Source organism: Tasmannia lanceolata, unplaced genomic scaffold (assembly GCF_043159265.1).
Source record: "Tasmannia lanceolata isolate RefF3 unplaced genomic scaffold, GAP_Taslan_0.1 ptg000006l, whole genome shotgun sequence".
NCBI lineage: Eukaryota > Viridiplantae > Streptophyta > Magnoliopsida > Canellales > Winteraceae > Tasmannia > Tasmannia lanceolata.
In genome coordinates this window covers 22,843,470-22,907,500 of record NW_027518683.1, presented here as the reverse complement: position 1 = coordinate 22,907,500, position 64,031 = coordinate 22,843,470, and the positions used below count along the sequence as shown (strand labels likewise).

Here is a 64,031-nt window from a genome sequence, read left to right as displayed (position 1 = left end):
TGATAACATTCTCAAAAAAAATTAAAAAATACGGTAAAATTGCGGGTGCCCGCGGGTTGACCCGACTCGACCCGTGTTTTTGCGGGTTGGGTCACCCGCGGGTTAGTTTTGACGGGTCACTAAAACTTAGACCCGTGCCCGCAAATTTGAGCGTGGGTCGGGTCGACCCGCGGGCACGGGTCGCTTTTGCCAGGTCTAGTTGTGAGTGATCGATGAAGAGGAAGAGACTTGAGAGTAGGGGTGGACATGGTTCGGTTCGGTTCGGTTTTGGGCTAAACCCAGAACCGAACCATATATAATCGGTTCCCTGAAATTGGAACCAGAACCGAACCATATATGTATGGAACCGAACCGAACCGAACCAGAACCATATATAATCGGTTCGGCTCGGTTCGGTTCTGGGTTTACCCAACCTTCACCAATGGCCCTGTTTATTAGGCCATGTCCACCCCTAATTTCTAACAATTCATTCATACAACCTGATTGTGGATATTACTCTGTTTTTGCAGCTGTCTGTTTGTAGGCATTGATTGGATGTTTGGGATCATCCGGTGAGACTAACTTTCTGATCATGTCATGTTCACAACAGGGTCTACCAAATAAAGGGTTCAGATCACACTATCTGACATGGGTGGGCGCATATCAGGCCTCTCATGCACTTTTTTATTGTACCATTTTCCATTTTTCTGGCAGTCCATAGTGTTTATAACTTTATATAGATAGTGGGGTGATTTTATCAAATTGGCGGGGGGTGATTTTAAGAACTTAAGGTGATGGTCGGTTCTCGGTTCGATTTTCGGTTCCGGAATCCGAAACCCAGAACCGAACCGAATCTGCACCGGTTCCCGGATTTCGGAACCGGAACCGAACCATATACATATAGAACCGAACCGAACCATATGTGCCGGTTCGGTTCGGTTCCTCGGTTCGAACCGGAACCATGTCCACCCCTACTTGAGAGGGTGGAGGTGAGGGAGCATGAAAAGTCCCCTTAAAAACAGTGAAAATCCCAATTTGAAGTAGAGTTTTCTTTGTTTCATTTTTTTTGAGGATTTATCGTGATCTCACTACTCGTTGCCTTTTAAGTTTTTCCCTCTTTTACAATTGCACCCGCCAATATTTCATGAAATAAATTTCCTCCCCAAGTTATCCACCGCTTTTTAATAATGGACTCGCTTGTTTGTCTTTTGTTTTCATTGGGTTCCATCAACACAAGTGAAAAAAATATTACAATAGTTGAGCAGCTATGCAACTATTGCATGGATGAGACAGTCCTAATCTCTAATGAAGGAACTGGTTTTAAGCTAGCATTTGGATGTGCATGAAAGTGCTCCATGAAAATCTAATTCCGAGTGTAATACATTTTCATCAATTCATGACTCACAATAGTTGTCACCTCATCACCTCTTGTTTGAAAGACTGCAAGTTGAAATCCATTGGAATCGTTTGGTTGTTTGTAGCAGTGTTGTTGTTAGTGTCTTATTTTGTAGAGAATCGTTTGGTTGCTTGTAGTAGTGTTGTTGTTAGTATCTCATTTGTAGAGAAGCTGAGAAAGTTTTGAAGGAGTCTCTTTTTTGTTCGTTTTGGTGGTTGCAATGTTAAAAGGTATAAAACATGATCACATAGAATTCAAGATGGGGTTAAGAGCTTTGAATATGAATTAGCAATGAGGAGAACGGCTAGAAAAGAAGAAAAAAAAGAAATGGGTGGAGACAGAGATGGAAGAGAAAAGTGGAAAGAAGGAAGAAACCTGGTTGTATTCATCAATGGAGATGAATTCTGATTCTTGATTACGGAATGAGAACCAAGAGAATGTTGTTCAAGAAGCTAGATTTTTTGTAGTTAACTGACCCATTTCACTACAACGGATCTCTAGCAAGACAGCTGAGATCAAATCTCTTTCTAAAATGACCATGATAGCTCTCTCTCTCTCTTTGAGAATGGAGAGGAGAAAAAGGAAAAAAGAGAGCAACCAATAGAAGATATAAGAAGAGGAAGATAACTGATACAGGAACCTCTACTAACATGACAATATAATTTTAAACTTCAGCAATTTTTGAATATTTTTATGAAAATAGTGATTTTTTTATCTTATGTTTTTTTGCTGAAAATTATGAATAATTCATTGAATATATCACTTTTTGAACGAATCACAAAATTGCAAAATTAAACCCAAATTTTTGAAAAAATCAAGAAAAGTCGTGCTTAAAAAATCACTCTACATCAAAACTCAAAAACCTAGGCCATGTTTCCCTCCTCTTTCCCTTTCCCTTTTCCTTTCCCTTCTCCCTCCCTACTCAAAGTTGGACACCAGCTCATCATGGACACCAAGGAAAAACACACTTACACCCCCTCAACTTTCTGACACATTCAATGGTGACCTTATGGTTTCAAAGTCATCAACTACACCCCCGACTTTTCAATGTGCAAAAAGTAGACCCTCCGTTGACGGTCCATCACTTTAACCTGACAGAATGACTCAAATTAACCTGGGTTAATATTTTGAGGACATAAATACCCTCTTCACTTGTTTTAAGACATTTGCAGAGGGATTAGGGTTACACCATTTCCTTCTACCACTGGATCTGCCGTTGCAGCTGTCGCCGCCGTCATCTCCATCTTTGTTTTTGGCAAAGGGGTTTCTCACATTTTGGGAAGAAGAGGTCTGTTGGGGTTTTTGAGAGAGCTAGAAGAAGAAGGAGAAGAAGGAGGCTTGGCCGGTGCTGGCCACCACAACCACCATCTCCAAACCCACTGGTCCAACCTCCAAATCCAGCCTCCTTCTTCATTGCCACCCCCACGGCCAATTCCAAACTCAAGCCGCCACCATCTTCTCCCATTCCCACTGCTACCACGAAGTCCTCCACTGATTCCATCGCCATCTCCCTCCAATCCACCATTTCCCTTCATCTCTGATATACAATTGTAAAGAAGGAATTTTCTTATTTGAAGGTTGAAGCAAGAGTAAACACAAAGATATTAGGGTTTGGAGGAAAAAGGTTCAAGAGTTTTTAGAAGAGAAGAAGAAGATGGAGTTGATATGGGGACTTTCCAATCTAGGGTTTCTAGCACAAAATGGAGGGTTTCTGTGAAGAAGTTGAGTTAGGGTTTTGAAATTCTTGAAGAAAGGAGGAAGAAGAAAGGGCAGATGTGAGGATTTTGTTATTTGATCTAGGGTTTTGTTAATTTGGAGAAGAAGGGAGAGGGTTTCTAAAATCTTTAAGGAGAGAAGAAGGAAGAGGGTTTTGGAAGTTTAGAGAATACGAGTCGAAGAGTCGAGATGTCCGGAGGGAAAATGATTCCGGTGAGGTTTTCCTTCAGCAATAAAAGCCCTAATTTTTAAGTGAAGAATAAGACTTTTTCATCAAGATGGGTGGGCATTACAGACATTTCCTTGTTTCTGTCCACTTCGACACGTTAAGAACCCCATAGAAAAGTCAGGGGGTGTAGTTGATAAGTTGAGGGGGCGTAAGTGCATTTTTCCGATATATTGTGGTAATGCTCTAATGGAGTAGAATTTTAGTCTCAACTTAGAAGAGTTTATCTTAGTTCAACTCAAATTTGAATGATCAACGAAAAGTTTCTAAGATACCAATCTTTTTAGCAAATTATCCAAATTTATAAAAAAAAAATCAATTTTCAAATAAAGGCTGTTTAATTTGAGCCAGCCAATGTTATCAAGGGTAACAAGTTAGACGATGTATAGATTGAACTAGATACCCATATTTTAAAATCATTCATTTTCTACTTCAAATACACTAGCATTTGCGATCCTGACCCATTACGCTATTGGAAGATCCACACCATTTATTATCACAAATTACAGTAAAATAGTAAAATTTCAATAATCAGTTGGAATTGTGTCAAGGCTCTTCCAAATTGTATTATTTTTTGAAAATTAGGTATGTTGAGCTCTCAAAAGCGGGTTGAAATTTGGGAGAACAGCGCCTTGAAATCTTTAGTGGGCGTGCCAACACCCGGTAGCTTTGATGCTAGGTCAAATGCTTTGAACTTTACTTCCTCAAATTGCAATGCCTGCCAACACAGAAAAATAAATGCAGCTCTCACTAAAACAAATGAATGCCAAAAGAACACACATTCATGTAAAAAAAAATCTTTAAATTAACGCAAACCTCTACAAGTAAACACATGTGATACAATATAGAAAACTGACATGTTCCACATGCAGTCTTGTATACATTACCTGAACGCAAACCTCTGCAACATCGGCCCTGGGTATAGTTTTGGTTTCGGTATTGAGAAGCTCATCGTCCTTCCCAATGAGTAGCTCACGCAAACCCCCTTCTTCGTCTTTTAAACCTCCAGGCCTGAAAATAGTTCATTCCATTGATAATGAAGTCAATACTATGGAAGATCCATGCTTAATACTCCTTTATAATGCAATTTACGAATTTTGCACAGAATTATAAGGCAGAGGTAAAAAATCTGTGTGCTGAGAAGTAATCACGCGCATGTTTGTGTTAAGTCATTTGTTTTCTTCGGCATTCCCACCTTCATCGGAGAATTACTCATCTTGTATTCCCTTTCCCAATTAAATTTCTTTCTTTGCAAATATAATAATGACAGTTCAATGCAAATTGAAGAGCCACCCCACTTTTTGGTACTTGCCATCCAACTCTTTTATTTTCAAGTCTTTCATTGTTAAGTACAACTCATTGTCAGTTTATGAGGAAGAGACAAAAATAATTTAAAAAACAGAGATGGGTGTCAATACTCAATACTAGCTCCCAAGTTATATACCATATAATTATTATAAAAAGCACTAACAAGGCTATTGGATTTTAATAGTGACTCTTTAAGTTGATAACTATTTAAGGTAAGTAGAATGTAGGTAGAAAAAACAACTAGAAATTGAAATTGTAATAACATGAAGTTTAGTTTCTCCAGTTCATTTGTTAATGAATGTGATTAAGATAGATGTACCTTATGATTGTGTATGGTATGCCAGAGTCTGCTAAATATTGTTCAGCCTTCCGCTTCCAAATCTACAAACACAATATTTATCTATTACCATTTACATTTTCTACAGTAAAACATCCCCAAGACACCAGAAACAAATTGATCCTTATGTTAGCCATCATATCTCAAACTCGCAAGCATCATACAGAAATCATGTGCACAGCCAAAGAAATAAAGAAGTGCCAGTTAATGTGCACACTGAGAAACGAAGTGCGCATATTTTAAGATCCTGGAGTACATGCCCTATCCGGCTATCCATCAAGATCTGTGAGTTATCACGACGATGAGATTTAGCCTCCTAAGACAACCTTCCAATACTTCCTCTTTATCAGTTTAGTCTGTTTTAACAGTGGATGATCAGATTGAGATTTTTTTTTACCAGATTGAGATTTAAGAATGATAGAACAAATTTTGAAGGACTACTCTAAGGGGCTGTTTGGTGTTTAGGACAAAAAATTATGGAAACAAAATCCATGACAAAAAGAACTCCCTGGAAAGAAAGTTCCAAGGTCTAGTAGGGCCAAATTTTTCTTAGAAAACATGGAAAATCTTATTGTGGAAAATATGATCCATGGAAAATGAGTTAACCAAATGCTGGAAGACTCATTTTCCGGGAAGAGAACTCCCTGCACCCAAACAGCCCCCAATAGGTACGTGATGAGGCTGTAAAGATGTTGTATAAATTATGAAGAGGGCTTCTGCACTAGAAAAACTACGCCTTCAGACTGTCTTTCAAAGTGGCAGCCACAGAATCTGCCAAGCGGCCAAGGCACTCCACACTTGCCAAGTAATTTAATCACCATTAAACACTTCTTCAGTTGCCACAATTTTGTGGTCAATTTGTGTGTGTCTGGTTGGGTGGTCGTGGTGGGTGGGGGTGTGTTGGGGGGGCGGGGGGGGGGGGGGGGGGGGGGGGGGGGGGGGGGGGATGGGGGGATTCCAGTTACCTAGTATGACTTGTGAGATGGGATAAGCAAGACTTGCTAAGCTGTATTTAGTTAAGTACTTGCAAACTTAAGGGACTAAAACATTAATTGACTCCTTGAGAGTCTCAGACCCTTTTTCATGGCATTCGCTTATTATGAATCACGGATTATGATTCAAGCCTGTATCAAAATTTTAGATGTTTGAGGTTTTCACGTTCCTCTTAGTTGAACGATGATTTATGCTCGAAAAGTGGAGCTCGTTTTATTTCTAAAATTTATGCATATTTTTCTATTTTTGCTATACCCTACTTCTTACTAAAACCTATTCAAGTTACGCACGAGTGCATATGCTCAAGAAGTATTAAAGTGCTTGAGAAGTTTTAAGGAGTTTCTCAAGTTTGTGGACAAGATTATTGTAATATTGATGCATCAATCCATTATGCAGAGATAATATTTAAGAAGCTAAGGTGTATATGCCCAGTCAATAATATTTAAGAAGCTAAGGTGTATATGCCTAGTCAATAATATTTAAGAAGCTAACGTGTTTTGATAGTGTGTAAAAAAAGCTTCATTCCATGATGCAGCGATGAAGCCCGGCATACATCAAAGAAGTTTTAGTGCCTCACAAGGAGAAGCATAGTGGTGAAAGCAAAGTTCAGGAACAGTGCCCCAATTCAACAAAAAATGAGAGAGGAATGGGGTTCATCAAGACCAGAAAGTAGGCCCCAAGAAGAACAAAACGGCGTATACCAACATCAACATTAGCTTCAGAAGGTAACAAAATTCCAGGACTCAGTATGGAACATTCTTTGAATTCTTTTTTTTTGAAAATTAACAAATTCATTGATACTATGAAGATTACATTGGGGACCAGGGGTCCCTACTTGCATTACATAGAATCAATTAAGGGTGGCCAGGAGTATACTCCTAGGCCAGTAAAAAAACAAGAGAAGTGATCTTCTGGGTCAACCGCTACAGTGAGGTCTACACTTACATGCGCTGCCATCATGCCGAATAACTATTTCACTTCCCCTTCGAATTCTTCATCTAGTACCGCAGCCGAGAGTGCCTTCACCATTCCCCCTTCCTTTCCTTTTCATTGACTAATGGTCTCAATTGAATTGAATCCAACAAAAAGTGCCATATTTGTAGGCCCCATCAAGTCATAGTTATGACTTGCCACGTCACACAGACTTCTCCACCACTTTCTAGCTGGCGAATTCGATTTTCAAAAATCCTGCTCAAAGGCCTGAAGCTATTGTGCGCCCCTAACCGTGCACGATAGCCAACCTGTCGAATCCAATCTTCGGCGGCCTCCACATTACACCACCGCCCATCCCGGGAGATCCCCATTAAACCACCAAGCCAAAAACCCTCGTCTAACCCTAGAGACCACCATTGTTCACCCTAACTTCTTCCTTTTCACCTCCACAAGAACCTAAATCCCTAACCCTACCCTTCCTTCCACCACCTAACCCTAGAGACCACCATTGTTCAACCTAACATTCTTCTTCACTTCCACCAAACCCTAAAACCCTAACCCTCCCCTACCTTCCACCTAACCCTAGTCTTACCTCCTTCCTCAACCACTACCTCTCTAGCCACCGCCTTCTACCACTCCAGCTAACTACCTGCAACCCAAAACACCTATCCAAACCTAACACCTCGGCCCTTCTAGCCCTAACCTTGCACCTCGATTAAACCCATCTTTCCCCTCAATCTCCAGATGGCAACCCCAATGCTATCTCTGCCTACCCATTGCCTCTGCCACTCAACACGGCCCCCAAATCCGGCGACCCACAGCTTCCCAAAAGCCCTTTTGCCAGTCATCCGTCGCACCATATCTGACATCCCACATGCCTTCCTCATTTCACGAGGGAGAGGAGGGAGAGGAGGGATTGAAATAACCGGCCGTCTCAATACCGTCATCCGCATCCTCCATCATACTTTTTCTCCACCACTACCACCACCACCTCCACATCCAACCTCCTACTTTTTTCCCCCGAATCCAGCCACTCTTTTTCATACTCCTGCCAGTCCACCACTTTCGAGGACTCACCAGCTCACTTTCTCCATCCACCCTACCCAGTTCCGATCCTTTGCCCATTAAATCTGGCCCACTCGGACCCAGATCCGCCCATTCCGCACCTCCAACCATCATTGCTGCATCCCCTGCGAGATCTGCCCAACTCCAGACATCATCCGACCACCAACACCTCCCTTGCCCATCAAGGGAAAGATCAGAAAGTAGGAGAGATAGATCTAAGAGAAAAAGAGACCAGAGAAATTGAAAGAGGGAGGATCAGAAAAAAGCAGAAAGAGAGAGATCAGGGGGAGATCAGAAAAATGAAAGAAAAGGAGATGGGGGAGAGAGAGATCAGGAAATGAGAGAGGGGGAGAGAGAGAGAGACCAGCGAGAGAGGGGAGAAAAAACGCTAGAGAGAGAGAGAGAGAGAGAGAGACAGAGAGAGAGAGAGAGAGAGATGAAATCGCCTCCCTCCCTAGGGTTTCCATCGATCTAGGGAGGGAGCAACAGAATCGCCCAAAATCTCCTCTCTTTCCCCGGAGCGTTTTTCGTTTACCCATTCTTAGAATTCTTACCATATGATCATACTAAAAACAGTAGAATGGGCTAAAGAGGGAGAAGTTGGAAATCTCGCTGAGAATCTGATTGGAATAAATCCAATCAAATCAACTTCAGAGGTAAAATACGGGTTCACTAGGTAAAACCTTGCCTACGACATTTAAACAAAATATTGATGGAGCAGCAGAAGGAAATACAGGCAGCTCTAGAGGTGGAGTTCTCAGTGATGATAAAGCTAATACCATATTCGCCTTTTCTCGCTATTATGAGATAACACTAACATGCTAGATGATAGTAGAGCTCTCCTTGATGGGCTTGGATACTGCAAGGTGCTGAATTTGAACAAGGTGCACATTGAATCCAATAGTCAGGTCCTTGTCATATGTATATCGTGTGTCAACTGTAAGGCTGATGCACTAGCAAATGAATCTTGTCTCTATAGATCAAATAAGCGCAATTGGTAGTAGGAGGACCTTCAAAAAAACAGCCAGGGTGCGGCTTGTCACTCGTTGGGTTTTCCTAATATTCGTGTTGGTGTTGGGCATGGATGCTGAATTATTGTGTATTTCTTTTGCTGGTTTTGGGTGTTTTGTTGCTGTCAGTTTCCTTATTAGCTTCCTTTTTCCTCTTTAAATCTGCTTTGGGTGCGAGGCAAGGCGGGCTACATCCTACTCATGTATTTGTTTATCAGCTAATTCAACGACAAATCCATAGGTACGAGAGATTTGCTTTATTTCACACCAGAGGGATTGTATCCCATTATATGTGATGTGGCTTTAGACAATGCGAGCTGCTAGACATTAGTATCACCTTACATCTTTCTTTCATTTACATTCGCTCATGATGGCATATGTTATGTAGAATTGTAAACGTGATGGTGGTTATCTTTGTTTATTGTGATGGCGGTTATTTTTGTTATTGTGGTAGCCAACATTTATTATTATTATTATTATTATTATTATTAGTATTTGAGGAAGAGAAGCCTATATCGTCTTTGTAAATCTGACGATTATGACAGAACCCTAGTCACAAGGTGTGAAATATCATCACCGCTCACAGGAGTCACAGCCACACATTTAATTTTATATGCATGTTTAAGAACTAGAATAACACGTTGACATGCCAGAAAAGAATTATATGTGTGCACTCATTTGCCTTTTTGTACCATCATACCGCTAGGGCGGTAGTAGTTTCCCAACTGGTTGTTCTTTAATAAAAACTTAGAAAAAAAAAAAGGAAATAAAAAAGTAAGAAAGCAGTTGATTCTTCCTTTTTTCCATCTTGAAGCCCGTCGTTTCCCATAGCTTTTCATCCTTGTCAATTTTTTTTAATCAAGGACCATCTCAGCCCTTTAAATCCATCATGTTGACTTGCATTTTCCACACGAAACCTTTATTTCTTTTCTCAGACATCTCAAGATTCAAAGCCTTTTTTTAAAAAAATAAAAAAGCACAAAACAAAAGAAAAACCATAAGAGATAAAGTGAGAGGGAGAGGCAAACATATGAAATTTATTTTTACGAAACTACGATTTAAACTTGGATGGAACTTTTTCTTTTTTACAAAAGAGAGGAGGGGGGGGGGGGGGGGGGGGGGAGTCTTTTTCAGCTCCATTGTCGTTACTGATACGATCCTGGGAAGAAGAACACCATAAACGAGACAAAATCCCACTTCGAGGGGAAATCTCTGTCCATTAGCTTTCAGAAAAAATTACACATCATACAAAGAAACTCTCCCTCCTTGTATACTTTCCTCCCCTAATTGCATGTAGCAGACTCTACCAACTAACATAATCTTGCTGACTGTTCTACCAGAATTGTCAGCTACAGAATCATTTTTGTTACCCCTATGCACTAAAAAATTTGTGCTTCTTTCTTTAACTTCCATTTTTTGCTATATTTTATATAAAAAATTAACTTCCTTATTCCAACAAATCTTCCTTTTTTAATCCATGTTTGAGTCATAGTAAATTTGGTTATCAGGCTTTCATTTTCTAAGTTTCTACTTTTTTTATAAATAGGCCCTTGGCCCGGACATTTTTTATAAATAGGCTATAGGTCTGGACTTGAAATAGATTCATATGCATGGCTCCTCATCAAGCCAGATTTTTGTAATAAAAAAATAGCTACAACTTATCTACTAAAATAATGTTGCAATTGTGAGGCCCCCATAAAATACAACTTTATTACCAATACAGAGATAATCGCTGAAGGGTTCGACCTCTCATAGTTTTTTTATTCTATTTGATTTTTTCAGTTTTTTTCCTGGCATTAGGTATTTAAATGTTTCATCCAAAATGAGTTCTATGATGGCATTGATATAAAATAGTTTTTGTCCCATCAAAGCATTACCTAAACCGATTTTAAATCTTTGGTTTGCAGGGTCCATAGCTCCACAAAGCATGACAAGTAATGACCCTGCGAGGAGGAGAAGGAAGGGGCGGGGGAAGGGGGGGGGGGATATTTACCTTCATTGACTCTCAACCCAATAACTAGAAAAGTTGGTATTAGAAATGATGGGCTAAGATAATTTGTGTTTTCAAGGAAATTGCAGCTTTGTTTTATCTAGTTGGCATAAACAGTTTTAGGTGGGAAATTGGACAAGGTTTTACATAAAAAGCCGATCTGAGTAATTCTCAGTTTGGCTATTCTCTTATAAAATGTAAGAAAAGAATAAGATGTAGATCGAATAGTAGATAGAACATAGAGAGAGGAGATGATGAGAGAGTAATGGAGATGGTTTCTCTTATTTTGTCATTCACTTGGTTGTATTCTATTTTTTTAATCCTCTTGGCTGTTAGTGCAGGTATTTAGGGTTTCCCCAACAAATTGAATCAACTGAGTTCAGCAAGCCTATAATATGGCCAGTCAAGAAATGAAACACTAAAGAGACGATTAACAGAATAGCCAATATTAGTACATTGAATATAGAGAAGCCATAAGAACAAAAACTGAAGTGCATCATCGTTTTTCGAACTTTAAGAGCATGGATATTGGTTAATGATGAAAAGGATATGAAAGTGATATTTATCACGGTACATAATATAGAGCATAAAAAAAAAAGAAAGATCCATTATCAACCACAAGATCAAGAAGCAAGATAAAAAGTAATTTTTACAAGACAAGTACAAATTGAAACTTCTGGAAGAAAGAAAATAAATAGGCCACACTAATTACTCACCAATATGTTTCCATTCCCTAAGCTATTCAAGGGATGATTGAGATTTGTTCCACCCATAGACCCAACCAAAACAATCTGCTTGACCCCCACGGCTTTAGCTGTGTACATGGACAAATGATCCAACAAAAGAATATAGCAAAAGTAAAAAATAATACAAGCAAAAGAAACAAGGAACAAAACAAAACAAACTTACCAGCATCTATTTGATTCTTTTGGCCAATCCAATCAACCTATAACCAAACAAAAAAGAAACCAACAAAATCTAATAATTGCATCAACAATATACCAAAAGCTAAAATTACCTGTTCGGGATATGCTCCATCCTCAAAATAGAACTCAGGTCGCCCACCTTTGCTCGGATCAAAACCAGGTTTCATCTTCGGCACGGCACTAGTGAGAATTATGAGGGCATCAATACCCTGAATGGCCGGAACAATACTTTCAGCATCCCTTATATCACCAACAAAAACATCATCGACTCCTCCAAGTTTCTCCTTGCTTTCCTCTGTTCTAACCAGACCCCTCACAACAAACTGATCCACTCTCTCCTTCAATTTCTTATAAACAATTTGACCTGCAAAACCACCCATTAAAAACCATGTTGAAAAGAAAAACTGACAGCTCACAACTTCAAAAGTGAAAAAAAAAAAGAAAAAAAAGATTTCCACTTCTCTACTAAATTAAGATTGAGATTAAGAAACTTGGAAGCAATTTTACCATTATAAAGAAAATTTTCAAAATCAAAATGCATAATAATAGAAGACAGCTAGGAAATAAGAAATAATAGAAATCAAGCTGACCTACGGACCAATTTCAGCAGCGTCTTCCTTACAAGATTGGCACTTCAAGGAACAACCTCCTTTCAAGACAAGATATCTTCTTCGACATACAGCACTATAAGCACTAATAATGTTATAATAACATCCAACATAGAAAAGCTCAAACCAATTCGTCTACATTATAATCACCATTTCATCAAATCTCTAATATTTTTCTTGATTCGATTAACTAGTCTATCTAGCCATTTTTAAAGAGAATTGGATGGTACGCTCACATTGGAAGGCGACTACTCCAATGCAATTTTGCCAACTAGGGGAGATAGCATTGGTCCATGGAGGTTGGCGACATACAATCATACACTGACGAAATCTTAGATGAGGTAGTGATTTTCATCTCACCAAGTTACTAGGAACGAGTTGGTGGACAAATTAGTTACAATGGGTATTTGTAGGGATTTATTTGTATATAGAGCAGCCTCTGTCAACCGATGTAGATTTGTGATCTTTGTTTTTGTAGCATATTAGTTGCCCTTCTCAAAAAAAATATGAAGTGGTTCATAATAATCCAACCCTCTCAAGAAAATTGTGTACAAAATGTTATAGTTTGGGAACTTCTCTTCCATCTTGTGATTCAATTCCCATGTTACATCTTCAACCCACATGTTGTACAATTATACTAAAGACTTCATAACTGAACTTTCACATCTATCATTCAAATATAGCTTTCGTTTCTATGACCAAGATCCGTTTTTGGTGAATTAAGAAAGATTAGTTTGCATTATTACTTAGTAAGGAATTGCAGCTTGACCTCTCATCAATCAAGGCGTGCTTACTCTAGAGAACTATGCAGTGAGATCTTTGGATTTTCTTCATCAGAAAGTAGAGATTGAATATTCTCCATCTTTTAAAATTGACGGGGTGGGTGTCACAATCTAACATGCATACATTCTGAATCATGTACTGATGTTTGGAGTTTTACTTCTCAGAACAATTGTAGCGAAGGCCCTCATCTAGCCTTCCTGGGGAAATGATTGGGAGCGTAGAAGTATACAAATTTGGTGTTTCCTAAGACTAACCTACAACAATGGCATTTCCTAAGAGTTTAGGAACAAGCAGATCACTTGCACCAGCTTTTTTCTGAGTGATAGAAAATACAACACGAAAAAAGGGTTGTAGAAACAACTATCAAGCAAGAGAAAAATAGCATTGCACACACGCAAGTTTATAATAGTTTTTGAGTTACCGATGATAAGTCTAGTTCACTCCACCCCACTTTTTGCTAGATCATCTGCTACCTCATTAGTTGATTGTGGTGTACATTTGATTATTGGATCAATAAGCCTACACAAGTCAAACACCTTCCCTATACAAGTAGTTAATCTTCATGGCCCCATTGAAAACTTTGATGCCCATGAAATCATGTTACATAAATCCTCCTCAACAATAAGATGATTGAACAACTCCACCTATTTTTTTGAACGATAATAAATAATGAATAGAAGTAAGAGGAATATACAAGACGGACCAAGCCGTTCAGAGAAAGAAGAAAACAGAAAGAAAAGGAAGCTACAAGCAACAGCCTCAAGGAGGAAGAAAATAAAGAAGCTCTACCTCCATTCTTACAACTCCTGCCATAGACAATCTATTAGTCTCTGTATTTGCTGATCTCTTCACCTGTTAGAAAGATATTTTTGAACGCCGCTCCCGATCCATAATCTCATCGATCCAGTGGGAAAACCTCCATGGATGCAGTATATTACGGTTATTACCCTTAAACCATTTTATTACATTGAGGGAGTCCCACTCCACTATCACCTTATTCATGTGGGATGGCTCAATCAACCTTATGACTTGTAGTGCCACTCTAATCTCCACTTCATTTGAATCTGCAATCCCTAATGGACTTGAGAAGGCCCATTTCGTTTGACCGTTTCTCATCTCTTAGGAGGCCCCCAACACCTGCGGGGCGTTGGTTTCCAGGCTAGATCCATCAAAGTTTAGTTTCAAAAACCATGGGGCAAGGGGGCCACCATTGATCGGCTTGCTCTATTTGGTCTCCGCCTATGCATACCTCCCTCCATCCATACCAAAGGTCATAAGCCGAAACAAATCTGAAGCCGGGAAGTGCCCTAACCCAAGATATGGTCTATACAATGACCTTAATATAAATGAAATGAAGGATTTTGACCACACCTTTAAATACTCTTGCATTCCTCTCTTTCCACGACACCCAGATCGTAGCTAGCAATGTTACATTCCAAAGTAGTTTTCCTCTCTTCCTCCACGGTGCAAAGGACCAATTATCTAGGAGATTAGCCAATTGGGCTGCCAATACCCAAACCATGCCAAATCTTTGAAGGATTCGGCTCCACACAATTGAACCGTCCTGCAATGCAAAAACAGATGGTCCACCGATTCTCCCGACTCTATGCATAATGCGCAATGGTCCACAATCAACATTTGGCAATTTCGCAAGCGATTTACTTTCGGAATTTTGTCTAGAACTACATCGAACTGAATGTGCGAACCCTGGATGTTTCCAGGATGCTCCTGTAGAGATGTCGTGCAAGGTGTAAGTTGTTGATAGAATGATTTGATAGTGAAATCCCCAGGAGTGCACCAGATCCGAAGTCTCTTATCAGACCAGATCTTTTAATGTATTGTGCTTCCAAAATCTTCATTAGTTGTGCTATTCAGTCTAACTCGTCAAAAAAAATCCTATAAAGCCCAAATTCCAAGAGATGCCATTCTCCACTCGCACCAGGCACTCCTGAACCCATGCCTTCTTTGCGGTTACTGCAAAAAAATCGGGTAACCTTTCCTTACAATTCTGTTTGGTCGCACAAATGCTCGGCATACACTGTAATTTCAAATGCCAATGAATGCCGAAACCATGTTTGGTTGCCAATATTACATTGAAGTTCCATTTGACTCCCGACATGTTCTAGACATCATTATTGCCTTTTTGCACAATTGGCGCCCATGTGGCATTAATGTCCCCTCTCCTTATCTTCTAACTAAATTCTACCAAAAAGTTGAAGTTTTTGGCAGAAGAATGGTGGAAAAGGTTTGTCTTTTCTATCTTTCTCTCTCATCCCTATTTCTCTCCACTTTCTTTTTTTTGGTTATGATACCTGTACTTTTTCCACTACTCTTCAAGAGAACTGACGTGCAACCAAACACTACTTACCACAATTCCACCATTTTCCTAGACAAACCAAATGCTTGTCTTGATGCAGAAAGTGCGGCGTAGATCAAATCTTTTATTTTTTTATTTCTTATTTTCGTTATTTTATTTGAGGTATTTTTTTAGGACGTCAAATCTTGTTCTTTTAGCATGATTTTGGTGTTTTTAGAAAGGTTTTTCGATTACCAACCGATGCAGTCCCAAGCAACCAAACAGACCCTAAGGGAAACTTCCCCACACCACTTATCCATCCAGAATTTAATGCTATCCCCCCAATACACTTTGAACCTGATTCCATCATTGAATTAGAATCTTAGGTTTAGGATGTCTCTCCCATGGTTTTAAATTTCGGCCGAAATGTTTCGGTTTTGGCACAAACCGAAACGAAATTCACATGAAGTCGATTCTTTACAAGATTTCGCTGAAATTTCAACGAAATTCCAAGATTTCGACCAAATGTCGCCGAAATTTCATTTCTGGACTCTTTTTACAAAATTTCCACCGAAATAGACGAAATTTCAATCGAAATCGCAGAAATCGGCACCGAAATTTTAGACATTTCGGTCGAAATTAAAAAAAAATAAACGAAATCATAATCATATTTTTACATGATTTCGGCCGAAATTTCAGCATGAAACCGAAACGTTTCGGTTTCGGTGGTGGCCGAAACCGCCTCCGAAACCGAAATTTTAAACCTTGGTCTCTCCACGGTCACACCCCGGTGACTTAATTTGTCATCTGACTCCCACTTGCCACGCAGATCTCAAGGACTTTGATAAGAGTTATTCTGCCCCTCAAGGATGCCAAATTTCTTTCCACATATCCAACCTTTTTTCTACCCTATATACAGTTTGATTCCATTGCTTCTTACTTGGTCTGCCTCCTCCCAGTGGTACGCCCAGATATGAGGATGGAACTGACAACAATGGCTCTTATTTTTGCTTCATTCGGATCTGCATCTCCAATCGCTCCAAAATGAACTTTATTATTTCACCGGATGCGTTCCCAAAATCACCTCCCACCCGACCAGACTTGGATTGCCTATATACTTCCATCAAAGTTTAGATGGATTGCTGATTGTGGCAGAGGATTAGTCATCAATTCTATTTAGATAGCCTTCCATTTTTCTCTTGAATTGCAACATTATGATCTTTAACCTATTATGATGTTCCTTTCTAGAAAAGACGCTATAAACTCGCTTTGTTTTAGTTTTCTGATTGGATGTTGATAACATCTTCAGTATCGTAGCAGCCGTGAATAGCTAATTAAAAAAGTGTAAAACAAAGCGGCCAGTGTCATTACCAAAATATAGTAGTTCGGATTCCAGACCCCCAAAAATACTGCTGCAGAAATGGTCATCTTCAATATATGTTTAGCATTTTGGGAAACACTAGAAACCCTAAGGGCACGTCTGGCTGCCAGGAAAAGTTTTTCCTGACAAAACGCCATCTCAGAGTAGATTGGAGAGAAATCAGGAAACAAAATCCCCAAGACAACGCTCCAATGAAGAGAAGTTGCTAAAAACCAGGAAATGATTGATTCAGTTTTGAGTAGAGATTTCTCTTACCTGATTTTTTGCAACTTCTCTTGGAGACATCGTCTCCGGGATTTTGTTTCCCTCTTGGAGATGGCGATTTGTCAGGAAAAACTTTCCCTGTCAGCCAGACGTGCCCTAAATCTAACCAAAGAGGGGTTTTGATGGATTTTAACACTCCCATTCAATTGCAAGGGGTGAAATGCCTTTCAAGCAAACATGAAAAATATAAGAAATTAAGTCAAATAATAATAATAAAAAATAACAATTCACTGTGTTTTTCTTCGGTTCTAGACAAAATATGGCATTCTAGAGACAATTTCTTGAATAACCCCAATTTGGTCGAAATTTTCAAAAGTTTGACCAGAATGTTTCATTCGGTTGGCTGTTTCGGAGTAGAATATCAGTAAAATCCTATTCGGAATCGAACAGAATTGATAGCTAAGGGTGAGGAGACCACCCCATGTTTGCCATTGCTAATGTGCTCCTAATAAACACCACCATTCTCCAATTTCTGTTGGAAGCCCTCCACATTAATTTCTCGACTGCTAACCTTGTTAGATCCATTATAATTTTACCATAGAATTTACTCCTCTTTGAAAATTCTATTGATCCACTTTCCCCATAAATGCCATACTCATGCATATGGTAAAAATTTTCGAAGGCTTTGTTAATTTTTAAAGTGTATTTTTTGGGTAGCTTTTAGTTTATTTTATTTTGAGAGGTGTAGTGAGGACAAAAATGTATTTTGTGTCTATGGGTATTTTGGTCTTTTGTTGGCCTAGCTTGCACATGTGTGAGCCACACAAGTTTGCTCCATCTTTTCTCACTACTTCCTATTTCAAATTAAAACCATACTTGAAACTCTAAACCCACTACCACTTTCCTAGCATTAAAGTCCCCACTTTCGCATACCCACTATCTCCTACCAAAGCTATTACTTCTCTGCTTTCCTTTGACTAAGCCTATTCTTATTAGCTTCATTTTGGTAGAGATTCTCCACTAGCAAGACCTCCATTGAAGCTTTCTTGTGTGCAAGCTTGTGATTGAAGAAGAGGGCCAACTTGCCCATATTTTCTCTATGTGTTGAAGCTTTCTACTTGTAGTTTTGTTCTTCTCTCATATATATTGGATTACATCTTGTGATGATTGTTCTTTATTTCTTTTGGTTGTGGATCTTGGGCTAGTGTAAACTTCGGTTTCACTATTTGAGAAGCGGATTTTCCGGTGTTGTGAAAGCTGTCTTTCTCTATAGGCTTCTCCTATTTTCAATTGTTTCAATTTACAATGGTCTAATCAAATTATCCTTATGCAAATGAACTTCCCTTTAAGAAATCACTACAACTATCCCATTTTTACCACAAAAACAAAACTATGAAATAAGCATAACATCAAATATTAAGTGGTTCGTACGTGTGACTCAAAACATAAAGCCAACTCAAGTAGGTGATCAGCTAAGAGCCCAAGGTCTGACCAGTACAGATTATGTGAAGTATTAACAATAGAAGAAAGCAGTTAATTATTAAAGTACAAAAAGAACTAAAAGTATTACCAAAAAAAAAAAAAAAACCACATTCCCTTCAAATTAATGCTTCTTTTAATCCTCAAAATTACCAGTAATTTTGCCAGTACAAAATTCGGAGTAAAGTCCACCAGATTAACTAAAATCTCTAATTGTCAGCAAATTAGTCTAAGCCTGATAATAAAAATTCGCAGCAGAACTCTACCATATAAATCCATTAAAATTGCAAAAAAAGTAACCAAAAATGTTATTCCATACAAGGTTTTAAATTTCGGTTTCGGCTAAAATTTCGGACTTATCCGAAACCGAAATTTCAGCCGCAACATTTGGTATTAGCGCCCGAAATGCAGGTTTTTTGGGACGAAGACCGGCCCGAAATTTCGGTAATTTCGAACGAAATTGGGAATAAAAATTTATAATTTTATTACAAATTTCGACCAAAATTCCCGAAATTTCCGAAACCGGGACGGGAATCCTCACCGAAATCCGAAACGAAATTTAAAACCATGATTCCATAACAAAAAAATAAAAATAAAATGTTCAAAAAATAAAAGCCTAAAGTAGGAATTGGTGCAATAAAACCTAAACTGAAACTCCAAACGAATCATACGAGAATTCCGAAATGAACAAAGAAAGGAAATTTGAGGTGCAGAGAATTGAATACCGGTTCTGCCACCGGCTCCAGTAACGAGAACCAAAGCTGGAGAAAGATCTGCCATTACTGTAACTACGAACAGAGTTCTACAAACCCTAACTCTCTTCTTTCTCTCGGATCGAAAATGGTGGAGAGGGAATTTAAAGATTTCGAGGAAGATTTGAGAAGAATGGTTAGGGTTTTATAGAGGCCAATGCTCGAGGTACACGTGGAAGTGGAAGAAAGAGATAGACACGTGTCATCATCGCCGTTGGAGGATGCTAGAACCTTCGCTTTCAGTCAACATTGATTTAAAATATTTCTTGGTTTATGATAAATTCGCACCCATAGTAGGATAATTAGTGCCCCTTTAACGTTAAAAGGCGTTAAAATCTGTCACATGCCCTCATTTATAGGGATGCGAATTATCCTGAAGTGGCGCGAATTTATCCTTCCTATTTCTTTTTCTTCTTTGTTTTTATTTGTGGCCATTCTTTTTACTCGTTTTCATCAATTGAGAAATTGCAAGAAAAACGACAATTCTTCTTGCGCGGAATAGTTGGAAAAGGGAATTGCTGTCGGCACTACAATATTTGGTAGAGGGATTTGCTAGGGACAATCGCATATCGAATTAGGCATTTTGAGTACGAGATGTTGCATGAGAGAACAGCCACATAGAAAGAATTAAATGAATAAGACAAAATGTAAGCCTATGTGGCTGTTCTCTCATGAAACAGCCGGTCCGTGAAATGCCTTCTGCGAAGGTCCCTGGCAAATACCTTTCGGAAAACAACCTCCTAGTCACTTTGTTTTAAACTTTTTTTTATTGGATGTTGACAGCTTTTTGGTAAGCTATTGATATTTGCACTGCCATATTTTGATCATGAGACAAACTCACCTCGTCTTTCCCTTCTTCATAGGCCACGGAGAGTTGTTTGGCAATTGTAATAGAATTTTTTTGGGGGTAAGATGGGATTAGGGGTGCAACTCTGTTGATTTTTTGGAATTTGGGTTGAGCTTTTACCTTAAAATTGGGTCGGGCTCGGGTTGATTCCTATTCATCTTATCCTATATATCTATAAATTTATATGATGCCCGACCGTCAAAATATAAAAGGCTAGGTGGTTTGATTTTTGATACCATATCAAAAATCAAACCACCTAGCCTTTTATATTTTGAGGGTCGGGCATCATATATATATATATAGAGGAAAGTGTCTCTAGTCTCTCCCCTAGATAAGCTTATCTACTCCTCCCTTTAAAAAAACACAATGGGCCCTTGCTGTTTGGATGATCCAAAGCATTCATTTGATAGGTCCTAACATAGATAGGGTGTGCCCAAAAAATCAGCACCAAAGGGTCATCCTAGAACTTCATTTTGTTGGGCACACCGTGTCCAAAATGGACGCATATAAACGTGGACGTTTATATGTGTCCATTCTGGGTACCACAAGGCACCACAAAAAGAAGTTTTAGGATGACCCTTTGGTGCTGATTTTTTGGGCACACCCTATCTATGTTAGAACCTATCAAATGAATGCTTTGGATCATCTAAACAGCGTGGGCCCACTGTGTGTTTTTAAAGGGAGGAGTAGATAAGCTTATCTAGGGGAGAGACTAGAGACACTTTCCTCATATATATATATATATATATATATATATATATATATATATATATATGAGGAAACTGTTGGCGAGCTTAAGCTCACCAAACTTATGGTGAGCTAGCTTGCCCAATCACATGGGTCCCACATTTTGGGGAGTGATCCAAACCATTCATTTGCAAGGCCTTATCATAGATAGGGGGTGTACCAAAAATCAACTCCATAGGATCATCCTAACCCCTCCATTTGTGGAGGACAAAAAAGGGCAAATTTGTGTTTGTCCATTTTTGTCCTCCACAAATGGAGGGATTAGGATGATCCTATGGAGCTGATTTTTGGTACACCCCCCATCTATGTAAGGGACTTTCAAATGAATGGTTTGGATCATCCTAACAAAGTGGGCCCCCATGTGATTGGGCAAGCTAGCTCACCATATGTTTGGTGAGCCCAACAGTTTCCTCTATATATATATATATATATATATATATATATATATATATATATATATAGAGAGAGAGAGAGAGAGAGAGAGAGAGAGAGAGAAAACTGTTTGTGCGCTTAAGCGTTCGAAAAAATGGTGCGCTGAAGGGGTTTTTTCAAAACGCATGAATGAAGTGGGTCCCACTATCGAACGAAAATAGAAAAACCCAAATTAGACTCTCGTCTTCTCTGGACGAAAAAAGAAAAACCCAAATCAACCTCTCTCTCTCTCACCGATGCTCCTAAGAGGGAAAACCCAAATCGCACGAACCTCTCCTCGTTCTGTAACAGACTCTCAAATCGCACTCTCTCAAGCTCTCTCTCTCTTTCACCGATGCCTCTCCTCCTTCTGTAGAAAACCCAAATCGCACTCTCTCTCTCTCTCTCTCTGTTTTTCCTGGTTTTGGGTTTTGAAAATAACCCAAAACCTTCACCGCACTCTCTGTATCTCTTTCTTGTCTCTGGGTTTTGAAAGAAACCCAAAACGCTCAGCGCAGACTCTCTCTTTCTCTGTATCTCTTCGCTGGGTTTTGAAAAAAACCCAAAAACGCGCAGACTCTCTCGCAAGAAGAAAGTTGGGTTTGAAGAGAAAGCGAAAGTTGGGTTTGAGGAGAAAGCAAGGTTCGAGGTGAGTTTTCAATTTTCTTTCTTATTATCTACTAATCACAGCAAGAAGAAAAATCCGAAGAGATGTTTTGAAAAAAACCCAAAACGCAGACTCTCTATCTCCTCGGATTTTCCACAGAAATCTGTCGTTCGAGGTGGGTTTCTACTATTTTCGGTTTTTTTTTCAATCCTCTGATTTGGGTGTGTTGGTCCATTTTTAACTAAATAAAGAGTGGCATAAAAGGAGTTCTTCTAATCATAGTTTTTCCTTTGAAACATCTCCAACCGAGGGTTTCTCTACCCTTCTTGGTTAATTAATTTTTTTTACATTTTCGTTTTCTGATCTGTGAAGAAAATGGGATTTTCTGATTTATGAAAATAATCTCTGATTTTTCAATCCATTTCTCTGCAACTTACAATTTTTTTTTTGTTTCAGGAATAGTTTCTCTCTGAGTGATTTGTTTACTTTTTTTCTTGTCTTGGTGATTGATTGATCTAACCCCCCTCCCCTATAAGAAGAATTTTGATGACTTTGAAAGAAAAAAAATGGAGCGTTTCAGTTTGATTGTTTATGGTGTGTTAATGTCTGGAAAAATTGGGGTTTACTATCAGAAAGAACATAGCTTTAACTCTCTTTCAACATGAAAATATCACTGCCTTTATTTTTTCTATCATGTCAGTACATTCTTATTTTTCTCTTCTTTCAATTACTAGGAAAATGGAACCAACCTCTTCGCAACCGTGTGGGTCACGTATCGAGGATAATGACCATACACAGTCTGCTTTTGTTGATAATGCTTTCTCGCAAGCCTCCAGGTTAGGTATTGAAGAAGTTGACGCCCATGGTCTTATTGTGGTTGATGATGGGGTTAATCTGATTGAAGATAATATAGAATGGGCAGATACTGATATGAATGACGAAGATGAGAGTGGTAGTACACCCAATAAGGCTATTAGTGAGAATAGTAGTGTGAAGAAGCCGTTTGTGAACCAAGTGTTTGATGATTGGATGTCTGCGTTTGAATTCTACAATTCTTATGCCCTGGCTACTGGTTTTGGATTACGGAAATCCAGTACAAATAGTTCTAAAAAAACAAATGATGTGAACTCAAGGAAATTTGTGTGTGATAGAGAGGGGGTGAAAAAGTATAAGGGAAAGAAAGTGGATGATGGTAAGGAAAAGAGGGAACGACGAGCTGTCAGATTGAATTGCAAAGCTAAGATGATCATAAAACTAAGAGATGAGAAGTGGGTAGTGACCACCTTTGACGACATTCATTCTCACATTCTGACCTCCCCACTTAAGAGGCAAATGCACCGTTCCCATAATAGATTCAGTAAGAGTGAAAGTGTTAAGACGTTGATTGACTGTCTCGATGAGACTCAGATGCCGGCTGCGAGGATTGCAAAGGCTATTAATTCAACAAACGATGGAATATCAGGTGGGGTAACACCTGATCAAGTTGCTTCCCATTTGAGAAAAAAGAGGGTGAACAATATAGGCCAAGAAGCTGTCTTAGTGGCCAATCATCTCCAAAAGAAGAGATCAGAAGACCCGAATTTCTTTTTCTCAATGGAGTTGGATACGGATGGGACCTTCCGATCTATGTTCTGGGCTGACGCTAGGGCTAGAGATGCTTACATAACATTTAGCGATGTCATTGTATTTGATGTCACTTACAAAACCAATAGGTTATCTCTGCCATTTGCACCGTTTACGGGAGTGAACCATCATAGACAATCGACCCTATTTGGATGTGCCCTGTTAGCTGATGAGACAGAAGAAACCTTCAGTTGGTTATTTGAACAGTGGTTGACGTGCATGCATGGCAAAGCACCTGATGCAATAATAACTGATATGGATCCAGCCATGAAAAATGCAATTGGAAGAGTTTTTCCAGACACCCATCATAGATTTTGTTCGTGGCACATACACAGGCATTTGCTTGAGCATGTTGCAGAGATGAGGGATTCGACTAGTAAATTCTGCCTCGATTATAATCGGTGGTATTTTTCAAAAAACATAGAGGATTGTGAGCAGTTGTGGGAAGATTTGGTTTGTAATTATGAAATCGGGGACAGTGATTGGTTATCTAGGATGTGGGAGCAGCGAGAGCATTGGGTTCCGGCATATTGGCGAAACACATTTACTGCAGGAATGACTTCAAGTCAACGTAGCGAAAGCATGAATGCATTCTTTGATGGATATGTGAATAGCAAAACTAGCTTGCATGAGTTCTTAGATGCATGTGATAGGGCACTGGTTCAACGTCGTAAAACAGAAGCTGAAGAAGATTTCAAGTCGAAATATTCGAAAGCAAGTATGAAAACGAATAGCCCATTGGAAGAAGAGGCGGGGATATTCTATACGAGGAATATGTTTAACATTTTCCAGGATGAGTTGAGGGATAGTAGTGGTTGTTGGCACGACCACTTAAGCAAGGATGGGGCCGTGGAAGAATATTTGGTAGGTCTCAGAAATGATGTGAAGAGTAGATGGTGTAGGGTATTTTATTATGATTCTGATGGAATGACCTTCAAATGCGATTGTGCTAAGTTTGAAAGGGAGGGGATCTTATGCAAACATATCTTTCGTATTATGGATATGAAACAATTAAAGAAGGTCCCCGACCATTACATGTTGAGGAGATGGTCTATTCAGGCAATGTATCAAGTAGGGGGTACAATATCTACAAGGCCACAAGTGGGTAGTAGCGTCAATCCGTTTGAAAGGTGGTGCCTAATCTCAAGATGGCAGCGACTGGTTGATGGACCTGGAAGAGATGAGAAAGTTTTCAAGAGGATGACTGAATTTTGTGATCTTCTTTTCGCTGAAGAAGAACAAAAGCAGAAAGAAAATGAAGTTACATTTGAGGCAAGTGAGATACCAATCGTTGGTAGTGAAGTATATTCAAACTTTCCTGTGAGTCAAATAGCTGAAATCACAATTCGAGACCCACCAGTTGCGAAGACCAAGGGCCGTCCAAAGAATCCAACACGCTTGAAATCTGGCTTAGAGACATCTGTATCCGAAGCAAAGAAACGGACGTGCCAATCCTGTGGCGGAAAAGGACATTATAAGTCGACATGTAAAAATAAAGGCCAGGTTTGTTTTGTTCCCTACTTACTCATTTGTATGTGTACATGGACTTTCTTAAAGTGGTAATTGTAAATGTTTATATACTGACTCTGTTATGACGAATGGTAATAGAAGCCTAAAAGAAAGCGCCAAGAGGGAGAAGACGTAGAGGCAGAGGAAGAGGCATAGGAGGAGTACGTAGGGATTAAAGTTTAAAACCTTATTGGATTGCAGCTACCATCTAAATCATTGAGCATGCTGATAGTTAAGTTAAATGTGTTTCTGTTAACTATGAGACATCCAGCATTGAATGTGTTTTCAGAAACATGGATGACATTGTTTCCAAACAATACTGTTCAGACTGTCTTATTGAATCCTTTCTGTAATTTAGTAAATATTATTGGATATTTATCTTGTTCTCATGGTGATTGTATTATACATCTGCATCCTGGTTAGGTTCAAACTTGACCTTCAAGCCTAAAAAACCCGCTTGTAGGCTTGGTCCTTTTGAATTGTCCAACGAACCACAAATGTATATGTTTTTTCTCGGCTGAAGGGCACTGAATATTTTGTTGACTTTGTCTGATAAATTTGGTCTATGCTCCTTATTTGAACCGTACACTATTGTATAAGCTTTATGTTCTCAGTGACATGATAAAATTGTACTGTCACCTGTCATATGCTTTGTTTTAACTTTTTTTTATTTTTCGCAGATTTCCCTGATGAAATGCTAGAACTGGTTCTGTTTGCCCTGAAAGATTTAAGAAATTCACTGGTGGGATTATGCAATGGAGGTTCCAATGGAATTTTGTAGTGTTTCTGTTAACCATGCCATTTGTTTTAGGTTTAAAATTGTGAAATGGCTCTTTTAAGTTAAGCAATGATTGTTATCTTTCAAAAAAAAAAAACAGTTAAGCAGTGACTGTTAGTGCGGTGAACTTGCACTATGTTAATACTTAATAGTGGTTCATTACATAATGGACTCTTCTTTTTTCCTGTATGATCGGTTTCCCAATTAATGGATAGTGTCTATGGCATGATTTTGTTAGTGCCCATGCACGAGTACTGTTTGTTCATGTCTTCCTTTCGTAGTTGTTCTATCCCTTCATTTTCAGGTGTGATAATGATTGGTGGCATGGTGCTGCGGTCAGGGCATTTTCACACTGTTAAGACATGCCTGCAGTTTTATTTCCACACGTTTGATTGGATGGTGTTTTACATTTCTTTGAGCATCACTAGTTTCATAGTATCTCTCTAAGCTTTTTGTTGGTTTTTTGCAAAATTGGCTACCAAATCCCCAATATTTAAATTGAAAATGATACATTCAGAGTTTGTCTCTGTTTGATAATGACTTCTGAGGATGGAAAAATAAATTCACTTTGCTGAGATGGTAAAAAGGGGTGGCCCTGTAGCTGGTTTTTTGGCAACCCCTTCATAAATATGAATGTGCTGTCAGCCCCATGGATGTGTAACCCCTTCATAAATATGAATGTCTACTTAGAACTTGAAGGAGCTACCTGCATCATACCGTGATTAGTCTACTGATATTGGCACTACCTTGTTTTGATAACTGTACTTACCATTTATTTCATTTCTAAGTGGCTTCTGCGAGCTTAAATTCATACAGTACAATAATCAATGGCTAATAAAAAATATAGAGAAGTAAATTTTTTGAACAAATGGCATGTTCTCATTGGTGGTACTCTCGGTTTCTATATCATTTCCCATATAGGGAATGACTTTCCATCAAGTTAAATCCACCTAACTCATGAAGTTAAATCCAATCCCTCTATTGTCGGATGAATGGGCCCTCCTAAATGGATGGGCACTCATGTTAGGGCCCATCAAAATAATTTTTGGGGTTTTGAACCCAATGTAGGTAGGCCATATGCCTTGCCCTAGAAAGTTTAAGTGACTCTACTAGTGATAGCTTTGCACCATTTGATACTCTGTCGAAGTGTAGTAACTGGGCAACGCTTTTTTTGGAAGCTGTAGAAAGCTTAAAGAGCAAAGGTTACATAGTCTGGTATGGGATATGTTGGCAAATGTCTATTCCCGATCAGAAATGGTCCATGATGCCCTTTTTGTTCTCAGTAAGATGAATGAATTGAATTATAAAGCTTCCATATCGACTTATGACAGTCTGTTGTACAAACTGAGGCATACAGATATGATGTTGAATGTGTATGATGAGATTTTGGCCAATGGGATGTAATCAAATATTAGTGTGTAGATGCTATATGTGTACCTTTTCTTGGTTGAAAGAGAACACACTACAAAAAATAAAAACTGCATCTATTTTGTTATTTGTAGTAGTTATATTTTCAAATGCAATCCATTTTTATGTGAAATTTTCAAATTTTCAAATGCAATCCATTTTCCACCTTTTCCAAATTTATGTGACCAAATATCAACATGGATACAGGCATAGGAGGACAAGACCAAGTCCCATAAAAGAAGTACATTCCAAAAAAAGTTGAAAAAAAAAAACTACAAAGTCCACTAACGAAAGAAGTACATTTCATGCTTTAACATGAATAAGGTACAAGAAAAACATAATCCCTGTTGCTCCTAAGACTTTAAGGAAGCTGTTTTCATTCTTGAGGAAGCCGATCTCACTCTTGAGGAAGGCTATCTCATTCTTCATGAAGGCGATCTCATTTTCCAGTGCTTTTATGCGTTCCTCGTTTATCCCCTTCTCGCCACGATCTGCGCATCCGTTGCTGCATGTCTCCGCTTCGTCATCCCAACGAAAAGATTTGCAATTGCGAGCCTGCATGTTATTTAAACATTACATTCCTTAAGTGTTCCAACATCTATTTCAAAAAGAAAATAGATAACAAGTAGAGAATGGCAAGTTTACTCACAGCACATGCCCAAAACGGCAGGCCTTGGTTATTGTTTATGTTGGTCCGAGTGATTCTTCGAACTAGTGGCTGTTTACACAAACATAAGTTTGAGCCCAATCCCTGGCATGACGTACCACTTCTGTTGCCTGAGGATGCCATAACGTTTCAATATGTACTGCAACATAATTGAATCGAAGAACATACATGAATATTGCAATCTGGCAGTCCCTCGAAAACGACCAATATTTAGGAACACAACAAAAAAAATACAGAAACACAAAAACACAGACAAATCACAGAAACAAATTTGGGCTTGTATGCAATCTCAAAACTTTGTAATTGCACTACAAAATATATTGATTTCAATTTCATAACTATTAAAACTGCAACCGGAAAATTTGCTATTAACAGAATTTATCACACAGATATGAACACTAAAAAAACACAAAGAACAATCATGAAAAATAATAGATAGAAAAGCCCAAATACCAGAAATTGAATGCACAAACAGGGTGGAGAAAAGCCTTTCGCGGAGAAAATACCAGAAATGTCGTGGTGAAGCCCTTCACGGAGAAAAAACATAAGCTCTCGACGTTCGAAGGGTTGAGATTTTTCATTTTTAACTTACAATGTACAAGGACCAAGGAGCTGATAGGCTTCCTCTCATTCTATTAGAGAAAAGGAACAATAAATAGATTCAAAATTACTCCATTAAGTACAGGGTTTCATCCAGAAAAGACATTCCTGATGTTTCAAGCATACATCACCAATGAAATTCCCAATTAAAACTCCCAATTATTAAACACAGATTGGACACTTTCTTTATACCTCCAACTCCCTACTCCACCTTTCACCACACAAATGTAACTAAAATTGAACATGGGTTTATAGTAGGATGTGAGTAGAGTCAGATAAATTAAAGAAAGAAAAGCCCCAATTCATTATAGCAAGAAGAAATGAAAAAAAAAATCAGAAACAAAGAAGACGAAGGCAAGAAGCAGAAACCCTACTTCTCGTTTTTCCGAAGGGTTTGAAGGAAAAAAAAAGGGGTTGAGGGAAAAATTCTTTCCTTCAATCAAATTCTTGGTACTAACCTGGAAGGAAAAAATCAGATTTCATCAACCCTCGTGAAGCAGAAAACCCAACCCTCTTTTCTCTGTTTACAGAAACCGAACCCTCATGAAGCAGAAAACTCAACTTCATTTTTTTGTATTTGGGTTTTCTGATTCAATAAAAAAAAAAGGGATTGAAGGAAAAAAAATTTGAAAAATCGTACTAACCTGGAAGAACGAAGCCGTCGGAGAAGAGAGAACTACGATCGTTGAAGCAGAAAACCCAAGGATCTCTTGAAGCAGAAACCCAACCTTCGTTCGTTTTTCAACGGAACCCTTCAAACCTTTCCTTCAATCCCTCTTGAAGCCTTCAAACCCCAACCCTCCTACGATCGGAAGCAGAAAACCCAACGATCGTTAAACGATCGGAAGCCTTCAAACCCAACCCTCCTACGATCGTGCGCAGAAAACCCAACCCTCCTCCGTTTTTCCTTCAAACCCAACCCTCCTCGTTCTGTACAGAAGCTTCAAATGGAAGATTTGGTTGAGAGAGAGAGCATCGGTGAGAGAGAGAGAGGTTGATTTGGGTTTTTCTTTTTTCGTCCAGAGAAGACGATGAAGACGAGAGTCTAATTTGGGTTTTTCTATTTTCGTTCGATAGTGGGACCCACTTCATTCATGCGTTTTGAAAAAACCCCTTCAGCGCACCATTTTTTCGAACGCTTAAGCGCACAAACAGTTTTCTCATATATATATATATATATATATATATATATATATATATATATATATATAAGCCGGGAGGAAAAGAGGAGAGTTTTTTTATTTTTTTGAAAATTATATGAGAATTACACATCACATTTTTTGACTTTTTTTAACAAATGTATCCATTCAACTCATATAATTTCAATCTTACGCCCCTCCTTTATGGTTTTTTAATGTAAAATTAAAACCCCATAAGAGGTCTCTCTGGAACTCACAGACGTCTCTTTCTCTCCTCTTCTGATTTTGTAGTTTAATTCTGCACTTTCCAGTTCTTCTAAGGTTTCCACGGTTAGTTTTTTCATCATCTTCCCTGTATGTGTAAGGTAAAACCCTTATGTTCTATTATCTTTGTTCTTCTATTTTGGGTTTTCTCCCCTATTGTATGCTATTTTCCTGGTTTGGGGTTTTCCCCTTTTATCTTATATGAATTTCTTAGGGTTTGCAATGTAATTTTTTAAATCTGTTTAAGAACCAGTTTGGATAATCTGTGATTCTCTTTTTTCTTTTTATTTTCCTGGTTTGGGGTTTTCCTCTTTTATCTTATATGAATTTCTTAGGGTTTGCAATGTAATTTTCTAAATCTGTTTAAGAACCAGTTTGGATAATCTGTGATTCTCTTTTTTCTTTTTATATATATTTTTTTACTTTGGTTTGAGGTTTGGGTTTCTTTTCTTTTTCATTTTTCAGTAGTGCGGTTTGCCCAGTCCAACCAAACCCTCATCCCATTTGTATTCAAATCCAAGCCGTGCTCTTTTCTTTTTTTTGCCAAGTTGGTCTTCTATGGGCAACCCAAATGCATTTCCCTTGCCTTTCTTTTTCTTTTTTTTCTTTTTTTTATTCGATTTTAGATGGTCTCTCTTTAGATTTACATTCCCTTTTTTCTTCTTATTCTTTTGGCGATTGATTACGGGAATCAGTGACTTGGGCTGGATTTGCAGAGATTTCTGCAGCATGAAAGGTGATTTTACAATTTCTAATCTTAACTCTTGCGAAATCTATCTCAAGGATTGGTTTCGGGCTCTCTTCGTTCATCGGCTGGGGAGTTCTCAAGTTTCATTTATTTCCGTACTTCAACTACATTATTTCCATTCTTCAGCTGGATTATGTTTTATGTTTTTAACGACTAATTATGGGTCATTACATCCTGACTGTAGGGGTTGTCAAGCCCAGGATGAGGAGTAAGATATGGCACAAAAAATGCATGCTTATTCTTTCTTGAATACATGTACTGTATAATTGCATTTTTTGGGCTTTTCAGGCTTATAGTTACTGCATTTTAATTTTTTTTTATTGACTTGGTTCTTGGCTTTACATATTTTGTCCTATATGGCTGTGGATATTTGGGTTTCAACTCTAAAACTATTAAAAGGCTTTACGTGGATGTTTCCTTTTCTCTAAAATCTGTAGAGGAATTTGTCCGACTCTTCTTACTTTGGTTTACAATTTCCAATTAGCTTCTCACTACCATGTAATGCTCAATACGCACAGTCCTTTAAGCGAAATGCATACCACAATGTCAGATGAAATTAGCCAGCTGGATTTCGCGGAATATAATTTCAATCTTACCCCCCTCCTTTATGGTTTTTTAATAAAAAATCTATAGGGTGATCTTGACCATCCGATTTAAGAGGAATTATGGAAACATCTATAGATTGGAGGGCTAGGATCAGCCTATAGAAATGATTTTTGGGGCACAACCTATTTATGTTGTATTCCATCACATGGAAGGTTTGGATCAACCTATGACGTGGTCCGTACAGTTCCTTGTCGGCCCGTGCATCGCATGGGTTTTTTACTAGTATATATATATATATAGCATAAGAGAAAACAAAGGCATCCATTCTCCCAAAATTCTATGAGAATTGAACATCAATTTTTTTACACTCTTTTTAACAAAGGCACCCATTCAACCCACATATTTTCAATCCTACCCCATCCTTCATGCTTTTTAACAAAGGCACCCATTAAAGCCACATAATATCAATCCTACCCCCCTCCTTTATGCTTTTTTAATTATGGAAACCTCTATAGATTGGAGGGCTAGGATCAGCCTCTGGAAATGATTTTACGGGCACAACCTATTGATGTTGTGTTCCATACATGGACGGTTTGGATCAACCTATGATGTGGTTCGTACAGTTCTTTGTCAGAGATGCACGGGGTTTTTGTACTAGTCTACTATAATAAGCTGGATGGAAAAGAGGAGAATTTTTTGATTTTTTTGAAAATTATATGAGAAATACACATCACTTTTTTTGACTTTTTTTAACAAATGCACCCATTCAACTCACATATTTTCAATCCTACCCCCTCCTTTCTGCTTTTAACAAAAGCACCCATTAAAGCCATATAATTTCAATCTTACCCCCCTCCTTTATGGTTTTTTAATAAAAAATCTATAGGGTGATCTTAACCATCTGATTTAAGAGGAATTATGGAAACATCTATAGATTGGAGGGCTAGGATCAGCCTATGGAAATGATTTTTGGGGCACAACCTATTTATGTTGTGTTCCATCACATGGACGGTTTGGATCAACCTATGATGTGGTCCGTACAGTTCTTTGTCGGCCCGTGCGTCGGCCCGTGCATCGCACGGGTTTTTTACTAGTACTATATATAGCATAAGAGAAAAGGAGAGAATTATTTGAATTTCTTCCAAAATTCTATGAGAATTACACATCACTTTTTTTTTACTTTTTTTAACAGAGGCACCCATTCAACCCACATATTTTCAATCCTACCCCATCCTTTATGCTTTTTAACAAAGGCACCCATTAAAGCCGCATAATTTCAATCCTACCCCCCTCCTTTATGCTTTTTAAATTATGGAAACCTCTATAGATTGGAGGGCTAGGATCAGCCTATGGAAATGATTTTACAGGCACAACCTATTGATGTTGTGTTCCATCACATGGACGGTTTGGATCAACCTATGATGTGGTCCGTACAGTTCTTTGTCGGCCCGTGCATCGCACTGGGTTATATATATATATATATATATATATATATATATATATATATATATATATAGAGGAAAGTGTCTCTAGTCTCTCCCCTAGATAAGCTTATCTACTCCTCCCTTTAAAAAAACACAGTGGGCCCATGCTGTTTGGATGATCCAAAGCATTCATTTGATAGGTCCTAACATAGATAGGGTGTGCCCAAAAAATCAGCACCAAAGGGTCATCCTAGAACTTCGTTTTGTGGTGCCTTGTGGTACCCATTTTGGACACACGTTTATATGCGTCCATTTTGGACACGGTGTGCCCAACAAAATGAAGTTCTAGGATGACCCTTTGGTGCTGATTTTTTGGGCACACCCTATCTATGTTAGGACCTATCAAATGAATGCTTTGGATCATCCAAACAGCGTGGGCCCACTGTGTTTTTTAAAGGGAGGAGTAGATAAGCTTATCTAGGGGAGAGACTAGAAACACTTTCCTCATATATATATATATATATATATATATATATATATATATATATATATATGAGAAAACGGTTTCTACACACAAGTGTAGATACGTTATCTACACACTAGCTTAAAATACAGTGGAGGGCATATTGTTTGGGTGATCCAAACCATTCATTTGATTGGCCCTCACATAGATAGGGTGTCCACAAAAAATCAGCTCCATAGGATCATCCCAACCCTACGATTTGTGGAGGTAAAATGGACGTGTATAAACGTTCACAAATCTGTCCATTTTTACCTCCACGGTTCGAAGGGTTAGGATGATTCTATGAAGCTAATTTTTGGGCAGACCCTATCTATGTGAGGGCTCATCAAATGAATGATTTGGATCACCCAAACAATGTGGGCCCCCCAGTGTATTTTAAGCTAGTGTGTAGATAAATTATCTACACTAGTGTGTAGAAACCGTAGATAACTTATCTACACTAGTGTGTAGAAATCGTTCTCTCTCTCTCTCTCTCTCTCTCTCTATATATATATATATATATATATATATATATATATATATATATATATATATATATATATATATATATATATATATATTAAAGAGGAAGGGCTGTTTGACTGTTCATATGCTCACGTGTCACCCTCCCCTTTCGTCTTTGGAATCTCGATCAAGATTTAAGAGATTTCCTCCCGAGAAATTGCTTGCTTTTATATAGCTTTACACCTCAACATTACTCTTTTACCATTAACCCCTTTGATGCCATAAAACATCTATATCTATGACAAATTATTTGAGGATAAAATTGTCAATTTCATACGAAAATTACAGACACATGGTACATGTCTATGACACATGGTACCTGTCTATGACAATTACGGCAAAAAACTACGAAGAAGAGGTATAGACATATGACAATGACAGAAAAACTACTGTATATTACTAATGCAAGACACTTGCAAAATATTGACGGATTCCGGGGACCTGAAGAGGAACAACAATTATGGAAACCTCTATTGGTTGGAAGGTTGGGATCAGCCTATATCGATTGGAGGGCTAGGATCGACCTATGGAAATGATTTTACGTGCACAACCGATTGATGTTGTGTTCCATCACATGGATGGTTTGGAACAACCTATAACCCTCTATCGATCGGAGGGTGCGGATCAACCTATGAAAATTGGGGCACAACCTATTTCGGCAGTGGCCCATTTAATGGACGGTTTGGATGATCCTATGATACGGGCCATACCGTACATTTTAATAAAGTGAGGAGTGCGAGCATCAGAATATGGTCAGTAGTGCCATTATCAAATATGGTAGTGAGGACTTTAGCACTATACATAATTTGAAACCATTGTTGTCACGTGAATGTTCCCACGCGGGTCAAATTCGGTTGGGCTGGGTCGGGTTAAGCTTTTTCGCAAATCAGCTTGGGTTGGGTCGGGAAAAATCAACCCCAATTGAAAATCGGGTTGGGTAGGCACAACCGATCGTTGTTACTTGGATGTTCCCATGCGGGTCGGGTTCAACCCAAATTTGGGTTGGGTCAGATTAAGCTTTTTCGCAAATCGGGTTGGGTTGGGTTGGGTTGGGAAAAATCAACTTGAATTGACAATCGGGTTGGGTAGGATTCGGTTGACGTACTGATGCTAAAATTGGAGTTTGCCATGTTTTGTTTCTTTGGCATTGTTTTTCTCCAGGTTTTTAATTACTTCTTCTTGAATTAGTAGCCCAAACAAGCATCAGCGTATGGCTGCTGACATGTGACGCGATGTGAGCTGCAATTAACATGGGGGTATGCACCCTCCACATTGCAAAACACCCAAAGTAATCCTTCGCAAAACACTCAGCTCCTTGGCTGGCACATTATGACATTGGATTTTGTACCGAATGCTAGATGAAAATTATGGTAGTGAGGACTTTAGCACTATACATAATTTGAAAGCATCGTTGTCAAGTGGATGTTCCTACGTGGGTCAGATTCGGTTGGCCTGGGTCGGGTTAAGCTTTTTCGCAAATCGGCTTGGGTTGGGTTGGGAAAAATCAACCCGAATTGAAAATCAGGTTGGGTAGGCACAACCGATTGATATTGTGTTCCATCACATGGATGGTTTGGATCAACCTATAACCCTCTATAGATCGGAGAGTTCGGATCAACCTATGAAAATTAGTTTTTGGGGCACAACCTATTTAGGCAGTGGCCCATCTAATGGATGGTTTGGATGATCCTATGGTACGGGCCATACCGTACATTTTAATAAAGTGAGGAGTGCGATCATCAAAATACGGTCAGTATTGCCATGATAAAAGATGGCAGTGAAGACATTAGCACTATATATAATTTGAAACAATATATAATTTTGTACCGAATGCTAGATGAAAATTTTGTTGTATGAAATCGGATATTGCATTGAATATTGGATGATTTTTTGTGTGTGTGTTGCATATCTGATACATTTGTTAATGATAATTACGGAAAAAACTATCAAGAAGAGGTAAAGACATATGACAATCACGAAAGAACTACTTTTTACTACTCATGCAAGACACTTGCAAAATATTGAAGGATTCCGGGCACCTGAAGAGGAACAACAATTATGGAAACCTCTATCGATTGGAAGGCTAGGCTCAGCCTATATCGATTGGAGGGCTAGGATCAACCTATGGAAATGGTTTTACGAGCACAACCAATTGATGTTGTGTTCAATCACATGGACGGTTTGGATCAACCTATAACCCTCTATAGATCGGAGGGTTCGGATCAACCTGTGCAAATTATTTTTGGGGCACAACCTATGTACGCAGTGGCCCATCTAATGGACGGTTTGGATAATCCTATGGTACGGGCCATACCGTACATTTTAATAAAGTGAGGAGTGCGATCATCAAAATACGGTGAGTAGTGCCATTATAAAATATGGTAGTGAGGACATTAGCACTATATATAATTTGAAACCATCGTTGTTACTTGGATGTTCCCACGCTGGTCGGGTTCAACCCGAATTTGGGTTGGGTTGGGTTAAGCTTTTTTCGCAAATCAGGTTGGGTTGGGTTGGGAAAAATCAACCCGAATTGGAGATCGGGTCGGGTTGTGCTGTCAAGCAACCCGACCAGACTCGAAACCCGAATTTGGGTTCCATCTGAAGAAGTTTTGTATATGTGTTTTTCTTTTTCAACATTGAAATAGTCTCCACAGTCCACAATGGACGGTTTGGATAATCCTATGGTACGGGCCATACCGTACTTTAATAAAGTGAGGGTGTCATCATCAAAATATAGTAGTGCGGATAACATTTCCCTTTGTTAATTGTTAGTCCCTGTTTGGTTTGGATTTTGAGAACCGAATGTGAGTTAAAAACTGATTATTGGTGACTCGCTATTGGTTCTCAAAATCCAAAACAACCCGGCTTGAGTTGAGGTGGTCAACAATCGGTACCATATGAAATCGGGTCAACCCGACCCAACCCAACCCGAATTGGAAATCGGGTTGGGTCGGGTTGAGGAAATCACAAATCGGGTGGGTCGGGTTGAACCCAGTGGGGCTGGAAATCGGGTTGGGTCGGGTTGGGTTGGAAAATATGGGTTCCTCGGGTTGGGTCGGGTTGAGACCCAAGTTGCACCCCTAACGATGATGGAAAGACTACTTTTTCTTATTTACTATGTGCGGATCAAATTACGGAAAGTTTGATATCGAACGCAGGACACCTGTAAAAATATTGACGAATTCTGGGCACCTTAAGAGGAACAACAATTATGGAAACCTCTATAGATTGGAGGGCTAGGATCAGCCTTTGGAAATTATTTTACGGGCACAACCTATTTATGTTGTGTTCCATCACATGGACGGTTTAGATCAACCTATGATGTGGTCTGTACAATTCTTTGTCGGCCTGTGCATCGCATGGGGTTTTTTGCTAGTATATATATAGCAGAAGAAGAGAAAAGGAAAGGATTTTTTGAATTATTTGAAAATTCTATGAGAATTACACATCACTTTTTTTAACAAAGGCACCCATTCAACCCACATATTTTCAATCATACCCCCTCCTTTATACTTTTTAGCAAAGGCACCCATTAAAGCCACATAATTTCAATCTTACCCCCCTCCTTTATGTTTTTTTAATAAAAAAATCTATAGGGTGACCGTAACCATCCGATTTAAGAGGAACAACATATTATGGAAACCTCTATAGATTGGAGGGCTAGGATCAGCCTAAGGAAATGATTTTTAGGGCACAACCTATTTATGTTGTGTTCCATCACATGGACGGTTTGGATCAACCTATGATGTGGTTCGTATAGTTCTTTGTCGGCCTGTGCATCGCACGGGGTTTTTTTACTAGTGTGTGTGTGTGTGTGTGTGTGTGTGTGTGTGTGTGTGTATAAAGCGGAATCCTCTAAGCCGTGGTGGTGCCACGTGTCACCCCCTCTCTATCCAGTATATTACAAAGGTTTCTAAAACAGCAATTAACGTGCAATTAGGGGGTCTTGGGCAACGCATCTTATTCTCGCCTAAATCGCAATTAACACTCCCTACAAAATAGTAATTGATAAATACTAGAAAGTAATTAAATCTCCTATAATTTCTCTCCCTCTTTATTATTAACGTTTTAAAGAGAAAGTGGAGAGAGAGAGAGAGAGAGATTTAATTATATTTATTATTAACGTTTTAAAGAGAAAGTGGAGAGAGAGAGATTTAATTATATCATATCATGTAATCCTATATATATAAGTAAAGCGGAATCCTCTAAGCCGTCGTGGTGCCACATGTCAGCCCCTCCTCTATCCCCAAAGAATTCTGTACTCTATATTGGAAATATTCCTTAAAATCAACAATTAATATTCTTTCAGAATATTAGCAAAGTCATTTAGTCCTTTCTCAAACATTTCCTTCACTCTACGTTTCTTATTCCATGCATTGCACCCAATTTCATTACTACTAATTATAGCAAGAAATTTTAATACAGCTATAACATTTCCTATTCAGTAAAATGGAATATGGAAGTAAACCCTTCCTATTCCAACGCCCCTTCTCTTCCTCCTTAGAAAATAAATTCCTTTAATACTCCTTTATTTGTCATGCTCATCCGCTCATTTATTTGCAAAGAAATCTTATGGTATTCCAAATGGCCGATTCATTTCCTAACGTATAAAAATGCTTTTTTTTTAGAAGATTTCGTTTTCAAAGATGAGATCTGTGTTTTTGTAGCATGTTGAAACACACTGATGTATATTCTTATGATGAAAGAGATGAGGTCTTTGTTTGGACTAGGTGTGTCACAACTCACAACTCTCTCATTTGCTTTTCTTTCTTTACGTACAAAATTATAGTTTCACTTTTTTGCCATCCTTTATCTTACTGTCATGTGCTCGGTGACAATAAACTGCAGACTTCATACCAAGTCTTGCCATGATCCAAGAACGGTTAGATCTTGGGTGTTTCTCTTTATTCTCTCCTTGGCTTTGTCTTTTGTTTTATTATGAAAAATAGGATCTTGCGGTATTTGCAGTCTAGAAAGATAGAATTTTCAACTATTCTTTTATTTTCACATTTCCAATACAACCGCACATCACAAGACAGCTAAAACCCATCCATCATAATAGGATCTTGGGGTATTTGTTGTCAAGAAAGATAGGCTTTCCAGTATTCTTTTTTTTATAATATTTATTAACATGTTCATACTCTAAATTCAACTTTAATCAATATGTTTTTGGTCTTCTTTCCAGTTTTGTGCAGACTAATATGATTGCATAGGATGAAGCTGAAGAATCAATTTTAAGATGCACAAGTGAATATCTATGCAAGTAAGTTAAGGATCTGCAATCGAGTCGTAGGCTTGATGAAGAAGCTAATAAAATGGAAAATATAAGTAACATTTGGCCCATATTTGAATACATACTTATACAAATTCCTATGTTTATGTTGGTTAAATGTAAATCTTTTCTTTCCTCTTTTCATGATAAGGCAAACAAGAGAGACACATATATCATTACCATTTCCATTTCATTTCTGTTTTTAAAGTTTATATTTATAGGAATTGTGACAGTCCTTTTTCATTTTTTATATGAATGCATATTTTATTCTTTCAAACAGTTTTGAAAGAAGAAAATGGCATATAACAAGCCTGGCTCTACATTGGATGCAGACCCTTTAGCCTCATGTCATGTTAGAATATGGTAAAATGGCATGCATCATTTGGTTAATTTTCAGTGGGTCTAAAGTTTGGTAAAATAATACGATGCATGCAATTTATATGATGGAATTGGTAGCTATTTTTCTTCCAAAATTTCTGTTTTCTTTATGTATTTGTATTTTGGTTCTCTCCAATTTCACACAGCGCACTGAACATGATTGATGTTATTACCTCTGTCCACATATTGTATTGGTTATCTAAAAGAATAATGAAAATAAAAAATGATCTACAAAAAACTATGTGAATAGGACACTTCAAATTCCTATAAGTTTTGGTTTTAAGGGTGTATGTTAAACATCGTTGAAATTCCATTTATGTTTTACCCATATGACAAACATTATAATGAAAATATTAGTAAAAGGAAAGACACAAAAAAAAAAAAGGTTTTTAAAATTTGTTGTTTACGAAGTATAATGGGGGTAAAGTTGACACAAAAAAAAAAGTTTAAAACCGTGGTTTGCTTAGTATGGGCATGATATACCCTTCAAAACACCAAACACAAGGTTGGAGAATAAAGTTCTAACTTACGATCCGTCTCTAAGCAGCACTATGACAAATCAATGAAAGAATGGATTTGCTTGGGACTATCGCAAAAGGTGTTTTGTGGTTGCGCTGTTGCATGTGAGAGAAGCGACATGCAGGGTCTTCAATTGTAATTTTTGAACCTTTGATGTTTATGCAAATAGATTTATTTGCTTATTGTGCTTATGAACAATGATGGCAATGCCAATTTTCTCCTTTAATTTGTTTCACGTTCTCTATCACTTTTAATTTTTCTCATGTTTTATGAATGAAAATTGAAGTTGGTAGCTGAGCTCCTATGCCTCTCCATTTATCCGTTGTTTCAGAAAAGTAAAGAACTAAGGTTTGGAATGGCGGTTTATCTATAAGCAAATGTGAGCTCTTTTGTTTTTCTTTATTGATGTTTGTATGAGTTGCTTCATTAACTTTTCAATATGCTTCCCACATATTTTTATGAATCATTTTTTGTTTTTGCCGCCCTGTGCAACGCACGAGTCTGCAACTAGTATAATAGTAAAACGGAATCCTGGACGACGTGGTTGCGCCACGTGGCACCCTCCTCCATAAACGTAAAACTCTCACCAACGAGAATTTTCATTTTTAGCACCCTCCTTCAAATTCTACACTATCCTCTTTATTTCTCCGATTGCAGATTTAAAATCTCTCATTTATCTCTTTCAATAGTTTATCTTTCTAAGATCTCTCCCACCCTAAAATATCTCACAAATCGTTTCTAATTTTAATTCTTAGTTCATAATAATAAGAATTTCAAAGAGATAGTATTTTGAGAGAAGAAGATAGAGACGAAAATCTCTCTCCCTATTTCCAAAACGATTTCGGAAATTCTACTTTTAATTTTCAGTCCCTAATAATAAGGATTTTAAAGAGATGTGATTTTGGGTGTACCACATGGCATATCTTCTATACCAAGTTTCCTTTCTCCACAAATTCACGATTAAGAAAAGTAGCTATTTTTTCTCCTTTCTCATAGCATTAACAATTAGAAAAAGTAGATATTTTTTTGGGAGAGGATTTTATGGGATTTAAATGCTAAATTAAAGGAATGTATAGAGTTTTTTGCGATTTAACTATGGTTTTCTACCATCGCAGGATTTCACAAGTCTATCATTTATTATTCCAAGAGCAAAAAATTTGTAATTTAATAGCCATTCTTTTCTGTTCAATTTTTTATATACATTCAAATGCGATTATATTCTGTTCAGTTCTTTCTATTTGATTTATTTTCGGTCTCTCTCTCTAATCTTAGATTTGTTCTTCTCCTTCCTAGGTACGTTTTTCACTTGTCTTTTTTCGGCCAATTCTATGATACTGGAGGTCTGACCAGAGAGAGTTTTACGACCAATTCCACATTTCTTAAAAATCTGAGGAAACCAAGATTTTATTTATTTGTTACTAACAAGGAAATCTGTACTTCTTGATGCTCAGTTGATGGACCTGATAAGAAAAGGAAGAACAATAAATTATGTTTGAGATGTCTTTATTCGTGAAGAATCAGGTGATTTCAGTCTCTCTTTCTAGATTTATCTTTCTTCTCTTCGTATTATCTTTATTACAATCTTATGCCCTCTTCTCTTGAAATTTTCTCTATATCTTTATGAATGTTTCTTCTGTTTTTTCTTTTCTTCTTTTCTTTTTTTCTTTTTAAAAGTAAGTTATAAAGCCTTTTTTTTTGCCGCCCCGTGCATCGCCCGGGACTGCAACTAGTTTAGTTTAAAGCGAAATCCTCTAAGCCATGGTGGTGTTGTGCCACATGGTACCCCCTCCGCATCCTAACGTTTTTATAAGCTTAAAATCGCAAAAAACCTTTACAATGCCTCTTGGAATTCTATCTTCAATCCCTTAAAATCAGCAATTAATATCTTGATGCCATTCCTTTCCAATACGTTTCCATATCCTCAATACGCCCATTTCCAATTAAATCGATAATTACTCAAAACGCAATCACTTACATCCACTCCTTGCCGTTTCACTACTAGAGTACATAAAATCTTTTCTTAAGAAATCTAATCACGCCTACTCATTTTCTCTCCGAACAGAACTCTCTCTCTCTCTCTCTCTCTCTCTCTCTCTCTCATAGGTCACCATCTCTCTATCATAGTTGTATTGCTAATTTCTCGCCTCACATGGTACTGCATTTCCTCTCTTTATTTCTTCTTTTCCACTTATTTCTATATTTTGAGTTAGCATCTCTTATGTTTTAATCCATGTGATTCCCTCTCTTATAACCCTTGATGATCAATGTCTATGTGAACTTGCAATTTTGCTCGATAACTCTTTAAAATTATTTGATCAGTCTCGTACTTTTTAAGGTTTATTTGATTTGATGTCTGATTTTCATTAGGAAAATTGTTGATTTGCTCTATAAACCTTTTCACAAAAATTCTTGGAATCTAAACAGGGCCTTAATTAGTAATGATATCCCTAAAATATATCTGATGCGTTTAAGTTGTGACGGAAATTTTTATCAGCTGCCTTTTCCAAAATTTCATACTTTTCCATTGTAATTTCAACCATCCAAGAATTGTTTTTTATGAATCTTGGGATTCAAGTGCATTAGAGAGTCCGCTTCCTACTGACATCTATCTATATATGCTACTAAACAGATTTCTTCACAATAGCATTTTGTTTCAATCCAATTTTAGCAGATTACATGGTGATTAAACCATTACTATTTATTATTAAGATGTTGCCAGCAATTTCATTCTCTTCTCATGTTCTTTTCTTTTTCATTTTCAGGTTACCTCATTCCAAAAGGAAATACTTTCAAGGTGGAAGATATGACCTTTGAATTCCTTTTTTTTTAATCCATCAACCAGAGTTTTGAAACCTTCCCACATGAAAGATTTAGAGCACTCATGAATGCTTCTCATGTTCTTTTATCTATTTGCAATATTTTTTGTATGACTGGCATTCTTATATGTCTTCTCCTTTTTCTTTTAGATGATTTGTTATTTTCACCTCAAGAAGAGATGTCTAGCGTGAATCACTATTTCTAACATGTTTTCTGGTTTTGCCAAATATTTTATGCCCATTTACTGCAGATGGTTTACGTAGGATGGGCTCAAAATTAACTGGCCAAAACCATCGTCTGTTGCATTGAAATAATTGCTTGCTTTGCAGTTTTGAAATCCATACTTCAGTTGGCGCTTCCAGACCAAAGGATTGAGGGCCCAATTTCTCCTGCGAGGAATCGTCCTGTATTCTAGAGTAGGAAGGTGAAAATCCACCATGTTACATAGAATCGTACTTTTGGTGTTGCAGCTTCTGTAAACTTCAGTGCTTTGACCTTTGAGTTGAGAAAATAACATATCTTCTATGGGATTTGCTAGGGACCATCGCAGAAGGCATTTCACATAGAATTTTAGATACAATTTGCACCTAGAAAATAGGGATGTTTCCTTTTTTGCTCTCTCTATTACGTGAGTTCCAAACGTGTCCCATAAAAACGGGAAAGCGAAACGTCAATCAATTACCAAACGGTTCATCTTTCTTTTTTTTGATAAATTAATTCATAAAAAGTTGCTTCACTTACCTCTTGCGTCATTTCTTCTTTTTTTTCAGTTTTTTAATGTAAAGCTGAATGTGGTAAGCTGATGGTGTTCCACGTGGAAGCGGCCTGGGACGACCAGACACATGAAGCGAAATATTCTGGCCGGCCAAGCCCTCTGCACGGCCTGGTCGACCAGAAACATGGAGAGAAATATTCTGGAAATCTCTCTCTCTCTCTCTCTCTCTCTCTCTCTCTCTCTCTCTCTCTCTCAAACCCTTCTTTTTTTCAACTTTACCTAAGCCTGATGCCGACGATGATCGAGAACAGGAGCCAAATCTTCCAGAAATCGTCAATATAAAGGAACGTTAAACCAAACGATATAAAAGGGGTTAGATCATTGAATTGCGTGCTCCTGAATTGAGAAAACATAGAAAGAAAAAAAAGCACTCTGAATTTCTCTATTTTCAAGCAATCGTCAAGCAATCGAAAAAGAAAAAGCACTTTATGCCGCCCCGTGCATCGCATGGGTCTGCAACTAGTTTGTTTAGCAAAAGCTCAACCTGACATGACCTAAGTTGCACCTGTTAGAGTAAGTGCCCTAAAGGTCAGTTCAATTCATATGTCACTAAAGTATTAATAAAGGTTACATTTCATGACATTTAATGGGTAATATCTAAATGAATGTGTGTGATGTGCTTAATATTCGATACATTCTTCCTTAGGTAGCAGAGTAGGAATACCATGCTCAAGGATTCACAGATCCTAGAGAGGAGGGAGATCTGGTATCCCAGTTTGTTGCAGACCTTAAAGGTTCTTTGTTGAGGTCTAGATTCGACATCTCCTCCCATACACAACCAGCACCAGTCTTACTTACATGCATTGATGCACGTGTCATGGAGTGGCTTATCTCAGTCACTTGGGTAGTGGACCCTAAGCAGGAAGAGTGGGTGTGACGAAGGGATCACGCACTGAACATGATCTCACTAGAATAGCATGTCAACAAGAGTAAGTAAGGTTATTCTACCAGACAAGACCATTTACATGTCCTTAGGCCTGAGGGGTCATATTGATCTGTGGGCCTGGCCTAGATTCTTGATCTATCTAATAGTGGCCCTTCTATTGGTCACCCGAGGGTATTACCGAAGTCTTGGACAAACCTACGAGGCTAATATGGATACCAGGTATAAATTTTACACTTGTAATTGAAGGGATATCATCCACAGTTTTGGTCAAAGCAGTAGGTCTATAAAATAGTCTGGCCAGGCGGATTTGATAAATGGTTTATCAAATGTTATATAAAACAATTGCATGTTTTTTTGAAATGATTTTTGCAAATGCATTTGCGGGCCCTAACTGCTTGACTAGAAAGTATATCGTGAGTGGGCTCAGGGGTAGCATATGTCCACCTCACGCAAGACCCAACTCAGTAGATGTGGAATAGAGAAAGGACTTGTACTCATCAGATGTGATTAAGAGTATGATGATTTAACGGTCATCTTCAGGGTTACGTCTCAATAGAGGCCACTGATGCAATGCGATTGTCGTTTTAACTACGGAGCAAGATCGCAGTGGGGCCCATCATTGGGTTCTGCATGATCGACCGTCGGATCCCTGCAACGATCCCAATCGCAACTCGAATGACCCAATTATATCATTTGGATAAGGGTCCCACATTTACTAGATTGCACGGAGACTACTTTCGTTGCATTTGATGTGAGGAAAAAGATATACGTAGTTCTTTTAGTGTATACATACTATAGGACACATTTGGAATACCTAAATGGTTAATTGTTAACCAAAGGGGTATCTTGGAAATTATAGAAAATTATGGATGGAGCTTTTATCCCATTTGACGGGAGGATTTTTTCTTGATTACAAAATCAAAGTGCAATATATATATATATATATATATATATATATATATATATAGAGAGAGAGAGAGAGAGAGAGAGAGAGAGAGAAACTGTTGGTGAGCTTAAGCGCACCATTTTTTTGGTGCGCTTAAGTTGTTATAACGCCTCCCATTGGTGTGCTTAAGCTGGACCCAGCGGGACCCAAACATTTAAACGAATGGGAGGCGTTATAACAACTTAAGCGCACCCCAAAAATGGTGAGCTTAAGCGCACCAACAGTTTTCTCATATATATATATATATATATATATATATATATATATATATATATATATATTGGGCGAATTTGGGTAGGACCCATGGAAATTTCGTCCACCACCTTTTTTGAGTGATTTTGTGTTTTAAATAAAATTAACATAATTTAATAAATATGGGCTTTATTTGAAATTACAAAAGTTAGAGGAATACTTTTTTGGCTATGTAGAAGTGGTCCCCACAAGCAAAAAGATGGAACACTTCTTTCCTTTTGTTTTTGGTATTTTTAAAATATATTTGAACTCTTATTTGGAGAGAAAATAAGAAAAGTGGAAAGAGAGATAATATTGGAGAGATTAGGGGAGATCTTTTAGGAGAAAAATTAGCAACCATTTTTTTCCAAAAGAAATTTACGCCCAACCTATATTAGAATCCGTGCAACACTTTAGAAAATTTAGGGGTTTACATAAAGTTTGTTTGCTTTTATTTTGAAGAGCAAAAAGCTAGTTGTCCAAATTAGCTACTTTTAAGGAGAATTTTTAGGAAACTCTAAAAGGTAGGAAAACAAACTATATAAACCAATTTGTCGACGTATTCTATGGTTTTGAATGCTGGAAAATTTGTGCTCCCATCCAAGGGAAAAACGTGCAAACATTCTCTCTCTTCTCTCTGTTGTCTTCTATCTTTTTTAGTTCTAGTTTCAAGAACAAAAACCCAAAAAGCTCCATGGGGAATCTTTGAATTCACAATCCTTAGTACTGATATGATCAACAACTATATTTGAATACAAGTTATTCAATTTTCTTTCGCCCAATTCGAAGGAATCCATCGGTTCAACTTGCGGGTCAGCGGCGTTTGCAACGATCGTAGCCATTCGAAGAGTAGATTACACAGAAGATTTAAATTATAACTAAAGTGAGGTATTTCTCTACTCTATGCATTTATTTGAATCACTATCATATCATCTAGGCATTAGGATCGTGGGTAATCGGGCAAAATCGATGAAAAGAAATTAATTCTACGCGTTTTCTAGTTTCGTTGCGCATAGCGATTTTGCCTAGGGCGAAAACCCTTCCAACAGCACCCCTAGATGGGATCATATGCGACCTCAAGGTTGAGAAACAAAGCCTCAATCATCTAGCTACAGGCCCAAACCCCCATTGTAATAGCTTTTGTTAGTTGGTTAAATAATAACAGACAAAGTAAGTTTGTCACGTTATCAAAACATGGTGGTAAGAATGTATCAGTAGCCTTTTGTGAATTATAACAGCCTTGTTAGAAGTTTAAAATTAAGAGGGCAGTGGCATTATCAAAATTTGGTAGTGTTTGCACCCATTTCGGGGTTTAGTCGGTCGTAAAAGACCGAGTTGTCAAGTGTGAGTTCATTTGGACTGGCTCAACAAAACTATATGCCACGCTGGCATTTGATAGAAATGAGGAGCAATGTGCATGTACGGAAGCCGACAAGGATAGGTAGTTATTGAAGGTTTTCCCATTAGAGCAGGTTTATCTTTAAAGCCAATCGGGCAAGTGGGATCGAATTATCAAGACACCATCTGGTTGGACTAATTCAAGGATGTGACACTACAGTTGCCAATCGTGGGAAGGTGGATGATGACCACCTGGAAAATGGAGGAAGTGAGAATAAGGAAGCCTAGCATGGGCAGTTATCAAAAAGTTCCATCCGAGAGAATGTGGGATAATAATTAACGGTTACCAAAATAAAGCTATATAAGCAAGCGTCCATCTCCAAGGAAGAGGTCCTAGAACCAAATCCAAACATGTATTATCATTTTATCTTTGCTTTTCAGTACCGTACCTTTACTTTTCGTAGATGTAGCTTATCTCTGGATTAAGGAAGCAATGAATTCATCTTCCCAAATGAGTTTCTTTTTAATTCTACTATCCCTAGCACTGGTGTTTCATTTGTCTCATTTTGTTGTCTAGTTTGAATCAGATTGTCTATTGATCCTGAGAGTCGTTTACATTCTGCGCTCATTGACCAATGACACGTCGTTCACACTCCGCACATGTTGACGTGTCGTTCACATTCTGTGTGTGCACCTAACAAGTCCTTTACATTTGTGTAAAGGCAGAGGAGCTCAAGGAAGAAGTGTACTTCCCCTCTTCTTCCCAATAGTTGGAAATCCAATCCTAGTGGACGGAAAACATTATGGTCGTCGAACCCCTGGAATTGAGTTTCCAGTCCGCACACACGTACAAACACGCTCCACTCCCCCCCCCCCAAAACCGCCCGCACTGACAGACCGCATCAGAGTAGCTTTTAGATCGAATACCAATTTTTGGCACACCCGGTGGTACACGGTGCATTATGCAACTTTAAAGGGCTCATAATACAAGAAAGAAAACCACAAGCCATGGTGCCCCCTGATGGTACTGTTGAATCTATCCCGTGGAGCCAAGAAGGAAAAACAATGAAACAAATATGATAATGCATGGTGTGTAGTGTGTGAATCCCTCGTTTTAATTATGCACCTATCTTATGCCTCTGGATTCTAACGATAAAGTTCCCATTTAAAATGATTTTAGCTCAAATTTCTCCAAAGTTAGTAAAAATGGCATTTTTATAGAGTTAGGCAATGTTTCAAGAACTCCCCAGCAGAGTCACCAGCCTGTGGACCCCGATCCGAGGACAGCGAGGGAACGGGTCCCTCCTGCAATCCTCTAAGATCTCCACAACGTGAAGGAGAGGTCAACCAAGGAACTCTCGAAACGGATACCACCCTCACAGCATAGCATGAGTGGCGATATAAAAAGAAAGAGATACATCCTGATCTGGAGCCAGGGCTCGAAACCAAGATATATCTAAAAATAACTCAGAGTCGCCATCCATGGATGCGCCATGGAACCAAAACAAATGCTCTGTTTGCAATGGATAACCAGAGATACTAAAGGTCCGTGCCTGATGACGAATGGAGAAGGTCCGAAGAGCGCCCCCAATTCGCCCGAGTGCGAACACTTGGTCTCTTATGCCATTTATTATTAACCTCGAAGAGTTTTGGGCAAAAATCATGTGAAATGGGAACAATCCCCAGCAGAGTCGCCAGCCTGTGGACCCCGATCCGAGGACGGGCTAGGGAACGGGTCCCTAACACCCTCTGGATCATCCACGTGTGAAGGAGAGCTATGCCAAGGAACTCTCGAAACGGATGCCACCCTCATAGCATAGCACGAGTGGCGATATAAAAAGAAAGAGATATGTCCCGATTCGGAGCCAAGGCTCGAAACCAAGACATACCTAAAATAAACTCAGAGTCGCCATCCATGGACACGCCATGGAACCAAAACAAATGCTCTGTTTGCAATGGATAACCAGAGATACAGAAGGTCCGTGCCTGATGACGAATGGAGAAGGTCCGAAGAGCGCCCCCAATTCGCCCAAGTGCGAACACTTGGTCTCTTATGCCATTTATTATTAACCTTGAAGAGTTTCAAGCGAAAATCATATGAAATGGGAACACGCATCTCCGAGAAAACGTCTATCTAATCATGCATGTCTCGGAGATGAAAATAAGCACACACAAAAGAACCGAAATAAATGTCACCTAATGATAACTAGGTTATGAGTGACATGCTAATAGGTGTCTAAGTTCTGGTGGACAAACACATGCATGCTACAGCTAAAGGTATAGGTCTGCACAAGAAAGTAAGAAAACACAACAAAATATACAATATAACACAACAAATCCTAAGACTTTAAATGATTTAGCCCGAGTCTTCGGATGGTCTGATGTTCATCCAAAGAAGCCTACGTATCCCCGCCTCCACGATAATCAAGGCAACGTAGTTCTTCGCACCTATTCTAAACTATGATGCCTAAGACACCTAGACCTCTATCTTAGACTCGATCTAAAAGACCGGACCAGTTCTTAAAGCTTCTTGTGCGATTATTTAAATTCTAATGGATTGTAGATTTTAGGACACCCGATATGCCCTAACTAAATGTAGGTTAGCCCTAAGCTAATGCAGGTGGTTCCTACAACCTATGTGTAACTAGGTTGTGCGTCCTAAGGAAAACAATGGGATCGCTAACATATCCAAGACCTAGTCATCAGTCGGCGATGTGAATCGCCAACTGACCGGACGGAGGCGCTCCTAGCTCTAACACAAACACAAACAAAACACGCAACAAAATCAAAGACAAACTCTTAACTCTAAAACAAGCACACAACAAACAGACAACAAATCAAAGACAAAAATCATAACTCTAAAACTCTCAACAAAAAAACAAACTCCTAACTCTGAAACTCTCCATCTAGGACAAACTCCTAACTGTAGAGGAAGAACTTGTTGAAAACAAGGTTTTGAAGAAAAAGGGTTAAAGCATTTTTATTCACAAAGTTTGGCTCGACCTGGGATAAGAATCCCAAGCTGCACTACGTACCTCGTGGAAGAGGATCAAGCCAACGTAGTTCGAAACGAAGTTTCCCAATACGCTATAAAACTCAACACTTTAGATTTTTTTTAAAGGTTTTTGATGTTTTCAAATGTTTTTGAAGTGCTTTTATATTTTTGACGATTAAAAGTGTGTTAACACCCTTTCGGCTAAAGGGGATCCGATAGAAGAGCCTCCTTACCCACCATATCGCGGTAGAGTAATTTAGAGGGAAACGGGATCCCTAAAGCCTAAGGGGAAAGAAAATATATGAGGGAACTAAAAATTCGATACAAGAAAACAATCTCAAAGAGACGAAAACGAAACTAACCTTCGAGGGAAGACCCTGAACAAACGAGAGATGAAAAACTTCTAACCCTAAGGGTAGACTTCTAAACAAAAGGAACAGACAAAACCATATAAAAAGAACTACTAAATCGATAGAATCCTGAAACTCGAAAAGGATCCCGAGGAACGTGCCAAGAATAGTCCCGGAAAGAAAGGAAATCCCTCAAACCCTGTGAAGGCCCTAAGATGAGAAAAATGATAAGAAGGGCAAGGGGGTTGGCTCAAGAAACATTCCGTCATCGCCTAACCCAAAAGACATGCTCAATCATATTCATTTAGACTTGAAGATCAAGGTAAGAATGTAACAAGAAGAAACAAGACCCAAGACTTGCGTGAATTAGTATACTCATGCAAATTTTCCAAACTGATGCAATGGTAGGATGGGATCTAAATCATATCCCTTGTATCAGATATATGCACATCAGAGAAATGAAAAACTGAACTGGAACTGAAATGACAAGATGGCAGTTAAATTCTGTCGTAAGCTACTTTGGGATATAAAGACAACAATCTCATTGAAACTAAATAAGGAAAGGGCCTCGGCATAAAGATATTGACAAAATTGTCTTTGGGAAGAATGCTGACCAATAACTCATGAAATTTGTATAAAAACCTCCTTGCAGAAATACTCCAAAAATAATTCCCAAGAAAGTCTCGAATGGGAGAACAATAACTCGTGCATCTAGATTCACTTGTTAATTATCCGACAACAAAGCCCTAGTGATCACTCGAATCATTTGGCACGCACAAAATCTGTTATTTGCCATTTGACATCAAAAGAATGCGGAAATTCGGATTCAGCCTAAAAGGTAAGAAATGAAACCACAGGGGCTGTAAGATCAAATCATGAAATCTATCATGGAATTATCATCAAATCAAAGAAAATGCAAATCCCAAAGCTAAATGAAAATACCGGCAACTCTCTACTCATGTTAGTCCTTAGAGAATGATGACTAAGGTCTCAATCTAAATCAAGCAGTCAAAGTTTGCAAGGTATTTAAGGAAATCCACATAAAGAAATCGTGATAAAGAAACCAAACCATTCCAATCATCGAAACAAATGAACTCGTATTTTTCAGAAGAAACAATAAAGACTGATGAGTAACCTTCAAAGAAGATAACCAACAAATACATAGCAACATCAATTTTGAGAAAACTACAGGTACTTTGAAAATATACAAAGGGAATGAGATCACATAGTTCATACAACCAAACCCTCGACATGGGGTCTCCTGTGAAATCAGATGATACTCCTACTCATGACGTGGAGTAGAGTAATAATCTGATTTCCTACATTAATTAAGCCCACATCCCTCCACCATCCATCCAAAAAACAATCAGATTATCACTTCAAATTCAAGAGCCCAATTAGCACCAACTCATGAACTAATGCTACTATATCAAAGAGACAGAAAAACAACCACATATATATCCCAAAGATGCCAAGGAATGTTAGGAATGTTACCTGAATCCTTAGGAGGGAAGAACAATTTTGAGAATATCACTATGACGGATCTGCTGCAGTGACCGGAGAAGGTCAGATGGAGCTCGAATATGATGGCCGCGAAGAGGTGGTTCCGCTCAGATGGAGGTGATGGCAATGATTCCAGTATATAACCAAATCACTTTCCTCTACAAAATCCCCAATAACCAAACCCTCAAGAGATCGACCAACTATTCTTCTACTACTCTAATTTCTCTCTGCTTTTATACTCTTAATTCCCAAACAAAATGAAGGGATTTCATTTCACATGAAAATCAGAAAGAGAGACATGGAGATCAAACCTTCTTCTTTCTTCTTTATAGCCTTGCAAATCACAGGAATTAAAGAGAGGGATATATTTCAAGGTGAGAAACGATGGAAGGCTGCAAATGGGGTAAAGACAAAAAGAAAAGAAAAGAAAAGATGAGGTACGATTGAGGTGGGTTTGGAACAGGGTATAAGATTAGGAAAGTGGGTTTACAGAGGTTAGGAGTGGTGGCTGTGGGGAAAACAGGGGTGGTGCTGATTTGGTTAGAAGAGATCGGATTCCGGCAAGCTTGCCGGAATCGATGGAGATGGCGGTGGTGTTGGCTGACGGAGATGGAGGAGAAGGTGAAGGTGGAAGGAGAAGATGGGATTGAAGTAGAAGATGGTGGTGGTAGGAGAAGATTAAGAAGAAGAAGAAGAAACCCAAACCTCTCTCTCTCTCTCTCTCTCTCTCTCTCTCTCTCTCTCTCTCTCTCTCTCTCTCTCTCTCTCTCTCTCTCTCTCTCTCTCTCTGTTTCTAATAAAATGGGTTTCGAAATGAATTTGATGGAAGAAATGGGTTTGAGGTGGGAGGTGGAAGGCGTGAGTGATGGTGGCTTTGACCGGATTCCACGGTGGTGATGGCAAAGGTGGAGGTTGAGGCAATGGAAGCTCAAGTTCGGTGGAGAATGGGTTGGATCTTGGTGCTGGAGGGGATAATGGAGATGGGTTAGATTGCAGAGATGGGGTCGTTTGGAAATGGGTGGTTGAGGGTTTAGGGTTGCAGAAATTAGAAATGGAAGTGGGTTTTGGGTTCAAGGGAAGAGGTTCAAGGAGGTGGCTGAGGGTGGTGGTCGATGGTGTCGGCTGAGATGGGTTTAAGGGTTTTGGATTTTGCAGAAGAAAAGAAAAATGGAGGTGATGGTGGTGGTGTTGGTGGTCGGAGGACCGGAGAAGATGGCGTGGGGCCGGAGAGAATGGGTTTGGCCCGATTCCCGCAAGGATGGCCGGACGGTTGGGGAAGATGATGATGGGGCGAGCTCCTTCTCCTCCTCCCTCTCCTTCTCACTTGCGGCTGCAGATGGGGCTCCCTCTTCCTCGAAAACCCTAACTCGATGGGTTTTAAAGAAGAAGGGAAAATGGTAAATTCGACTCCCCCCTCTTTCCTAATGGACAGCCCACTCTAGTGTATTTGACTACTCTTTTAATCTCAGAGGGGGGTGCCTGGGTAGAACAGACCCCTGAGAGAAATGATATGTTTGACCCCATTTATTCTTTGGACAACCTTCTCTAATGTATCATCTCTTCTTTAATTCACTTACAGGGCACTCCCTCTTGGATGACTTAACCCCCTATCTGAATTTGCACCGCGACACTATCGAGGCTTGCTCACTAAGCGAATTAGCTCAGATATTGACGAAATTTCACAGGGACCTTGGTGGGACCCTAAGCTAGCCTAAGGTGCAATTTGGGGTCCTAATGCACTGATTTGAAAAAGTTATGCATAAAACCATGGAGGTGCAGGGCAAGGTCAAAATGGGGTGTCTACACCCCCGGAAATGCTAGTGATTTTAATGCTTCTAAGAGCGTCAAAACACATGATAGAAGGACTTATAATCTGGAAAATCCTTTGCTAGGGGAGAATCCTAATCCAATTTCACCAAGTGGTCAAACTTCCCCATAAGGCAAAAACTCAGACACACCCTTATCACTCCAGGAGGTGGCCGCCGCATTTAGGCAACACTTGCACTAGAATTCCCATGGGTTATCTCAAATGGTGGCTCACCAGAATTCTTAAGTGATAAGGCCCTTCCACTCCTCTAGTGAGATTTTTTCCATGCAAGTAGACAGACTGTTTGGTTTACTAACTGATAGAATGGCGCCAGCAGAGCCGGTACAACCACCACTCTGACAGGGTAATAAGCCAGCCCAGTGGCTGCCATATACTGGAGCGGCCCAGCAGCTACCATATACCGGATCCGCATTTCCGAGTACGAGAACCCAATCAGAGAGTGGAATCAGGATCATCAAGTTCTGGATTTTAACTAGGCCGAACCTTGCTCAAGGAGGCCCTCTCAGTGGCCCCTCTGTATTTGCCCTAGGAGAATCAAGTCAAACTTCGGCACCAGGGTATACGCTGCCACACAACCGGACCAATGTTAATGACTTTGCCTCTACAATGCCTCCACAGCAGGAGAGGTCTTCCATTGCAGATCGACCAGATCCCAGAACCGTTAGACCACGAAGGTGTGGCTGACCCTAGTGGTGGTGTACAACATGGCAATGGGACCAGTGTATCAGGGAACCATTACCAAAATCCTAACTAGCCTCTTACACCACCTATGAATCCCCAAGTCGTTTTGGGTGTTCCTGTCACAAGCCGACCTGGAGGCAACCAGTACCACCAGACCCTAGAGTCGGCCAACCTTTCGTTCAGGGCAACTACATCCCAGAACATCGGCCTAAATAGGGACCAGGTCATGGAAATGATTCAACAACAGCTCAGTCCGATGTTCAAACCAATACATAGGCCGGTGTATAGGAAATCGTACCCTAATTGGTATGACTACGACTACCCATACCCTAGGGGTTACGGGGTTCCTAAATTCACTTTATTTTCTGGGGAAGACAATCAGTCTACCGTCGAGCACATCGGCCATTTCACCACCCAATGTGGGGAGGCAACCCATGAAGTTTACAAACTTCGGCTTTTTCCCAACTTCCCCATCGGAGCGGCCTTCAATTAGTACATAAGTCTGCCAACCAACAATGTTGCGACATGGGTAGACATGGAACATATTTTCCATTCTTAGTTCTACTGGACTGATCCCAGAGTAAATATTGCTGACTTGGCTGGGTTGAGCCAAGTGTCAAATGAGTCAGTGGACTTGTACATTGCCCGATTCAAAAGAACCATGACAAGATGCCACTCTAGTTTGCAACAGGCCGACTACGTAAAGTTGGCTAAAAATGGGCTTAGTTTGGAAATAAGAAAGAAGTTTGCGGGTCAAGAGTTCATAGACCTCTACAATTTGGTTTCTCAGGGCTCGAGACACGAGCCTAATAAAAGAAGAAGAAGAAAGGAAAATCTCGTAAAAAATGACTTGTTACATCAATCCATTTTTTACATCAATCCATTTTCTCTCAATGCGATGTAATTACCACACCTCATTAGCCAAAACATAAAAACAAAGTAAGAGACAACACATCAATCACTCAAAGAGAGAGGAAATTAATTTATTGGTATTGATAACGATCTAAGCACATTTTCTTCTCATTACATTTTCTTCTCTTCCATGAAGAACTAAGCTGTCACAGGCATCTCAATCGCAACCTTGCCAGAATAGCTAACTCCTTTCGATTTCTCGTCCCCTTCCCAAAGCTCTGGCAATGCTTCTCTGATGTTGTGGATGCTCTCTAGTGCAAAATCTGCACCTTTGGCTCTTTGAGAATTTCCCACCTACATTCCATAAGTTGGGATATATATCATTATTAGTGAGAACAATGTCTATGCCCGCCCTCAAGGAACAAGTTTCAGATGACTTACTAGCACAGTGTGGAGACCGACACGTTTCCCAGCTTGGATATTACGAACACTGTCGTCAAAGAACATCTGAAAGGAAAATTCATCAGCAACATTAGTAAGTCTGCAACATAATTGCAGGGCATGAAGTCTAAATGCTTTGGTAGGACTTGAAATGGATTGTGCAATGGGTACTTTAGAGTTTAGAGTCTTTACACTCCTTTCCTATCCCAAACCTGATTAACTTTTTTGTATATCATTGAATTACATAAATTCCCATCTAGAATTTATCGAAGGCAGACATTTCTCAGGAAAACTTTCAATCATCTTACCGTTTTTTTAGGGTCGATGTTGGCAATTTTCAGAGCTTGATCAATGGCTTCTACAGATGGTTTGCAGTGAATTGGTGTCTTTGGTAGATCCAGACCAGGATTGGGTTGAGAAAAATGGTTGAGAATGTCAAAAGGAGTGCTAGGAGTTGGGCTCGAACCTCCCTCAACAGACTCAACATCAGAAGGATTTTGAAGGGGATTCAGAGTCTCAAAGCAGATAATTCCTTCGAAACAGTCTTCCAACCCTAGTCTGCTAAGGACTTTAGCAGCATGAATCCTATCTGCGTTTGTGAATATCTGATTTAAATTTAACAGAAACATACACTCAAGTAAGAAGATTAGAAAAAGGCCATGGAAATGAAACCACTAGTATGCATTTCGATGATAGGAGACTTACAACTTTCCGAAGAGGCAGGCTCAGTAAAAGGTTCTTCAGAACTGGATCTGGTTTTAGTTTTTCGTAGGGTAACCTTCCATGAACAAAACTGTAAGTAGGAAAGGGAAAAGTTAAAAACTGACCATCTCCTCTTCACTAAATACCCATATAACTAATATTCAAGAAAGGAAATTTCACCTGTGATAATCATCATAATCGAACTCATAGCCGATGGCCTGTGAAACAGAGAAGACAATGTAAAATGACATGAGAAACAGTGAATCCAAGTATTTCAAAGAGATTGTAAACCAACTTTTATGTAACATACTCTGAGACCGGCCATTGTAGTCCCATAGTTCTTGTACAGTAGATTACACATGTCAGAGATCTTACTCTCTTCTATACCAAGCTTCTCAACCATGTAATCTGGATGGCCAGACCGGAGAAATATTATTAAAAAATGAGAGCGGAAGTTAAAAAAACATATCAAAGAGAACTGCAAGGGGTATTTGATGTTGTATACCTCCGATATTCTTGAGACATTCAGTCGACAGGCCAGAGCTCAGAGGATAGAGAGTATCATCAAGGTCTGAAAATTAATAATATGTAGGCATGAAAATCTTGCTTAATTGTCCAATTTAAAAGGCAAAGCTTCTGAATAGGAGGCTTACCAAAGAGAAGGCAGTTGTGTTTGGGCCTCTGAACTTGTCGGTATCGGTCATCATATTCCATTTTGATCTAAAAAGCTTGAAAAGAGAACAAAAATAAGTTGAAGTCACCATAAGATGTTCATGATCTGCACAAGCCGTAAAGAACCATGCCTTTTTCTGTTGATCTTATACACAGTAATTAGTAAATCTTTATCAACCAATGAGGATTGTCAGTGTAAAATGAAAAAGTTGAGATGAAGGGCCAATCACAAATCGAAAACAAGGGATAGAATTGCTTTTGGGATAAAACTATAATTTTGAGGCTTATTACAAAACATAGGAGTAGAGATTAAAGCTTTTATCATAAGTAAACAACTTTTAAAGTAAGAGAAAACACATTATCATTAAATTGCAGCCATGAAAGAATATAAAACCTAAAGTTCCAAGTGAAAAGATAAAGACTTTCCACCAAATACTATACACGTTATATGCAAGTAGTTGCAACTTTATACCACTAGTTGCAAGTTGCAACCTTTGCATACCTGACATATAAAAAAATTCCAAGTAAAGAATGATAATTTTTAAACAAAACAGCAAGTTCAGATCATTGAAACACCTTACAAGTTCCAAAGAAGATGAAGAGAATTGATGAATCAACATGAAAAGGCTCCAACACAAAAGTGAAAAGTTAACATACACAGCGAACTTCGAAATACAGACATGCAACCTTTAATAATCACAGACCCAAAAGTTTCAGATATACGCCATGAAACAAGCAACAATTAGAAACCTATAATTAAAAATGAATTCTAATGAAGAACTTCAATAGTTATAAAACCATATCATTTGGCATATATCTGTTCCTGCAATACATACCAGACATGCGCCACAAAACAGCAAAACATCAAGCATAACTGAACTAAATACAATACTTGAGACCAAATTCCACTCCTGAAGCATCAAATCAGCACTAAACTTCCATCCCCAGAAAACTACAACTTCCTAGACCCATAACATTATCAGAATTCAGACGGAAAAAAATCAAAGAAGTACCTTCAAAACCTCCAACAATTACAAAACACACAATCATAGTAAATCAACACCTGACTGTATAAATAAAAGACCTCCTAAAGAGTATCAACACAAAAACCTAGAATATCTTCCACAAATTAGAAACCTAAAACATATCATAAGCTCCCAATCGATACAAATTCACTAAGCACAAAACCAAACCAAATAAAACCCAATCTTGTAAGAACTCAAAATAAACGCAAGACATTGATCATTAAAGCTAAAACATAAACATTAACCCACTCAAATCTGCAACTTTCATACATAAAACGAAAGAAAAATCAAAAGTAATTGCAATAAATAAGCTAAGAACAATAAAAATCTGCAATTAGAGGCATCATTACAAAATGTAAGATTCTCAACTGCGAAAAACCTCAACTTTAGAGATTAAAAACGAAAAAAACTCAAACATTATAACAGAAAACAAGTTTTCAGCCAAAATAACATTCAATTTCTACAAAAAAAAAAGAAAAAAAAATGGAATGCCATTACAAATCATAATCTTTCTTTCAGCAGATTAGAAGAATTTAAAAAAATTACCAGATTTTGAATGTTTATATCTGAGATCTGAGATTTGGCAATGCAAATAGGGAAAAAATTAAGATCTGAGAAAGATTTCTTAGAGAGTTGGGAAAAAGAGAGGAGGAGAAAGAGGAGGGAGGGAGAGGGGTTTAAATAGGGAAAATGATGCCGTTGCTAAACTCGATTAGAAGTCTATTAAGGCTAATTAAATATGATTAGTTTTAATTATTAGTTTAGAAAGAAGGTGTAAGGAAATATCGGAGTACCACGATTTGTCGCTTTTTAGCTGTCAAAAGCTTATTCGTACTTTCTCGATCTTCGCCTCTATGCTCTTTTTCTGCCTCCTGTTTTAAATATTGCCCTTTGTTTTGTATATAATTTCGGAATTGCACCTTCTAGAGAAGTTCCTGCAGGGAGGGGATTTGTCGCTTTAGAATGGATTCGTAGATGTGCAATAAAACAAAGGATTTTCCTAGGGGTGCAACTTGGGTCGGGCTCAACCCGAACCCGACGGGTTCAACCCGATATTGGCTCGGGTTGGGTTGGGTTGGGTTGGGTTAGGGTTGGGAAAAGCCAACCCGATTTAATTTCGGGTTGGGTCAGGGTTGAGGCCTTGGCAACCCGACCTCCGTCCTCTATTTTTTTGATGATTTTCTCAGGATTATGTTCTTCTCCTTTTATTTTTCTATTTGGACCTAGATGGACCTGGACCCAACCCGGCTCAACCCAAACCCAACCTTGACCTGATGTGGAGGCGGGTTGGGTTAGGGTTGACCATCCTCAACCCGAGGCTTGGGTTGGGTCGGGTCGGGTTAGGGTTGAGGGAATTCTGTCTCGGGTTGGGTTAGGGTTGGCCTCAACCTGACCCGACCCGACCTGAGTTGCACGCCTAGATTTTCCCCACGGGAAATGATATAAGCACAACAATATTTTGATATTTTCACTAGTCTATCTTGTCTTTTAGTATTTAAAGGGCTGTCAAAAGGTTATTACATTTCACAAAAAAGAAGAAAGGACAGCTGGGTTTGTTCTAATATCAATTGTGCTGATCACATTTCCCATTCCAACACATCATAAAAAGATGTGCTCTTATTTATTGGAACACCTCCCCCAGCAACGGCAATCTTTAATAGGTCCACATTGCGACAATCAATAGGATGGAACACGTGGCATACATCCTGAGAAAGAGGAAATATCAGAAGTTCTATACACTGAATGCTTTTGGTGTATACGCTACGCACTTTCGATTCAAATCCATTGTTTCATTCCCCATTTCTCCACAAAGCCTATTCGGCAAAGGTGGAGTTGGAATTTTGCACTTAAAACAAGGGTAATTGCTCATAATTTTCTATCTAAACACAAAAAACAAGGTGCTGATAAATTCACCCCTTTCAAGGATAAATTCAGCCCCTGTACCAGTTGTAAGCCACAAACCGTGCTCTCTCACACATTAAGAACCATTTGTTGGGCCTAGCAATTCAATTGTTTAGAACGTTGAACAAGGTTGACTCCACCTCTACTTATTATCACAACCAATACTCTCTCTCTCTCTCTTTCTCTCTCTTATATTTCTTCGAACACGAGCCTTTGGTGGCGCCCAATAACGAATGGTTTCGATCTTTGAAGGTGGACATCATAAAAAGTGTACTATTTAAAATATATAAAAAATCACTTGTGCCCACTTTGTTTGAAGATCCAAACCATTAACTTCTTGCGACCCAATGTAAATTGGCTTTACGTCAAAAATCATCTCCTTAGGATGATCCAAACTCTTTGATATGTAAAAATTTATATTTACGTTGAGGTCATCCTATTTACTTTAAGGCTCAACAAATGTATAGTCTGGATTTTTGAACAAAGTGGCCCCAATGAATTAGTTGTTGGCCCCACAGTATATTCTGTCCGTGCGTAGGCGAGCATATATTTTGAAAAATGCAATGAAGTCCACCTGATTAGAAGATCCAAACCATTTAGTTGTTGGGACCCAATGTTACTAAACCCTGCCCTAACAAATGAACGGCTTGGATCTTCAAACTAGTTGAGCCCAAGTTTTTTTTTTTTCTTTTAAATACACTTTTTATGGTGTCTACCTTCTTCAAAGATCTAAACCAGATGTGAGGGCACAACTGGTGCAACCAGTTGTGACTTCACAACAGGTAAAAAGGGGTGTATTTATCCTCGAAGGGTGCGAATTTATCAACCCCCAAATGCAAGGGCTGACTGAAGTTTTGTCATGTACCCATCAACTACACGGAAAGATCCCATGTAAAATTGCCACACATCTGCTAGTGTATATAGTGAATGCTTGGTATGATTTGTCGCTATTAGGCTAGATTTAGCTGAAATTTTGCATTAAAATGCAGTATATTTGGGTCATTTTCCCAACTATCTACAACCACATGAGTCTTCGAATGCGTCACTTTCTTAAGAAAGTATGTGGAAAGTAGATTTCTTGTAGTATTTTTACCACACGAGTCTCTGGATGCATCTCTTTCTTAAGAAAGTATGTGGAAAGTAGATTTCTTGTAGTGTTTTTATCCTAAAATTCTCTTGACCCATCAAAAAATTTGGATAAAACAAGTATTGGGACATGTTTGGCAACCATGAAAACATTTGTTTACCTACCATAGAGAGAGGGATAAAGAGTGGGGAAAGTGAGAGATTTGGGTCGTGGTGAGTGAGGAGAGCATGGGAGGCTGGAAAACATGGAAAACTAAAATTCTATTTTAACTTCTTTGTTTACCTGCCCTGTCATGTGCTCGCCTTGGTTATCACCCTCTCAAATCTCTCTCTCACCACCCCTCTCTACTGTTCTCTCACACTGGGTAAACAAATATTCAATGAATTTTTTTTCATGGTTGCCAAACATGCCCTTGGTGTATTTTTTTTATGGTTTTTCTTATGAATCAAGGTATTTAACGGTAAAAAAAATTCCACTTTGCACTTACTTCCCAAGAAAAGTGATGCAACCATGCGAAGAAATGCATTTCTCAAATACATGACAATAAGGGTGTCAATTTTGGCTCGGGCTCAGAAGCTCGCTCAAGCTCGGCTCGAATCCTTAACGAGCCGAGCCCGAGTTAAGCCAGGCTCGGCTCGGCTCATTAAGGCTCGTTAAGAATTTAATATATTTAAATATATATATTATATATTAATATATACACTAATATTAATATATTAATATTAGTGTATATTAATATAGGGAGTGAAAGGGGGAAGCAAAATATGTCACTTCTTTTTTGGAACCCCATTTGTTACTTGGACCACCCCCTAGTGTAAAAAGAGTAGTAAAAAAACACTAGATAGGGCTGTCCAGGGAAGATGAGGGGTATAAAATTAATATAATTCGAGCTCGATAAGGCTCGCGAGCCTGGTTCGATCCCGAGCCTAGCCCGAGCCTGGTTCGAGCCCGAGCCTAGCCCGAGCCGAGCTTTTGAGCTTAACGAGCCGAGCCGAGCGTGGCCAAGCTCGGCTCGGGTCGGCTCGTTTACACCCCTACATGACAAAATACAACACTTCACTCTCATTGATGTGCTACTGTATACACTGAACTTTGGGTGTATATGCTATACATTTTTTTTTTATTGAAATGAAAAACCCTACACAAAACAGGTTGAGTGGAAATTTTGAATTGAAAACAAGGGCAATTTGGGTAACTCTCCAAATACCTTGAAAGGCATAGGGCCCATCCCAATTTTAGTATTTTTGTTTCATCAGGTGTTGTAATCACCTTGAATAAATAACTTGACGCCACTAATAAAGTGAAAGTGACCAACCTTGTGTAGACAGAGAGCATGACACAACCTTCCCCTCTGTTTGATTTACATATAATAATAATCAAATGAAAACAGTTGGAACCCTAAGTCACACACTATGGAAAAATATCAAAAACCAAATAAAATAAACTAGAAAAATACAAAGGGAGTAGATGGAAAAAAGGAAACAAAAAATAGAACTCAGAAAGACCCTTGTTGTGATCTCCCTTTCCCTTTCAGAAATACAGAAACTTAAACTATAAGATGGGCCCCACCTAAATGTATTGATAGACCCATTTCTAACTCTTCTAATGATTTCTTCCCCTTTCAATTATTTCAGATGGTAGGTGGTCATTACTAGACTCTTTCTAACATATTATTGGGTCATTTTCCCTTTTGGATCCATTTTTTCTACCTAAAATGGGAGTAAAACATTTAAAGTTCATTTTTTAAGTGAAAAAATGGGCGTAAAATTTGTCTTACGCCCATTTTATGTCAAAAAAATGGGCGTAAAATTTGTTTTACGCCCATTTTACGTTGAAAGGGACAGAGCCTTTGTAATGGGGATTGAGTAACAATCAAAGAAGGATTCAATCCTAACCGTTGAATTGGTGGGTTACAATGACCATGAAGATGAAAGATTAGTGGGTTTAATTTAGCTTGTAGAGAGAGAATGACATGTTCTTGTTTGCTTCGTGAAGGAAAAACACATGGGACAACAAACCCTAACTATTGAGTTGTATTGGGTACTCTTTCTTAGATTACCTACCAAATTGGTTTTTGTCTTTTTTTACACTCTCTGATTTTGGTAATGGCACTACTATCTTTGAACAGTTTTTGATTAGCTGGTTATAGCCTTTCTAGGAATTTTGATAGCCATTGACAGCTAAGTAACTGGTTAGGTATAAAATGGGCAGTGGAATCCCATTATTAAAGCAATGGAGTGGGGATATCAAAACTGTTTATTTTTTGTCATATGTATAGGGTTGGAGGGTGTAGCTTTAATGGACGGTGCTCAAATATGAGAACAAATTGGACTTCGTGTTCTAAAAGAATCTAGGCCAACCTACAATTAGAGAAGCACGTGGTAGATTATTTTTTTTTGATTTGAAGCCTCTCAATCTCTAATTAATGTACATATTAGAACATATGTGTGGTGATCTTGACCATTGGTCGGGTGGGTCACCGTGTCGATTGACCTTAACTCAAAATTGCAAGCATTGGATCACTTTAGGACTACTTTAGATCGGGTAAAAGGCGAAAAACTCAACTCAACTCAACTAAGCCTTTGTCCCAAACTAGATGGGGTTGGCTAATGAATCCTGTAGAAAATTTTCATGAAGAAGGTGAAAGGATTTATCCGGCTCAAATTGACTGAGTCTACTCTTGACACTAAGTTTAATTTTATTGTATTTTGCAATTTTGTAGTCAGTATCTAGTTCCCTTGAATTTATTTTATTTTTTCTCAAAATTTTACCATTTGTTTGGTTTTTATGTGGAAATTTATCCCACGCCAACTATGTGGATGTGCTCCAACACCGTGTCTCTTTAAAGAAACAATCAAGAAGAAGAGATTAATCTAAGGAATTTTGCCCATTACAATATCACGAATCTCATCAAACAAGTCCACAATACATATTGTCTATCCATCTGATGGTGTTAAGAGAATCTCTCTCAACTATCAATCTATCTAACAAGTTATCATTAACTATCCTTAAAACCATGGAACACGACCTCAGCCTCAAGGAATCCTCAACTCCAATGGGTCCTCAAAATGCCCATTTGATTTCACCTTCCTCGTCTCTGAG

At 38.7% G+C, this 64,031-nt stretch overlaps 3 protein-coding genes across 4 annotated transcripts; 1 reads left to right on the top strand and 2 right to left on the bottom strand.

Moving 5' to 3' along the window:
* Positions 1-3,703: 3,703 nt before the first annotated feature.
* On the bottom strand, positions 3,704-19,509 carry LOC143880118 (uncharacterized protein At2g37660, chloroplastic-like). The gene is made up of 7 exons (XM_077382875.1): positions 19,356-19,509; positions 11,972-12,243; positions 11,863-11,899; positions 11,670-11,767; positions 4,945-5,006; positions 4,205-4,328; positions 3,704-4,035 (listed from the first exon to the last, which is right to left on the bottom strand). Exons 1-7 carry the CDS (start codon positions 19,408-19,410, stop codon positions 3,916-3,918), a joined length of 768 nt encoding a protein of 255 aa, XP_077238990.1. The 5' UTR covers positions 19,411-19,509; the 3' UTR covers positions 3,704-3,915.
* Positions 19,510-22,732: 3,223 nt separating this feature from the next.
* Positions 22,733-25,907, top strand: LOC143878847 (protein FAR1-RELATED SEQUENCE 5-like). The gene is made up of 3 exons (XM_077381067.1): positions 22,733-25,120; positions 25,328-25,475; positions 25,807-25,907. Exons 1-3 carry the CDS (start codon positions 22,733-22,735, stop codon positions 25,905-25,907), a joined length of 2,637 nt encoding a protein of 878 aa, XP_077237182.1.
* Positions 25,908-55,063: 29,156 nt separating this feature from the next.
* On the bottom strand, positions 55,064-58,643 carry LOC143880117 (suppressor of disruption of TFIIS-like). Of its 2 annotated transcripts, none has more exons than XM_077382874.1 (9): positions 58,487-58,643; positions 56,897-56,963; positions 56,749-56,814; positions 56,554-56,651; positions 56,424-56,461; positions 56,247-56,334; positions 55,850-56,146; positions 55,542-55,607; positions 55,064-55,454 (listed from the first exon to the last, which is right to left on the bottom strand). In XM_077382874.1, the coding sequence occupies exons 2-9, from the start codon at positions 56,955-56,957 to the stop codon at positions 55,299-55,301; spliced, it is 870 nt and encodes a 289-aa protein (XP_077238989.1). In that variant the 5' UTR covers positions 56,958-56,963; positions 58,487-58,643; the 3' UTR covers positions 55,064-55,298. The 2 variants fall into 2 exon arrangements, with proteins under 2 accessions (XP_077238989.1, XP_077238988.1); XM_077382873.1 differs by having other exon boundaries at positions 56,897-56,971; positions 58,487-58,641.
* Positions 58,644-64,031: the final 5,388 nt, after the last annotated feature.

Coding starts and splice junctions, on each gene's coding strand:
- LOC143878847 (XM_077381067.1), top strand. CDS start 22,733: ATGGAACCAACCTCTTCGCAACCGTGTGGGTCACGTATCGAGGATAAT. Junction 25,121..25,327: donor CATGTAAAAATAAAGGCCAG/GTTTGTTTTGTT, acceptor ATTGGATTGCAG/CTACCATCTAAATCATTGAG. Junction 25,476..25,806: donor TGTCTTATTGAATCCTTTCT/GTAATTTAGTAA, acceptor TATTTTTCGCAG/ATTTCCCTGATGAAATGCTA.
- LOC143880117 (XM_077382874.1), bottom strand. CDS start 56,957: ATGGAATATGATGACCGATACCGACAAGTTCAGAGGCCCAAACACAAC. Junction 56,335..56,423: donor GATTATGATGATTATCACAG/GTGAAATTTCCT, acceptor TCCTACTTACAG/TTTTGTTCATGGAAGGTTAC. Junction 56,147..56,246: donor GCCTGCCTCTTCGGAAAGTT/GTAAGTCTCCTA, acceptor AATTTAAATCAG/ATATTCACAAACGCAGATAG.
- LOC143880118 (XM_077382875.1), bottom strand. CDS start 19,410: ATGGCAGATCTTTCTCCAGCTTTGGTTCTCGTTACTGGAGCCGGTGGC. Junction 12,244..19,355: donor TGGAGCCGGTGGCAGAACCG/GTATTCAATTCT, acceptor GTGGTTTTGCAG/GTCAAATTGTTTATAAGAAA. Junction 11,768..11,862: donor AAAGAATCAAATAGATGCTG/GTAAGTTTGTTT, acceptor CCATGTACACAG/CTAAAGCCGTGGGGGTCAAG.